General features: G+C 37.8%; 2 protein-coding genes across 3 annotated transcripts in view; one reads left to right on the top strand and one right to left on the bottom strand.

Annotated features, from left to right (window-relative positions):
• Positions 1 to 50,436: 50,436 nt before the first annotated feature.
• On the bottom strand, positions 50,437 to 54,501 carry LOC149158280 (SEC14 cytosolic factor family protein / phosphoglyceride transfer family protein). Of its 2 annotated transcripts, none has more exons than XM_089436170.1 (4): positions 53,332 to 54,501; positions 51,461 to 51,585; positions 51,182 to 51,323; positions 50,437 to 50,899 (listed from the first exon to the last, which is right to left on the bottom strand). In XM_089436170.1, the coding sequence occupies exons 1-4, from the start codon at positions 54,250 to 54,252 to the stop codon at positions 50,642 to 50,644; spliced, it is 1,446 nt and encodes a 481-aa protein (XP_089292296.1). In that variant the 5' UTR covers positions 54,253 to 54,501; the 3' UTR covers positions 50,437 to 50,641. The 2 variants fall into 2 exon arrangements, with proteins under 2 accessions (XP_089292296.1, XP_089292297.1); XM_089436171.1 differs by having other exon boundaries at positions 50,726 to 50,899; positions 51,177 to 51,323.
• Positions 54,502 to 70,534: 16,033 nt separating this feature from the next.
• The window catches only part of LOC149158279 (putative inactive methylesterase 20), a 2,855-nt gene continuing 1,300 nt past the window's right edge, over positions 70,535 to 72,089 (top strand). The window contains exons 1-3 of the mRNA XM_089433937.1: positions 70,535 to 70,603; positions 70,726 to 70,956; positions 71,676 to 71,819. Of these exons, the coding sequence (XP_089290063.1) occupies positions 70,535 to 70,603; positions 70,726 to 70,956; positions 71,676 to 71,819 (444 nt within the window). The remainder of the gene's footprint in view (positions 70,604 to 70,725; positions 70,957 to 71,675; positions 71,820 to 72,089) is intronic.

The raw sequence follows: 72,089 nt of genomic DNA, 5'->3' as shown, positions 1-72,089 counted from the left end.
GGCACGTGACCGACTTCATAATAATCTTCTTTGCCTGAAGCCTTGAAAGCAGCTTCTCTTCTGTCTGATGGACCTCCTTTTCTCATTTCATAAGCAGTTAGAATTCCGTGAAGCTGAGACATAGTAAGAATTCGTATATTTTCCTTTTCTTCTATTGCAGACACTTTAGATTCAAATTTGGGGGACAATGATCTTAGAACCTTTTCAACCACAATAGCCTCTTTTATTTCTTCACCCAAGTTTTTCATGCAATTAACAATCTCATCTACCCTAAGGAAATAGTTAGCCACACTTTCATCATTATACATTCTGAGAGTCTCATACTTAATCCTAAGAGTTTGAAGTTTAGCACGCTTTACCTATTCGTCTCCTTCATAGCTCGTGACAATTTTGTCCCATATTTCTTTTGCGGATTTATAGTGCATTACCTTCATGAATTCCGATTGGGATATACATCCTAATAGAGTACTGACTGCTTTCGCATTTGTTTCATATTTCTTTTTCTCGGCTGGATCTGTAGGAGTAGCTGAAGGAAAAGTGTAGCCTGTCTCTACGATGTCCCAAACTTCTGTACCAAGAGATTGAAGATAGGTAGTAACTCTTACCTTCCAATAATTGAAGTTTGTCCCATCAAAAACTGGTGGCCTGATTGATGCTTCTCTCTCATAGTTGCTCATGATGAATGATCTACCTTCAAGCGATCAAGCTTCTCTGAAGGACCTGCTCTAATACCAATTGTTGGAAATAATACTGAGAGGGGGGGTGAATCAGTATTATCAGATCAATAAAACTTTTTCAATACTCGGAAACATATACGCTACTTCTGTTAAGTGAACAAGCGTGTACACGCTACTGTGTCTAAAGCAACCAGCGTATAACCAGAAATCTTATGATTCAGTTAGTTTATCTTCAGTAAATGCATCATGACATTATTAACCATATTAAAAGTAAACAGGTGCAGTATAACAGAACAGATCATCACACAAAAGCCACACACATGAACACCATGATATAAGGTGGAAACCCAATGTGGGTGAAAACCACCTGCTGCAAGTCGTCTCTATCTTTCTTTAATAAGAAACTTCAGTTTACAATCTTTTGTACTGGTGCAGCCTTATACCAGTACGCAGGCTACAACCTGCAGAAGGCTACAACCTTCTCTCGTTTTCCAAACTCTCCTGGAAGGGAGCTCCAACCCCCTTTGCTCTTGTACTAGCTAAGATACTAATACGTAGGTGCTGGCCTACAATCTTCTTTCCTTCAGGTACCACTTTTTATCAATTTTCAGACTGAATACTCCTGAAGCACAACATTTTAATCTGAAGACCACGATTCATTCACTTTTCATAACAAATCATAGAAGCACAAAACAACCAATACTAGCATCATCAATCTTTGAATCACTAAACCACTGAAACCCTGTCAACACCCAATCACCAGAACACAGAGCAGACTACAGAACCCTGCAATAACAGACAGACCCAACTGCAACCCAAAAATTAAGCTTCAAAAGATATACGCTACTTCAATGAAACAAACCCGCATATACACGCGCTTTTACCGAAGCCAACCTGTGTACAGATCTAAAAATAATTTCTCATAACTTGCAGTTGTACCAGACATCAGTCATACTCAGAACATAACATTGCGTCAGTATGCAGGTCTAAAAATATGCATAATCAACCATATACCAATAGTTCATTTCAAACAATTTGATCCCGATCTATCCTTCCATCAACCGATGTGATCTCTCCTTAGCTCAGATCAAGAAATGTATCATCAACCCAGAACCTGCATACTAGATATCTTTCTTCATTAGATATTCAAGACTTTTTCAATACCATTGCCTAATGATCTTCTTCTCCTTATATAGTCTTAGGCCCTTCTCAATACCACGGTCCAAAACCATAGAAATACAATACCATCAACTTCAAAACTCGGGATCAACATGACTGTCGAGATACTTTGGTCCAAAAACATAGGTTCAAGTACCGAGGACTAACTACCACGGACCAAAGGGAAGCTTCTCGACATGTACGCTCTTTTCTGTTCATGAAACTGCGTGTATACGCGACTTTGTATATAGCGAGCCTGCGTATCCGCGACTTAGTATATAGCGTACCAGCGTGTATACGCATCTTGGGCTTAATGAACCTGCGTATATGAAATTTCTCTTCATTCTTGTAGTCTGGACTGAGATCTGTCATCAAAGAGAGTTGCCATCAAGGACAACACCTGTACCGTAGCGCCACACCTGTGCCAAAATGCCAACACCTTCATCCCTCCATCAATGCTCAAATTTCTCTTTTTGCATGCATATTAGGTGTCCCATCCAATCAGCTACATTCCATTAGGTCATGGATCAACTGATGGTAGTGGTTCATAGTCATTTTCCCTCATGGCATTTACCTACTGGCTTGTTTTCACATGTTCAGGTCATTTACTGTTATTTTATTTCATTCCATTTACCAAAATCATTTTTAGGGTTTTAGGTCTCACTAGGCCTAGGGTTTGTCACCATGGTCATGCAAAAACTCAATAAGCGGTCAGCAGGCACATGAGGAGGTCTTATAAGTTCACAAAATCAAAATTTCACTGATGATATGCTTCATAAAGGGTTTTTACCTCAAAACTTTGTTTTGAGGTGAAAACAGGGTTTTTTCGATTTCATGTACAAATCTTATGTAATTTCAATATTTTCTATATGTAATAAGTTTAAAGCTGCTGCCCTTGGTCACCTTGCCAACTCCATCCACTGCTGACAAAAACACAAGCATCAATGCATCAGTTTACCAAGTGACTAAGAAACGTCAATTCAAATGAAAAGCAGAGCTTATGACCAAAAGTGACTTTGACATTAGAAAAATGGGTTTTGAAATAAGTAAAAATTAAAGGTCATCCATGTATTAAGTAAAAGAGGAGCCATTCATAATTTCATTGTGCAAAAGACCATTGGAGAGCAAAAAATCGTGATTTGGAGCAAAGGAGATAAAAGACCCTGCTTTTCAAGGAAACTTGCCTAGCGTTGTGCAACATAGGTAGTGCGCTACGCATTAGTGCCTGTCTTGCAGTGTAAATTTACACGAGCACTGCACATCAAAAGGTCGGTGCGCATTGGGCCCAGTGCACTGCACATCAGTCCAGAACTTCCTAAATCATTCCAAATCATCCAATAACCCTCAAAATTGCTACATTTCCATGCTACAAGTAAGTAATCATCATCCTAAAGCTGAATGTGAGGTCATACTTGTGTTCTTCATGAATCTTGCATGTTGAAAGTGAAACCATAGCTTCTCTTCACTGTTTTCCATTTCATTGTGAAATTTTTATTCCACCATCATAAAAAACATTATTAGACCCTTTTCCCTCTTCCATTACCCTAAATCACTCCATTTATCCCATTCTCCATATCCCACTCCCCTAAAAAAAAAATTCACCAAACCCTAAAGCCCTCACTAAACCCTAGTTTCTCAAAACTAATCCCTTCATTCCCAAATTCCATTTCCCAAAAGGAAAACCTATTCATACTCATCATTGATGTCCTCCCTCATTACCATTTTTCACCGCATCATCATCATATCACTTTCCTAAGATAAGCACCAACACCATGGTAAGAAACAGTGAGTAAAGTTATGAAGAGGAGACACTAAGTGACAGTTCAAGGGAAAGGAATGTACAGCCTAGGAGACCTCACAAGGGTGGGAAAATTATCAGAGAGGAACCTATTATTATTTCTGAACTCCTTGCTTTCCCCCTTGCTACCACTTGCTTCAGATACCAATCTTGCTTTGAGTTTTGTGAGATGGTTGAGAGGGTTAAGTATCATCATGAATTGGCAAGGCAATTTGTCATTAACATGGAGGACAATATGGTAAACCTTGCTAGCATCAATTTCACTCTTTCACCAGCCATTATTGCAGAAGAAACTAGAATTCCAGATGTAGGGGAAAGGTGGAACAAAAGACAAAATATCAGCAAACAACATTATGAACCATACATTAAAGCCAAATATCATAGTAAATTGGGAAGGGTGTTCCCTTTCAAATTCTTGGAGGACCAGTATGTTCCACTTATGAAACTCATCATTAAATACTTCACATGTGAGGGAAGGTTCTCCAGACTCTATGCCTATCATATAAAATTGCTTATGCATTTCACCAGGGTTAGAATGATGATTATTCCATATTTCATTTGCAAAAACATAGAGAGGATGACTGTGATTGCAAAGAGAAAACCATACCCACAATAGCTCAACAGCATTTATCACTTTGTTGTCATCAATATTATTGTTGTGCATTAGCTCACTCAGTTGGGAGTGCCATGGGAAACCTTCATTGCCCATGAAATCTTCAAAGGGCCTCAAATTTTTGCAGATCTTCAAGAGGAAGGTGGACCTTCTAGGCAACAAACTGAGCATGAAAGAAAAATTGAAGAGGCTCACATTCCTATGTTTATAACTTATGAAAAAGGTACAAGAAGACTTTTTGCAACTGCCAAACAGCTATTATCTCCACCAGGGGTGGAAGGGGTCTTGTTATCTTCACCAGATCACAGGAAAATGCCGTATTCACCTAGGGTGAAAGGGGCTTTGCCTTCTTCTCCAGCAAAACAGGTACAGGATAAAGGAAATCAACCATTGCATGATGAAGGCCCTTTTGAAGGGCAAGGCAGGGATTTTGTTTTGATTCAGGAAGAGGACACTAAGTTGGGTTCCCAAAACTCAAGACTCGAGGAGGTCATTAAAGAGAAAGAAGCTAACATCCATGCCTTATCAGTTGACCTTGAGAGGGCTAAGTAGATCATTAAGGGAAAACCATAATAATCATAGAGCTGCAAACCATAAGGGAAAACCGGCAAGTGGCAAAAAGAAGGAAAGTCAAGATGACATCACTAGAACAAGAGATAGAGGCTGACCGAGAATCATGGTTGGAAAGAGTGAATATCCACCTTGAGAAACTGCTTGATAAGGCTAACAAGGAGAATAAAATTTTGTGCCACATGGCTTATCATTATTTGGCCCGGAACGAAATTTGTAAGACAAGGATAAGAAGCCTAAAAGCCAAGTTAAATAGAGCCTTAGAAGCCAAAAGGGAGAAAGATAAACTTAGAACTTTGGCTAAAGTTTCCTTGGCTCACCAAATCAACTAGTAGGCTTGCCACTTGCCAAATTTGAGGAAATTTTGAGAAATTTTTGTCATTTCATAACTTTTAATTGCAAAACACAGGAATTTTCCTCTGATGCGCAGCGCCAGCATTGAGATGGCTTAGAATTTTGACAAATGGATTATATTTTTTGATCCTCATGGAAAAATACTGAAACCCAGAAATTTTCATGAAATTTGGAGGAGATCTAGGTCACCTAAAGGGAAAAAAACACCTAAAAAATTCCCTCTCTGTCACTTTTTGGACCCACAAGAAGCAGCCTTGGGAGATGTGTTTTTTGAAGGGGAAAATGGACTCCAAATCCAAAAATTATTTTTTTACTAGAAATTAGATAGAGAGATCTTTCCAACAAGCCATCTTGGAGCTAATTTGGTGAAGGGGAAAGCCTTCAAACTCATTCTTAAAGTGGCGCTGCGCATCAAGCAAATTTTTGCCAATTTTGCTCAAAAACTCGAAATTTCGTTTTCTACCAGTTTGACTTTTTCTTCTCTCGTGGTCAAATTCATGATGTAATATGATGTAAATTGATGTACTATGATGTAAAAATTATGAAAAATGACTTAAGGAGGTAGATACATTAGTTATGGGTGGTTTTGAGCTGAATGAATCAGTTTCCATAGTTTTAGAGGCAAGTTGTTCCACTTCCTATTTTTCAGTTCTTAGTTTAGATCTTGTTGAAACAGCTCCTTGACTCATGGATTCGACCCCTGATGGCTAGAATAGTTGGTTTGATGTCTATATTATGTACTTTCTTAGTCATTTGTCAAGGTTGGACTTTTGTGGATGCATTGAGCGCTATTGGACATCACTTATGTAATTTGGCAAGGAAATAAACCAGGGTTTTGTTGCATTTTGTGAGATTCTTGTGGCAAGGTGAATTAGTATTGTTTTCTCCTCCGTTATTCAGTTTATCATATGTTTATATGTGCCATCATATCTCTCTTTTTCTGCATAACTAAATGAAATCAGGAGTAAAAGGTGGAATTCATTGATGTTTCAGTGCTCTGCCTTGGGGTTTATTTAGTTTTACATGTTTTCTATTGTTTGAAGAGGACTCATGACACTTGCATGCCCTCTCCAACTCCTCACCAGTCTTTAGACTCACCATTACACCTAATTCAAAGTGCTAAAACACTTGCCTACCTCGCCCCACAGAAACCTCTGCAAATCTGAGTTCATTTCCCAGACCCAAAACTGCCTTCCTCATCTGATCTAGCAAACAACCATTAAAATCAATCAAACTCCTCTAAGCATATACCTAGCCTAAAATTAGTATTTACATTAGTCATCTCTTGCATTATTTGTCATATTTTCCTGAGATTGACAAGGAGAGAGCCCTCTCCCGACCTGGTAGGGCTAGCTACCAGGTTAAGCGTGGTTTGATGTTACCCTAGACCTACCTTTCTCAGCCTAAGGTAGATTTAGGCTATAACAGTAGAGATCCTGAGGATCTTCCTTATTTTTCTTCTTTCCTTCTTCTTTCATCTCTTGAGTTATGTGAGCTTCTTCCTTTTTCCTTTTTTTGTTGTTGTCCTTCTTAAGCTTAGGACAATTCCTTTTTTAATGTCCATATTCTTGGCATCCAAAGAATTGGATATTGGACATGCATTTGTTGTTTGTTCTTTGTGGACCAAACTTGCCAAATTTACCCTTTCACTTGGCTATGGTAGCAAATTATTGCTCCTTTGATCCCACATCTTCCTTTGCCTTAAGTCCAATTTCCTTTGTTCTGCATAGAGACCACATTTCACTGAGAGTGGTTTCTTCCTTCTTGGCATATATGCTCGATGTGAAGTTTCCCCAATCCTCAAGTAGAGCATTGAGTACTATAGTTGTCATCTCTTTTTTAGACATGACTTCCCCAAGCTCTTGAAGTTGATCTCTCATTTCAGATATTTTCATGAAGTAGTGTTGGGGGGAAAAGTATCTAATGCAGAATGCCTCTATCCCACTCTGAAGGTGATAGTACTTCAGCAACAACTGAATGCAAAGCTATTCAAAGTTTCTTCTTTATGAGATGAGAGAGGGAAGAAAAGGATGATCTACTAACCGTTATCTTGCGCTAATAGTCGATCCAGTCTTCACTCCTTGCTGCTTGCTCCTAGCTCTTTGCCCTTTCACCGGCCCAGCTACACACAGATCCTGTAAAAGCACAAGAAAAGGAAACTACAAGAAGCATACATCCATAATCGATTATAGGATTAGCATAAATCAAATATACAAGCATCTATTCATCATAAAGACACATGCATATAGAAGAACCTCAAATACTTTATTGATAATAGAAGTAAAGTTCTGAGAGAGTTACAACCACAATGGGCCCAATCCAGCAACACCTCCCAGCTGAAAGAAATCTCCTCTTCACCTCCTTCAAGCAAAACACCCAATAGCTCTATACACAAACCAACAGCACTTCCTTACTTGCACAAAATTCCAGCCTCCCTAGACCTCATGAGAGAGCTCTATATATAGGAGATTTGGAGAAAGGATGAGTCATCTTGAGACTGGCCTGAAGCTAACTTGTGTCTTCTCCCACTTTAGTTAATCTTCAGTTCTTGAGTCCACTTGGAGAATCTTGCTTCCACTTGGAGATCAAGACCCTCTTACTCATCATAGGGTGAATTCCTTGAACCAAGTGTCAGTTTGGAAGCTTCCTGGGCAGTTGACACCTTGCAAAATGACTGTGCCACTTGGCCAATCTCTCCCAGCGTAGGTAGCCTTCATTGATTTTGACCTTCAGCGCAGGTACAAGGAGGAGCAGTTGACATTCAGCGCAGATGCTCAGTGGAGCAGTTGACATGATCCAAAAATAGCCTGTTTTTGAGTGTTTTCAGGTGGAGAACTGATTTTCAGTGCTGTGGTTTGCAGACCTTGTTCCTCTAAGGGTAAGAACAACATGTTTAGGGACTTTGGATCCCTCAGATTATTGACATTTCATGCTCCATGTTGTTAGGCACAAAAATGTCTATAACAGTTGCCCCCTAAAGTATGAGGTCGTTTATCGGGTGAAATGCTTTATTAGGAGGATCCGAAGTTCATTCAATCGCTGAGAGGTGCCCTGCAATAAAATACAATACAATACATTATTTTTCATTCTGCTTTCATGATCTAGCTGAGGCGGGCATTCCCATGCTCAGCTTTATAAATTCATTTTGGTACACATAACAGACGACCGTCTGATAATAGACTGATAATTATCTGCTGAAATTATCATCCTTTGAGTAGGATGATCATCTGTTGCAATGATGTACATATCAAATGTCTTTATATTTCCTGAATATATATCGCAGCCCGGATGGATGAAACTAGATCCGGGGTCTTCAATCTCGTTCGATCTTCACTCTAAGTACAAGTCGATCCATGTGAGAATTTCGCTGAAGTCGAACATGGAAAGACATCGCTTGATTACCGGTCAATAATGTAAACCGTTAACAAGCGCGAGAGGAATCACCAATAATGACAATGACCCTCAAGGTACTACAGTACAATTCACGTGGTGTGAATGAAGGACTTGGTGTCGAACACCACGCAAAATCTTCTGGTCGAAGGTCATTGATGTATACCTGTCGTCGGAAGTGAGAAACTTGCCATTGAGGCATGCAAGCTTCAAAGTACTGGGGGGGTGTTCCTAGATCAACTTCTTGGATAATGAGCTGAAGTCGACAAGAAGCGATCCGTCAAAGGAGGGCCTTAATGAATCCCACATCAGTGACACGGAACGGAGCTAATGACTTTAGTGGAGGTGAAAACAATTTGTGAAATATGATTCAGGGTGGCGATCATGGGTGGATGAAGGATAATGTATGGCAGTGGATGGGACACGGTTGACTCTTTCTAAACACATCTCTTGAACATATAACGACACTAATGTGATGGATCGGTAGCATTACCCCAAATACGGATGGTTTGGCGCAGACCATGGTGATGAGACCGGTGAATGAAACAACCCAACCCGATGTGATACGGAGGACAAAGTGTCATGTTCAAGAGCGACTTGCTACCATCAAAGCTTTGAGGTTCTCCCAATTTTTCCCCAGTCATTTCTTACCAGTACCTCTTTATTTTTGTCAAGATTGAGGAGGATAACATATGCTTGTTCTATAACCTGCCCTTCGGGCAAGCCCATCGCTATGTTTTAACGAGCCTAGCGATAGGGAAACTCGTTCTCGTCTAAAGACAAGTTTGTTGCTATTTAATCATTTTAATGAGTCTAGCGACAAAGACAACTCGGTCCTTTTCATTTTTAGAGAGTCTGAAAAGGTACAGAAAGTTAACTCCAAAATTCCTTTTTCGTCATCTAATCCCTTAAGTCCGAAAAAGTATAAAACAATACAAAAGGGATGAATTTTCGATAACTTTAACGAGCCGAATAAAACAAGCGCTCGTCCTTTTTGTGCAATAATCCCTCAGGTCCAAAAAATTAAAATCTAGAGGAGGGATAGCTCTTCCGGTCACTTTAACGAGCTGGAAGGCCAAAACTCGGCAAACTTTTCATATTTTACGAGTCAGGAGAAAAGAGCTCAAAGAAGACTCGTCTTTTGAGGAACGAGTGATAAACAAGGATAGCAGCGGATTCCAGGTACAGGTTGGAATTTTCCAATCATGGCAGTGTCACAAGGATGGCTAAGTGAAATCACTCTTCGCAGTTGTTCCTCAAAATGGGTAAACAATCATATGGAGGTGAACGATTGGCCAAATGGAATGGAGGTGGCAGGTGCAAACACGACCAAGGCTTTTATGGCTAATAAATTTACGATCACAATGGTTATTTACCGGAATAGGTTCATTTTTTAATGAGCTTGAACTCTGGAGGAAACTCTTGCTCAAAAGCTTATGTTTATTTTTTAACGAGCATGAACTATGACGCTAAAACTGCTCGGATCTCGCTTTTCTATTTTTTAACGAGCATAAATTCCGCGGTAAAACTGCTCGATATACCAGTCATAGGATAAGAAATGTCTTCCTGCAAGATTCCAATTTTTATAGAGCTTGCACCTCACATAAGCTATGCTCTAAATTTGGCAATTTTTTGACCTTTGCCCCACATCCTTTCTTTATGTAAGTTAGGAAACGATCAATGACCGCTCTTTGTTTACACTCCAAAAGGTTTGCATGCCCCCAGGTATAAGGTACAATTTCAAAGCTGCCCCTACTTATCCGATAAAACATTTGTTTTAAAGGGTGAGGCTTGCCTCTTTCTGGTTACCCAAAGGATGGTTTTATTTGCTGCCGCAAATGAAACTCTTTCTTCGGCGATGTCTATCATTAGGTTACTCAAAGATGGTTACTACTTGTTGCAGCAAAGGAATCCTTTTCTTTGGAGGCTGCCCCTACTTATCCTCTAAAACATTAGTTTTAATGGGTGAGGCTTGCCTTTTACCCAAAGATGGTTACCATTTGCTGCCGCAATAGAATCTCTTTCCTTGGTAGCCTACCTGTTTAGACAAAGTTGAATGACCTTTGTCAGACAAATAACCTTATCAAAAGAACCCTATTCTAGAACAACCCCTCTTCCATCCACGGACGGGGTACGGACTAGTCATATTCTTTCGCGGAAATTCTACTTTATACCCAAGGTTTCCTCTGCCCGAAGCAGACCAGGATGCATGCCCCCTGGGTTCCAGTTCTATCTTTCCGAATCACTCGCATTCATCGGGAAGGAGGACTGGGGGTGGAGACATTTCTTGGGTGAATAGACCATTGAGGATTGGTATTTGACTATTTGCGATGCGTGATCCCGGAAATGAAAGTTGGTCTACGAGCTTGACCACCTTTCTTTCGTGTGGAAAACACATTACTCTAAAGAGTGAGGAGACTATAGCTCCCATGCAATATATATAGTCACGTCCAAGGAGTAGGTTATAATCCAAGGGTCCTTGAATGACCATCACGTTCAAATTAACGGTCTTCCCTTTCAATGTAACAGGCACATTGGGGAGGATCCCTAATGGTCGACTGGTTCCTTTATCAAAGCCCGAGAGATTTCTTATCTCAGGCAAAAGCGCCGGGGAACCCAGTGCTTTCCAAGCAACAGAGGAAAGGATACTCACAGATGCCCCTTCATCAATGATAGTTCCAGCCATCACCATTCTATAAATTTGGACTATGATTTTGAATGGTATACTGGCTGGTAACCGGGGTCTGCCCAGTTGGTTCCAATCAAAGGACACAACCAGGTTGCTTGGTGGTGGGACCGAATACACGGCCGGATACGATCCTGACGATGTTCCTTCCTGCGATAAAGGAATGGGCGCATTGCCCTGATGCTCATCAGAATCTGTGTTGATGAAAAGAATCTGGATGGTGTCATCCTTATTCTCTTCCGTGAGGGTGTCATTTGAAGATGAATCTTCAGTGACGGTGTCATTTGAGGATGAAACCTCTGAAGGAGGAACCGGGTCAACTGCCGTATCGACCTTTAGACTTTCGTCTGGTCTGGATTCAGTAGGTTCATTTTCAATGACTGACGCTTCAGCTGACCACTTGAGCGGGCCAGCTGTATTCTCAACCAACGAAGGACTTGGCACGAGTTTTTTGTATCCAGGAGGAAGTACTACCGGAGAAACCGGACGATCTTCCAAAACTCTCTTCGCTTCGTCTAAGAAGGGACAACGGTGGATGGCGTGACCGCCTTCACACAGTTTGCAGGGGGATCTTGCTCCCCCTCTTTGTCTCGAACCTTCACTTTCGCTGGTTGACGGTAAGCAATCAACATGGCTACCAGAGGTTGATGCTCCCGAATTGTGCAGACGAGGGGACCAGTCCCTTAGTATCCGGGGAATACAGGGACAATCTCTATGGAAGTGGTCTCCTCTACATATGACACATGGCGATTTAGGCCCGGTCAGTGTTGTGTGTGGGTTTTTGTCAGATGTCTTTTGCTTGCCCCCAGTCGCCTTAGGCTCCTTCTTCTTCTTTTCTTTCTTCTTCTTTTCCTTCTTCTCCATGGGAGCTTGGCTTTTGCCAGCTTTACCTTTTGAAGATGAAGGATCGGAGGAAGGGTTAGAGGAAGTAGAAGGCTGGTGGGATGCTCTAGATTCATCTAACTGTTGATTCGACTGCTCAGGAACCATGGTGTTCTGAACTACACTAGTTGAGAATAGCCAAATAGGCAGGCCAATTGTCAGTCCTGGAAGCGACAATGTGGCCATGTGGGGCGCACCAACTTCTCCCCAAGAGGAGAAAGGACTAGGATTTCCATCATGTGGAGTTCCTTGGTTGGGGCGTTCCATGTTCTCAACTTAAAGATCAACGCGGGAATAGGAGGTGATTATGTTCCGTTTAAAATAAATTTTATAACGACGCTTAGACACAACTTGCTTTTTCACTTTTTAAGAGTCGAGAAAAAGCTAAAGATGACTCTAGTCTCCTTCGATGTATTAACGAGCCCGAAGTGACAAATGCTCGGTTGGACTTTTTCAGTTATAGAGTTTGAAAAAGGCCAAAAGAAACTGCTCTGGAGATCTAGGCAGAGGGTGTGCCAAACCTTTCGCAAAACCACAGAATACGTTTTACGGTACGAGTGGTCGATCTTCGTGAATGTTGTGTTCACTGCATTGCGATCAGTAGGGCGGCCGACATGGTTTCCTATGGATAAAGGCTTTGATCCTATAGGGGTCTCCCAATATATACGCGACGGTACGTGGGAGCACAAGTCCGTATTGATACTTATCGCTTCACCGTGGAGGAATCACCCAACCACTCAACGCTAAGATATCACGTTTAATGACGCCGGAACACGTCTCTAACTTAGACCTCTAGATGTTTGCGTTATGTTTCAATGCGTTGTTATGTAAATTCAATTTATTTTAAGGTTGATCTTGTTTAGCAGTTTGCCTTTATGGATCACCACGAGATGTATAGAAACACTCCTGAATGCAATCTAAGATGATAAGCAAGCTTTTCAATCTTTCAACTTTGAAAACCTTAACTACTGAGGGAGAAGGAAGATAACACCTTTTCACACAGATCATAGAGCACACACTAATGCACTTTTCTAAATCAACATGCAAACTGCCATAATGCACATGCACAATGCAAGTATTTCTTTTCTCTTTCTTAATGTTGATGAAATGCAAAAAGAAAGCTGTTGTATAACTTTGAATTCAATTTCAAGCGGAAGCAAACAAGTTTGTCCAAAATCGAAATACACCTTACGATTCACTTGTTTCGACACTTAGAAATATATAAATTCAAACCATATAACGAAAGCGACAAACTCAATCAGCTATGAACAGCAAATAAACTAACTCTTAAGATCAGAACGACACTTAATCACAGGTCTAGATCTAAGAGGTCAATGCAAGACTGGTTCACTTTCGTTATGGGAAACTGTAAATGACACAAGAAATACAAAAGAACAAATACAGTTTCTTTATACAACTGAGGTGGAATAATGACAAAGGAAGATGGTTTCAGATAGGCCCACTGACTGGCAACAAACAGCAAAAACAATAGTGAAAACAAGGCAAGACACAGCAGGAAACCTCAGTAACTCAAGCCAAGACTGGTCCAGCGCAGGTGTAACACTGCCTGTTTGACCTTCAGCGCAGGTAGCCCCTTCGGGAACTGCGCTGAAATGCAGACTGCCTTTGTACAGCCTGCAATGAAGAACGAGACTTTCGTCCATCTTGGTTTCCGGGTCACAGATTGCTCAAAAATTCACAGTTTTTGCTCAAATCGGAAGCTATCAGTCAAGGACACACTAAGGGATGTAAAGGAGGATGAAAATCTATCACTAAGAGCTTATTAGAGTCTTTGTGGATTAGCTCTTCAAATCATAAACTTGCCCAGAAACTGAGCTAGAGTAGCTGCCCTCTACTTTGTGTTTGATGGATTTAAACACAGTTCGATTCGGTACTCCCTTTGTTTATGAAATGAATAGCAAGAAACACAACAAACCAACAAGATACGCTCCCCAGTGGAGTCGCCAATTTGTTGGGGGGAAAAGTATCTAATGCAGAATGCCTCTATCCCACTCTGAAGGTGATAGTACTTCAGCAACAACTGAATGCAAAGCTATTCAAAGTTTCTTCTTTATGAGATGAGAGAGGGAAGAAAAGGATGATCTACTAACCGTTATCTTGCGCTAATAGTCGATCCAGTCTTCACTCCTTGCTGCTTGCTCCTAGCTCTTTGCCCTTTCACCGACCCAGCTACACACAGATCCTGTAAAAGCACAAGAAAAGGAAACTACAAGAAGCATACATCCATAATCGATTATAGGATTAGCATAAATCAAATATACAAGCATCTATTCATCATAAAGACACATGCATATAGAAGAACCTCAAATACTTTATTGATAATAGAAGTAAAGTTCTGAGAGAGTTACAACCACAATGGGCCCAATCCAGCAACACCTCCCAGCTGAAAGAAATCTCCTCTTCACCTCCTTCAAGCAAAACACCCAATAGCTCTATACACAAACCAACAACACTTCCTTACTTGCACAAAATTCCAGCCTCCCTAGACCTCATGAGAGAGCTCTATATATAGGAGATTTGGAGAAAGGATGAGTCATCTTGAGACTGGCCTGAAGCTGACTTGTGTCCTCTCCCACTTTAGTTAATCTTCAGTTCTTGAGTCCACTTGGAGAATCTTGCTTCCACTTGAAGATCAAGACCCTCTTACTCATCATAGGGCGAATTCCTTGAACCAAGTGTCAGTTTCGAAGCTTCCTGGGCAGTTGACACCTTGCAAAATGACTGTGCCACTTGGCCAATCTCGCCCAGCGCAGGTAGCCTTCATTGATTTTTACCTTCAGCGCAGGTACAAGGAGGAGCAGTTGACATTCAGCGCAGATGCTCAATGGAGCAGTTGACATGATCCAGAAATAGCCTGTTTTTGAGTGTTTTCAGGTGGAGAACTGATTTTCAGTGCTGTGGTTTGCAGACCTTGTTCCTCTAAGGGTAAGAACAACATGTTTAGGGACTTTGGATCCCTCAGATTATTGACATTTCATGCTCCATGTTGTTAGGCACAAAAATGTCTATAACAAGTAGGGATATATTCCTTCCTATGTTATCTTCATCTTGTAATGCATTCCTTAGAGATATTACTTCTCTGGTTGTAGATACTGAGAATAGCTCTACTAGCTTATCATAAATTTATTTTTATGTCTAAAACTTGGATACATAAGGAATGAGAGAGTCTTTGATTGATTTTATCAAAATCCTTTGAGCTCTTATCTCATCCTTATTGTACTTGGCTAAGGCTTAAGTCTGTTCCTTAGCAGGGATAGTGATATTTCTTTTGACATGTTCTAGGTGTTCATTCTCCTTGAGAAGTAGATCAGTATTCTTCTTCCATGCAAGAAAGTTATTGGTATCTGTTGGGATGGGTCCCCCTGGGTCATTTTTGGGGTTAAAATAACCCAAGTTTTGATATATTTTTGTAACTAATGTAAGTATCAGTGATTTGTGGATGTGAATCGCATAGATGATTAGGAGTCAAAAGGGTCATTAGCCCCTTGTTTATGTAAAGCTTGAGTCAGTTTTGAGATCCACCCATGGTCCACGGACCATGGGATTGTATGAAAAAGGCTATAAATAGGTGTGTCTTAGAGAGTCTAAGGCATGTTATGAGATATATTGGATGTAATGGGAAAATAGAAGAGAAGTGATAGCGTAGAGATGTGGGTCAATAGGAGGAGAAAGGCTTTGCAGTTGAGTGCACAAAGGCCTAGGTAAAGTCTATATCTGTGTCTATGGACCCCTACAGCTGAGTGCACAGGGTAGTTTTGAGTCTGTAATCCTAAATTGAAGATAAATAAATAAAGTTACTGAAGAAATCCTGCGTATATTTGTTTATCTCTATTTACTTTTGTTTATGATATATGTTATTGATGAATAATGTGTTTATGGAATATTGATCTAATGATAAGCACTTCTCTTGAATAAGTCTTAATAGTTGTACGCAATGCATGTTAAGTACTTTCGTGAAGACTGTGACGAATTTTGTTATGTTTACTGAATAACTTAAGTAGATCTGCGTGAACACTAATTTAGGATTGTTCTCTGATGCACGTAAGTGGATAAAGTGACTATTAAGGTTCCGCAAAGGTTGATTGTAGACCTTCGCGAAGGTCTGAAGTTTGTTTTAATAGAGTTGTAGTACCGAGCCCTAAGGGCATATCGATCTATGCAAAGGAAGATCTGAGGCACTAGAAGACATCACACTCATCCCTGGATGAAAAAACTTGGTTCTTGCGTCCCCGCATATTTCCTCGGGTGAGATTACAGCCTGCATTACGTGGTTGTTGCTGAAAGGGCCAGTAGTTTAGGGATTTGTTGGTTGGCACAACTAACTCTAAACCTGGTTCAGGACCCCTGAAGCCAACAGTACCTACCAATTTATTGTTTTCCTTGTAAAAAGACATTGATGTATATTCAGAAGGGGACATGTACTTACTTGATATATTTTGAGATGTAATGGATTTTCTTCCTCCTTGAAGGCTTGATGGTTTGTCTTCCCTGGATCTTGATGTTCTTCAAGTTGCCTTCTCCAAGTGGACTTGATTGTTGATGAAGTTTTCTTGAATACTGGTAGTTTCCTATAGGTCTTGCTTCAATCCGCTATTCTTTGTAGGTGCCTTTATGTAAGGCTCTTCTTAAATATTTGTAGACCTCCTTGATGAATGATGGATTGTATACCCTTATTGACCTTGAAGTGATAGAGTTTTCTAGGATTGATGCTTCACATTTGTAGATGCTTCTCATTGATGAGTGTTCTTGAGTTTCCCTTTCCTTGATGTGTCACCATAGCACTGTGTTGACAGTGCTGGACCCACCAACATTCATTGGATCACCCTAGTATGAAGTCCCAACTAGACCTCACACCATTTGGTGTGGGAATTCCAACCGGTGAGATGGCTTGATTGCCATTATCTGAGGGATTTTCCTCAAATCTTGCTTGTCAGCATAGGAGAGTGGTCTGCTTTGTCTTCAAGAGGTGAGGTTCGTGTGCTTGGTGATTTCTAGTGTTACTTGTGTCAATGTTTCTTTCACTGTAGAGGGAGAGGGTGGGAGTGAATCCCAAGTTGGTTGGGAGGAAGCCCCAACTATATTAGGAACACGCAACACAATAGGACGTGCACAGCTTCCAGAAGAAGCATCCACACGGATGCAAAATTCACAACACACAAGGGAAGATAACATGTACAACACTCAGCGGATAAGTTCGCGTGAGTGCAAGGGTTGTTATAGAAAGTTTTATGTGAAAGGTCTATCTGATGTCCGGGGAGGTAACCAACACAAGTGAGATAGCATTAACATCATATACAACAAATTTTCATTAACATATATGTATTACAACAAGTGAATGAGTTCAAGTGTTAAACACGGGTTAAAGAAACGAGCATTACAAGTTTTCAAGATTAGTCATACAACAGTTACAATACATGTGTGAAAATGTGTTGGCCTGTTAGCAGGCTTCTAAATTAAGTGAAAGTTCCAAGACACATCGTTACACCATACATCACTAACCCCATGCGCAGGGCGTTGGAGCCACTACTTTCTCCTCAAAGAAAAGATTACAGACTCTCGAGGCTATGTGGGTGGAGCTGAGGTGAAAAGTCCATTCCATGTACAAATGAGGGGGTATTTATAGCCAAGGGTGAAATTGACCCTTGTGGTTGTTCGACTACCCTCATGATTGTTTGACTTCCAATACCTTTTGACTTTACATGACTCTTCATACAACAAGTGGGTCTCATGGACTTCCACGTTACATTACATTGATTGACACTATGGCCCATAGTAGAGATGTAGATGACATGACTCGACATGATAGTGCTGGTACATTCATGCTGCTGCTAATGTACATGTCGAGTTGTAGTGTTTCTAGGTGATGAATGTCCTCATGGTGTGTCACTTCACCTCTGCATGGCAAAGTGCGTGGAGTCCTTGATGGTCATTGGTTCACTTGATGTTACATTTGCATGTTGCTCCTTAATTGTATGTTGGAAGGCTTGACAGGTTCATCCTTTCACGAAAAGTGCATGCTCACCTGTCTGTCCACGAACACATCCTGCATGTTTGCTCGTTCGTCCATCCACGCACATATCTTTGCATGATCATCCTTTCATGAGAACATCTATTTGCATGCATCATTTGTTCGTCTATTGGTGAACATGTGCTTCTGCATGTGCTCCCTTCATTCATCTCATCTGTCATCGCACCTTCAGTCGCTCATGATGAAACGACATCAAATAAAAAAACCTCCTAGTCTACCATGACACATGATCATTTCGGATGCACGTGATCAGGAGAGGTAACAAGGTTGCGAGGCGGGATGGAGGCTTTGGGAACTGCTCATGAAAACTGCGCAAGAGTCAGTGGGTGATGAAGATGGGAAATCCAGATTGACAGTGACTGTCCACGAGGTCTGGCTCAGCTGGAGGACAAAACTATGCAGTTTTCGAGAGGAACAGTGTGGGTTGTGGGAAGGCTAGGTAGGCCAAATTTGCACAATTTCCAGAACGAGCAGGCAGCAGGAGCTTGGTAGCCGAAACTGCACAATTCCTAGAGGGAACTAGCAGTCAGTTGTTGGGTCATTGGCAAAAAGACTGCACAACTCCTGAGGGGAACTAGTAGTCAGTTGCTAGAGCTTGGCAGTAAAAACTGTGCAATCCCTAGACAGAACTAGCTGTCAGCTGTTGGGAGCTTCTGGCAAGAAAAAATGTGCTGGTGTTGGGAGGTTGGCCTGCTGATCACCTCTATGCAGTTTCTTAGTTGAGTGGACTGCTAGGCAGTAGAGGACTTTCTCATAAAATCTACACAATTTTCTTGGTAAGCAACTAGTCGACTGCCAGGAGGACTGGCTAGAAAAACTGCGCAATTTTCAAAGGGAGACAGGGATGGGCACCAAGTGTATGTCCAGCCTATCTACACAATTTGATCATCCAACAGAGCAGGCAAGGTCTCCAGCCGCTGAGCAATTTTTTAGGGGAGTCAATCCTAGGGTGGCTGCTGGGTCAAACCCTTTGGTTGACCAGCATGAAGGCTGATTGATTTTCTTGTAGGTGACGCAGCTTGAAATGACTTACTTGGTTCTTCTGTGTTGTTCTGGGTCACAATCGATCGAGTCGATGACGAGGTGATGGTCTAGTTTTCAGAGGGGATTTCGATCATCAGAACTTCAGCAAAATAACTAAGTGTGTGAATGAGTGAAAGATGCATATGTGATCCTGTGAACACACACTTACATGACTCGATGAAGAGACGACACAAACAATCTAGACACACATGCTCAACATGAATTGCCGACAATTTGAGCGACAAGTGCAACAGTTATGATTAATCATTGGTTGATCACGATGACGCTTGCGTGACAATGTATGTGACTCCGTGTGTGTGTGTGACAAATGTTTCCTTAGCAAAAAAACATGTACACACGAAGCAAAGACCTTGACCATGACCAGAACATGGTGGCAAGCATGACATTGACATCAACATGAAAAATCTTGGGTGAAATGATCAAGCAAGGTGGGTACGAATACTCACACAATCTCACAGAGTGAACCTGAATGTGTGCAATCATCAAGTGAAACTCTCAAGGGAGGCTCAGAAATTGGGTGCAAGCCAAATTTTGGAGGGTGTTTGTAGCGCTACAACACTTGGCGACACCATGGTATAACTCCATCTTCTCTGTTTTGGTTCATTACTAGCATAGGGCCTTAGTCTTTTGAGGAGTATTGAATCATTATGCAAGTTACTTCAGCTTCCCCACTTACCACGTGGACATACATGGTTCACCTTTTGCCAACTCAGTCAAACACAATCAAAATTTCAGCTTGATCACAGTGTTTCGAATTCGGGAAGGGTGGTTTCTCTCGCGAGTTGAAGATTTTCAGAGTATAAGTTTTCATCTCTAGTGTTTCTCCACTTCCAGTAGGCCTGGACAGTACCCTGGTGGAGTCACGCAGGAACACACACATTGCACCACTGCTAGCGAGCCTGGTCAATAACTCGGTGGAGTTGCATGATTCACCTCTCTGCACAGGAAGTCTTTCTCTTCTTTCGCCTTTATATTTTTTCAAGAACTGTGCATAGGCACTTGTTTATTTTTTGGGGTGAAATAGGGATCCCAACTTATTGAGAGCAGAAGAGGTTGTTCCTTCAGAGAAGCATGTAAGTCCTTTGAGATAGGTTTGCTGGTTTAGATTTCCCCTTCTCTGTTTCTACTAGTTGGATGAGCTTGAACACACAAGCAAAAGGCTGAGTACAGGCATGGGGCTTCCCAGTGTGGACACAAGTTCATGGTTGGACCAAAACTTCCCTTGCAGACAGTCCATATTTTCCATCAATACTTCATCGGCCGAAGGTTATAACCAAGCACAGAGAAAATAGACACAAGACTAGCCAAGTGCTGCAGTGTCACAAGTCTCTTCAAATCTCAGCCACATACTCTATTCAAAAGCCAGAACGTAGTAGTTGGAAGCACTTATTTCTAGAAACAAAAATAGTAAGGTATCAAGCAAACAAAAACAAACGTAAACAAAAATAGTAAGCAGAACAAACCAAATAAAAAAAAAGATAGTAAGCAAGGCAAACAAGATGAAAAAAACAAGCAACAAGCAAACTATGTACATGGCAAAGGGCATGGCTTGACCTACTAGAAGTAATGCTTGAGATCTTGGCTGTTGACAGGAAGGTTATCAATCATCCTGTCAAGTGATTATAGACAATACGTGTGTGGGCCAAGATTCTCATGGACTATGTATGGACCAATCCACAGGGAATGGAACTTCGTATGTTTGCCTTTGTCTTCTTGGTACTTGTCCCATTTCATAACTAAGTCACCAAGGTTGAAGTTAGCTTTCCCTGCAGACTTCTTATCGAACCATCTCTTGATATTGTTCTGGTGGAGTGTGATTTTTTCTTTTCCTTTCATCCTTTCTTCCTGAAGCTTATGGAGAGCATCCATCCTACATTGAACTAGCTGGTAAGACTTGCCTTGGGATTCTTGGGAAAGCTAAAGTGCAAGAAAGTAGATATTGGGTAGAAGGATGGCTTCTTTACCATAGACCAAGAAGTACGGTGAGGTATTCAAAGAGGGATTGGGTGTTACACGATCAGCCCATAATGCATTCGTTAGGGTGGTATGCCAGTTGCGCTGCTCAAAGAAAACAATCTTCTTGATTATGCGGATGATTTTTTAATTCATGGATTCTGTGAGACCGTTTCCTTGCAAGTAATAATTAGATGAATGTTTTAGCACAGTACCATTCTATAATGAAAAATCATAGAGTTTAAAAGACGAAAATTATGTTTCATTATCAAAAACAAGTGATACTCGAACGCTAAAGCGTGAGATGATGTTCTGTTGGAGGAAGCTGATGACCTCCTGGTCATTCACTTGTTTTAGTGGAACTACTTCTGTCCACCTCGTGAAGTAATTAGTCATTGTTAGAATTTAGTGGTGTTTCTTTGAGGAATGTGGGAAGATTTCCGCAATGATGTCCAGGCCCCACTGTTGGAATGGTTCAGTCACTACAACAGGGTGCAGTGGGATTATTGATCTTCATGTTTTGTCGGCGCATCGCTGATAGACCGAGAACTTGTGGGCATAAGCATGTGCATCCTTGAATAATGTGGGCCAGTAGAAACTGGCTCGTATAACGTTGTGCACAGTGTTGATTCCCGTAAAGTGACCCCCAACGGGTCCATCATGCATATCTTAAAGTACCTTCTTTGATTCAAGTGCCTCCTGGCACCTGAGAAAAACTTTGTTACTTTGCTTTCCATAAAGCACTTCGTGCACCGACTGATATGCTAAGGCTTTGAGGCATAATGCCCTCTTCTTTCTTATGGAAAATTGAGAGGGTACGATGTCGTGCTCAAGGTACTGGTGCACATCTGCGTACCAAGAGGTTTCGTCTTCAGTGGGCGTTGCTTTCCTTATATCATACATCTCAATTTCTTGCTCCTAGCCAATGAGCTCTTCTTCACTCTCCAGTGTGTGTGCTTCTTCAACTAGAAATATGCAAATCCCATGTCCTTTGATTGTGTAAATTGGCTTGATTTCAACATCATACACTTGCAAGCTTGTCATCAAGTTCGCACGTTGTTCACCCATTTCTTGTTGTACAAGCAATGTGCAGACTGTTGGGTGAGGGACGAAGGCTATATAATGGTTCTTCAGTAAGTAGGGACTGAAGTGTTTCGCCACCTTGTACACTGCATATGCTTGCTTATCAATGGTGGGGTAGTTGAGCTCTGGTCCTTACATGCTTTTTTTCATGAAGGAGATGGGATGTTCATCATTCATTTCATCCTTCTGAGTGAGTATTGCAGTTAGTGAATTATCGAAGGCGAAGGTGTATAGTAGGAAATATTTCTTGAAATTTGGGTTGTAGAGTGCAGGCACTTCTGAAATGGCCTGCTTGATCTGGGAAAATGCATACTTTTCCCTCTTGCCCCAGCTATAGACTGTATCTTTCTTGATCATGTCCTACATGGGCTTGACTATCTGTGCATAATCCAAGATGAACTTCTAGAGGAAGTTTATCTTGCCCAAGAAGGATTGCATGGCTTTCTTGTTGGCTGGGTGAGGGATCTATGTAATAGTTTAGACCCGATCCGGATCCACCTTGATCCCAATTTTGGAAACAATGTGTCCGAGAAGGTTCCCCTCAAACACTGCGAATACGCTCTTTTTGGGATTCAAGGAAATCCCGTATCTCCGGCATCACTCAAAAATTTTCTTCAGATGGTGTATGTGGTCTTCTCGTCTTCTTGAGAACATAGTCACATCATCGAGGTATACCACTACGCTCTGTCTAATGAGTCCATGAAAATTGATGTCCATGGTGTGCTGAAAGGTTGTTCCTGCATTTACAAGCTCAAATGGCATTTGTCTATAAGTGAACATACCCCACTTGGTAGGGAAAGTAGTCTTAAGTTTGTCATGTTTGCTACCAAAACCTAATTATATCTTGAGAAAGAACCAAGAAGAGAAAACATTTTTTCCCCAGATACTATTTTCATAATGTGGTCCATAGATGGCACAGGGTAGTTGTCTTTGTCTGAGGTGCAGTTTACGTTCCAAAAATTGACACACAAGTGGATTTCCCCAGACTTCTTATGTACATGAACAAGATTTGAAACCCATGTGGAATGGCGAACTTTGTATATGATCTGTGCATCCAATAGCTTGGTGATCTCTTTTTGTATGAGGGGTTCAAGTGACGGGTGTACTTTTCTCAGCTTCTACTGATATGGCTTGACCCCTTCTTTGATTGGGATGATGTGTTGGATGATCCGCGTGTCATAGGTTTTCAGATCATCATACGTTCACGCTAACACATCTCGGTATTGTTTGAACAAGCAAACAAAGGCTTGCCGCTCTTACTATGTGTAACATGTACCAAGATTGACAAACCTCAGATCTTGTTATGTTCCCAGGTTGACCAGTTCGTGAATCATGGTGGAACTGTGGGTCTTACTGTTCCTCGGCCCTTGAAAACATTCTTGCAAGTCATAAAGCTTTTCCAATGTTGCCACACCTTTTGTGATAAGGTGGCATTTCCTGTTACGAACTTCTATTTGCAGAGAGCGCTCGTGCTCATCATCATCTATCACTGCATATTTGAGGACGTCAGCATTGGCCATGAAATGCAGTATCTCTTTCTGGTAAATTTTGAGATGCAGTGACAAACAGTGAATGGTTTTACGTACCTATTGTACCACTATCTCTGAATCACCTATCACTTTGAGCACTACCATGTTGACGGTGATGGATTTATGCAAGCCTAACATGAGTGCTTCATACTCAGCGTCGTTGTTCGTGTACTCAAACTCCAAGCAACCTGAAACCATATGATTCCTATTGTAAAGGTTGATCATGACACACCTGGCTCCTGAGTCATCTGATGTCTTTGATCTGTCAAAGTAAATGGTCCACAGCTTGTCTGTACACGGACCATTTGACATGCTAGTACTGTTGCTACTACTTTTTCTACTGTTACTGCTACTATTGGTACAATGCACTGTACATGTTTCATTACCATCAGTTGGGCAAGGAAGAGTCCCAATTTCATGTCTAGTGGGGTTGGAGCTGGTCGTGCGAGATAACACCCCAATGTTATTTCTAGGAGACAGTTTCCAAACATGAGTTCTGTGAAGGCCAACAGTTCATTCTCACCATTAAGGGGAGTGACATTGTGCTTCATATACCTCTTGACAAATACCTATATTTGGTTTCAATTTCCCTTGTACAAAAGCCACATGTGGGACCAGCCTGTAGTAAAATATTTGTCCAAATTGCTGGACTAGTCTTTGCTAAGTAGTAGGCTGTATTCTTCCAGTATATCCACAACAATTATGTTGATGCATGGGTAGACTCGACCGTCATGAGATAGTCGGATGATCACATCTCACAGTTCACCAATGGCTGGTACCAATGTTTGATCAAGTTGGATGATTCGTGCAGATGCCTTAATCCATTGTGCATTGATCTTTTTCGCAATGGAGAGCGGCATGACATTCGCTGCCGCGCCTGAGTCAACCAAGAAATTACGAACATTTCAGTTAAAAATTTCAAATGATAGCAGGAAAGGAGGGAAGCTTGAGTTTCCTTCTTCCATCTGGAGTGTGTTGAGCATAGTGGAAAGTGATCTGGGAGCTATGATTTCTCCCTTGCTGGTAGAGGCTACAATGTTCGTTGTTGTCTGTCCCAATGCATGCAAAAGGATGTCTCGCTGACTTTGGATCTTAGCTAATTCAAACAAACTGATTTTCACTCGAGTTTTCTTCATGTCATCTACAATGTTGTAGTCTAGAGGTGGTAGACTCACCGAGGTATCCGGGGTAGAATGGATATTCATGTTGTCCGGCAGAGTGTTCTGCAACTTGCTGCTCATGGATGTACTCTTGTCTACCGCTATCTTCCTAGTCTTGCTTTGTGTTTTCTGCTTTGGGCGGCTAGTGGATTAGCCTTCCTCATCAGCAGTCTCATCTTTTCTTGTACTTCCCAAGTGTATGGGGAGCCCCTTTTCTCCTAAGATTGTAACGGTCATTTTTATTTTGGGGCTGCTTCTCGGTGTTCATCTTCGGCATTGCTTGCGAGCACTGATATGCGTTCACCACATGCCCAGAACTTGATGCTTCATTAGGTGCAATACCTTCTTCTTTATCTTTGTTATCTAGCTTCTCATCCATACTAATCCTTGCATCAAATGTCTGACTGTATACCGAGTTTGTGACTCGCTTCCATTCTGAACAAATGTACTTGAGGTGATGTTCTTTCTGGAATGAACATAACTCAGGATCTGCGGACTGTTAGACATTAAACATAGAGCTCTGCATAGTTCTTATAGGGTACCAGTTGCTGCCTGATGAACTACTTACCTGTCTCTTCCTAGGTGGATGGCTGCTTGCAGATGTGTATGTTTTCTATTTTTTAAGCTCGGACACTTCCATTGTCAAGTTCTTGATGAGGCGAGTGAGGGTTTCAATATCATTTGCTTCCTTGTCTCTACCCTTGCTCACCTTTTCTTGGGAATTTCTGTTCGCGTCTCTGGAGCCCTTTGTTGGTTCATCATCCTTGATGACTCCAATTGTGCACAGGTATTTCTCAATAGCAATAGCCTCTTCGCAATTTTCCAAAAGTGTTGGTTTTGAGGCTCGCTTGATGAACTGCGCAATGTTGTTCGACAATGCGGACGTGCAGTAATCAACAATGATGGAGTCATGAGGATTGGTGTCCACTGCAAATTTGTTCAATATGTGTGTAAACCTTTGATTGAAGTCTTTTACTTTTTCTTTTCCCTCCATCTTCAGGCTTCCCAATTCTTTGAGTAGCATAGCTGGGGTTTTGTCATCAGCAAACTTTTCAAGGAACATGCTTTTGAATGCACCCTAGTTCTTTATGGAGTTTGGTGGAAAGATGTGATACCATGCAGCTGTGCGACCGTCTAAGGTACATAGAAACAATATACATGCTACGTCATCATACCGTACCTCGAGGGTCTGCAACTACAGGTATAAGTTGTCCAAATGATATTCTGCCTTCACCATGTTGTGAGGGTTGAACTTGATGTTCATTCTCTCCGCTCACTTCAGCATCTTGTGCAGAAAAACCGAGAGAGTCAATGGTCCCTGAGTCATCCATTCCAGATTTGAGTCAACCATCTCTTCCTCTTCTTCTTCCTCCTCCTCTCTTTCAAAATCTGATGGTTCTAGCTCTAAGTTTGTTGGTTCGTCTCCACCTCTACCTCCTTCGCTGCCTTCCCCTCCACCTCCTATACTAGAGTCTAGTCCCAAGATCACAAGAGTGTCTCATTCGCCTTTTTGGAAGACCGGACATTCCTTTCCATCTTCTATAGCTTCTACTAGACCTTCAAGTGTGGCAAGGACTGCTTCTTCCACTAATGATACAACAACCCCTATAGGAGTGGCTTTTGGCTTCCTTGATGCATATGGAAGACGTTGTATGTCGGGGATCAATCCGACTTCTTTCTCGAACTGGCGGGTGATGGGATGGATGGAGTGAAGTTGATGATATGGAATTTTGTGTTCACTCCTGGGAGGTGAGAAGTAACCAACTGCAAAGTCGCGCGTAGGTGAGAGGGAGTGCAAGTTACTGCCTTGACCAGATTGTTGATGAATGAGTGTGAGAGGAAGTTCAGCCATATACAATTGGCTGCCCTCCTTCTAGTGCCAAAAATGTTGACGGTACTGGACCCGCCAACATTCAGGGGATCACCTTGGTGTGAAATCCCAACTAGACCTCACACCATTTGGTGTGGAGTCCCATCCGGTACAATGGACCAGTTGCCATTATCCTAAGGATTGGCCTCAACTCTTTCTGTTGAAAATATTCCATTGAGGATATATCTTGCATGCAAAAGGAATTCATTCCTTGGAGATTTCATAGTTGCTTTTGAGTTTGATGTGTTGTGTGAGAGGTCAATTCACACAGGCAGTAGCATTGGAACCCAAGAGAAACTACGCAAGGAAATAGGAAGCTTGGAGGATTAAGGGAAGGAATATGTTGTGTCTATTCAATCTATGAGCAGCATTGTATGGTTGTACTGAGATCTGGATAGCTTGTGAGTTAAAGCTTTGTGTAACCCGCACATATTTCCACTTGTATGATAATACGAAGATCGGGGTTTTTAGCTGAGGCTTTCCCCAGAGTATTCTTTCGTGTTCATGTGTGATTGCTTTCTCATTCTCTATTATATGTGTTCTATTTGATCTTGCTCATAATCGATTAATCTTTCACAAGTTTGTTGTAGAAGTAGATCTAGTATTTTGCTTTAGTATATTGCATAATCTGTTGAACTACGGTGAGAAAGTCTACATGGTATCAGAGCAAAGGTGATCAAAGAGAAGAATAGTATACAAAGAAGGGAGAAGGGAGAAGTTTGAAGTTCCTGATTATAGAAATCTAATTCTTATCACATCTCAAATTTCACCAATGGTGTTCAACAATTTAAGACTCAAGTATGCCCTTGACGGTAGCTCGAATTATATAGCTTGGAAGGATCACATGGAAGTAGTATTAGAGTACAACGGTTTGAAGAACTTCATTGATCAAGATGTCCCCAAGCCAACAACAGCTAATGCTACAGAATTGGCAGAATGGAAGAAATGTGTGGCTAGAGCGAGGAAAGTCCTTCTGAAGGGAGTTCGAGACCACATAGTCTTGAGTCTCCATGGGAAGGAGACACTGTTTTCAATGTGGAAAACATTGAAAGATCTATATCAGAACAACAACGATCAGAGGAAGCTGGCACTAAAAGACAAGTTTCGAAAAATCAAGTTTGAAAAGGGCGACACGATCTCTACATATCTAAATAAGCTCACCACCTGCAGGGATGAGCTTGGAAGTGTGGGGATCACAACAGGCGATGATGACATGGTGAGTCTTTCTCTCCTCGGTCTTCTTAAGAGCTGGAATAGCTACCAAGACTCGGTAAATGGAAGAGAGAAACTATCAAATTGGGAACGACTTTGGTCAGATTTGATGCAGGAGAAGATAAGAAGAAGCACCAAAGATGGATCTTCATCAAAGCAAGATGATGAAGAAAATCTAGCCTTAGTGAGGAAGGCGAGGAAAGGGAAAGCGAAGGCGTCCGATTCCAAATCCAGTTCTTCCCATGGTGGGAAGAAGATTGAAAAATTGAAAGTGAGATGCTTTCATTATCATGAGGTGGGCCATTATGCTACGAATTGTCCACAGAAGAAATCCAAGAAGGGATCCTCGAAGGGATCAGATGGTGAGGCACTGGCCTCACAGTTCGAATTGGATTTCTCCCTCATCGCATGCATGGTTTCATCGATGGTGGGATGTGTTTGGTACCTGGACAGTGGAGCTTCATTCCACATGACCGGCAACAAGAATCTTTTCAGTACCTTGGAGGAGAAGGATCTCCAGATGCGGATCAAGATGGGAGATGATGGAAAGTATTGTGTTTCAGGTGAAGGTACGGTTGTGTTTCAAAGGGAGCATGGAGCTCCTCTCACCTTGACTAATGTAAAGTATGTACTGGGTCTGAAGAAGAATCTTGTGTCTATCGCTACGCTAGAAGACAAAGGCTATGATGTAGTCTTTAGTAAAGGAAAGGTATTCCTGAGGCATATCGGCACTGGATAGACCAACAGGATTGGGATTCAAGTTAAGAATCTCTACAAGCTCGAGGTAGACGACTATGCTACATTGAGTTCCAAAGCAGAGTTGGTGCAGAGCCAAGATATAGGCAATCTATGTAATAGAAGATTGGGCGACTTGCACCATTGAGCCTTGAAGATCATGCAACAGATTTCTACCAGACTTCCCAAGGGAAATCTAGAGCAGATGGATACATGCAAAGGTTGTACCTTGGGTAAGTACGCAAAATCTTCCTTTCAGGATCGAGACAATAGAGCTGGATCAATCCTGGAGCAAGTTCACACAGATGTGTGTGGACCATTCTCTACAGCCTCCACCGCTAAACAAAGGTACTATGTTATTTTTATTGATGATTTTTCTCGTAGATGTTGGATATACTTTATGCAGAAGAAGGATCAGACCTTCTCAAGGTTTTGTGAGTTTAAAGCCTTGGTAGAGAAAGAATCTGGAAAGAAAATAAGGGCCTTGCGTAGTGACAATGGTGGAGAATATGTCTCCCAACAGTTTAAGGACTTCTGCGCAGCAGAAGGAATTAAACAGGAGTTGACGGCACCCCATAACCCATAGCAGAATGGGTGGCCAAAAGGAAGAACAGATCAATTGTGGGAGAAGCTCGAGCGATGTTGCATGACCAAAGCCTACCACTTCATTTGTGGGTTGAGGCATGCAATATAGCCGTATACTTGCAGAACAGAAGCGCACACCATATACAGGGAATGAAGACACCAATGGAAGCCTTTTCCGAGAAGAGACCAGATGTGAGTCACTTCAAGATCTTTGGATAATCGGTTTATTGCCATGTGACCAAAGTTTCCCGGAAGAAGCTAGATCCAACAATTGAGTTGGGGATACTTGTGGGGTACATTGATACACCCCACAACTATCGGGTGTTCCTGCCTACCAGTCAAAGGACAATGGTATGCAAAGATCTGAAGTTCGACGATCAGAAATCCATGTGAGTATCACTTGAGAGGGAGCTCAAGTTTCATGCAGAGGAGGAACTTTCAGTTCCTAAGGAGGAGGAGCCTCAGACTAATGCGGAGTAGCCGCATGCAAAGGATCCGAGAGTGGAGACATCCACTCATGGTGAGTCTTCCAGAGAGGGGCGGAAATGCTCAAGGGAAGCTAATAAGTTGATGCTGGATGCAAGAGAGAATGTGGGATAGCCATCTTCTCAGCGTAGATAGAGGAGGTCACTCGAGCAGTACACTGGTTACATGGCCCTAGTTGAGGAGTGTGTAGAGTCCGAACCTTCTTCATTCAAGGAAGCAATGCAGCAACCAGTTTGGGTTGATGCTATGGTAGAGGAGTACGACTCCATCATTTGGAACTATGTTTTGGATGTTGTCCCAAGACCTCATGACAAGTTAGTGGTGAGTTCCCGATGGCTTTACAAGGTAAAGCAGGCAGCTGATGGCAATGTTGAGAAACATAAAGCAAGGTTTGTTGCCAATGGTTTCTCACAGGTCGAGGGGATCGACTACGATGAGAATTTTGCTCCGTAGCAAGGTACTCATCTATCAGATCGATGTTGGCACTATCAGCTCAGATGGGTTGTAAGATCCATCAAATGGATGTGAAGACTGTGTTCCTCAATGGGAAGATTGAGGAAGAGGTGTACATTGAGAAGCTGAAAGGTTTTGATAACTTCGATCAAGAGTCGCATGTGTGCCAACTTAAGAGGGCTTTGTATGAGCTGAAGCAAGCACCTCATGCTTGGTACACTAGGATCGACAGCTATTTCACCAGGTTGGGCTTCACCAAGAGTGAAGCAGATGCGAACCTTTACCACATCATGGTAGAAGGTAAGCCATTGATCATTGTTATTTATGTTGATGATATGATTTTGACAGGTGATGATCAGTTGATCAAGTCTTGCAAGGAGGAACTTGCAAGAGAGTTCGAGATGAAAGACATGGGTCTTATGCACTACTTTCTAGGCATGGAAGTGTGGCAGAAGGATGGGAATTGTTTGTGTCTCAAGGCAAGTATGCCAATGAGATACTCAGGCGGTTCCACATGGAGAAGTGCAAGCCCATGCAAACTCCTCTAGCTGGTAACTGGAGGAAGGAGGATGCTACTTTAGGTAAGGTAGTAGCTACTACTATTTATCAGTAGCTTGTGGGTTCACTGATGTATCTAGTAAACACATGACTAGACTTAGGCTTTGCGGTGAACCAGATGAGTCAAGCTATGGTTCAGCCTACCAAGTTGTTTTGGAAGGCAGTGAAGCATGCGCTGAGATACCTTAGAGGCGCATCTCATTATGGATTGTGGTACAGACGGATAGAGGGAGTGAAGCTTCATGGCTTCACATATGTAGATTGGGTAGGGAGTCCATCAGACCGGAAGAGCACTTTAGGAGGAATCTTCAACCTTGGTTCAGCTACAGTTTCTTGGTACAGTAGGAAATAGAGATCAGTTGCACTTAGCTCAGTAGAGGCTGAATACATGGTTGCCAGTCAAGCAACATGTGAGGCCATTTGGATGCGGAAGATTCTAGTTGGATTGTTTGGTCAGAGGATGGATCCAACTGTGATCTACTGCAATAATCAGAGTTGTATCAAACTCTCTGAGAATCAAGTTTTTCATGACAGGTCCAAGCACATTGATATCCAATATCATCATCTTTGAGACTGTGTGGTGAAGAGGATCATGTTGTTGTATGTTTCGGCCAAGGAACAAGATGCAAATATTTTGACAAAGGCATTGTCAAAATGCAAGTTCGAGTTCGACAGAGACAGGATTGGGGTGACTAAAAATCCCTTTCTTGTTGAGAGGGATTGTTGAAAATAGCAACAAGAAATGCTAAAAATAGCAGTGCTATAAATAGAATTTTGGGATACACTCCAATTTTAGTTAGTCCCTGAACTAAAATTGAGAATCGAAATTTGAATTTGATCTTAGCACCTGTTTGTAAAATAATTAATTAATTCATCTTGAGTTAATTAGCTGTAGAAAATCAAACATGAAGTCTATGTGAAGACATGCAATAGTTTCCCCTTTGATTGATGAAGTTATCCCTTGATTAAGGAGATCGGGATGAGTTGTACTTTGAGTTGTAATTAGTTAGCTCACTTATCTGAGTTAATTCTAGTTAGATTAGTTCCAATAGTTTGTGGAACTGATTGTGAGTTCAGTTAGTTAATGCATGCATGCATGTAACTGCTGCACTTCAGATAATTGAGTATTCTGTCATAAATAACTCATGCATATCAGTTCAGTCAGAGACCTAGTTGAGATCAGATGACGGGAAAGTGTACTATCAGTTGCAGGAGTATTCCATTGAGGATATCTCTTGCATGCAAAAAGAATTCATTCCTTGGAGATTGCGTAGTTACTTTTGAGTTTGATGTGTTGTATGAGAGGTCAATTCACACAGGTGGTAGCATTGGACCCCAGGAGAAACTGCACAAGGAAATAGGAGGCTTGGAGGACTAAGGGAAGGCATATGTTGTGTATATTCAGTCTATGAGTAGCATTGTAGGATTGTACTGAGCGCTAGATAGCTTGTGAGCTAAAGCTTTGTGTAATACGGACATATTTCCACTTGTATGATAATACAGAGAACGGGGTTTTTAGCTAAGGCTTTCCCCGGAGTATTCTTCTGTGTTCATGTGTGATTGCTTTCTCATTCTCTATTATATGTGTTCTATTTGATCTTGCTCATAATCAATTAAGCTTCCGCAAGTTTGTTGTAGAAGTAGATCTAGTATTTTGCTTTAGTATATTGCATAATCAATTGATCTACAGAGAGAAATTCTACACTTTCTTTTCGGCACAGGAGAGTGGTCTTCTTTGTCTTCGATAAGTGAGGTTCGGGTGCCTGGTGATTTCTAGTGTTACTTATGTCAATGGTTCTTTCACTGTAGAGGGAGAGAGTGGGAGTGAGTCCCAAGTAGGTTGGGAGGAAGCCCCAACTCCGTTAGTAACACAACAAGACGTGCACAGCTTTCGGAAGAAGAGTCCACATGGATGCGGCAATCACAACACACAAGGGAAGATAACACGTATAACACTCAACAGATGAGCCCGCGCAAGTGCAACAGCTGTTATAGCAAGTTTTATGTGAAAGGTATGTCTAATGTCTGGGGAGGTAACCAACATGGGCAAGACAATTTTAATAGCATATACAACACATTTTCATTAACATATATGTATTACAACAAGTGAATGAGTTCAAGTGTTAAACACAGGTTAAAGAAACATGCATTACAAGTCTTCAAGATTAGTCTTACAACAGTTACAATACATGTGTGAAAATGTGTTGGCCTGTTAGCAGGATTTTGAATTAAGAGAAAGTTCCAAGACACATCGTTACACCATACATCACTAACCCCATGGGCGAGGTGTTGGAGCCACTACTTACTCCTCAAAGAAAAGATTACATACTCTCGAGGCTATGTGGGAGGAGTTGAGGTCAAAAGTCCATTCCATGTACAAATGAGGGGGTATCTATAGCCAAGGGTGAAACTAACCCTTGAGGTTGTTTGAGTACCCTCATGACTGTTTGACTTCTATGAATTTTCGACTTTACATGACTCTTCATACAACAAGTTGGTTTCTTGTACTTCCATGTTACATTACATTGATTGAGAATATGGCCCACATTAGAGATGTGGATGACATGACTCGACATGATAGTGCTATTATATTCATGTTGCTACTGGTGTGCATGTCGAGTTGCAGTGTTGCTGGATGATGGATGTCCTCATGGTGTGTCACTACATCACCTCCGCATGGTAAAGTGCATGGAGTCGTCGATGTTCGTTGGTTCGCTTCATGTTGCATTTGCACATTGCTCCTTGCTTGTATGTTGGAAGGCTTGACAGGTTTGTCCATTCGTGAAAAATGCATGTTCGCCCATCCGTCCACGAGCACATCTTGCATGGTTGCTCATCCGTCTATCCACGAACACATCTTTGCATGATCATCCATTCATGAGCACATCTCTTCGCATGCATCATTTTTTCGTTTGTCGGTGAACATGTCCTTCTACATGTGCTCCCTTCGTTCATCCCATCCATTGTCGCACCATGTTTGTTTTTGAGCCTGTACCTGTAGTCACTCATGACGAGATGACATCAAATCGAAAAACCTCCTAGTCTACCATGATGCATGGTCATTTCGAATAAAGGTGACCGGGAGAGTGGGCACTGCTGATGAAAACTACACAAGAGTCAGTGAATGATGAAGATGGGCATTCCGAATTGATAGTGACTGTCTATGGGGTCTAGCTCAACTGGAGGACAAAATTACACAATTTTTGAGAGGAACAGTCGGGGTTGTAAGAAGGCTACGCAAGCCAAATCTGCGCAATTTCCGAAAGGAGCATGCAGCAGGAGCTTAGTGTCCAAAACTGCACAATTCCTAGAGGAAACTAGCAGGTGGTTGTCTAGACACTGGCAACAAAAAATGCCCAATTCCTGGACGGAACTACTAGTCAGCTGCTGGGTCACTGGCAACCAAAACTGCGCAATTCCTGAGGGGAAATGGCAGTCAACTATTGGAGTTTGGCAACAAAAACTGTGTAATCTATGGAGGGAACTGGCAGTCAACTGCTAGGAGCTACTAGCAGGAAAAATTGTGTTGGTGCTAGGAGGCTGGCCTGCTGATCACCTCAGCATGGTTTCTAAGCAGAGTGGATTGTTTGGCAGTAGAGGACTTGCTCATAAAAACTATGAAATTTTCTTGGTGAGAAGTCAGTTGACTGTTAGGAGGACTGGCTAGAAAAACTACGCAATTCTCAGAGGGAGACAGGGATGGGCACTACCTGTCTGTCCAGCTCATCTGTGCAATTTTTGCAATTAATGAAGCACACAAGGTTTGCAACCTCTGTGCAATTTTTGAGGGGATTCAGTCCCAAGGTGGCTGTCGAGTCAAACTCTCTAGTTGACCAGCATGAAGGCTGATTGATTTGCTTGAGGGCAATGCAGCTTGAAATGAATTGCTTGGTGCTTTTGTGATGTTCTTGGTGACATTTGATTGGGTCAATGGCGGGGTGTTGATCTGGCTGTCAGAGGGGATTCTGGTTGTCAAAAATTCAGGAAAATAACTAAGTGTGTGAACGAGTGAAATATGCATATGTGATCCTCCAAACACACACTTACATGACTCGACGACGAGATGACTCAAACCATCCAGACACACATGCTCAACGTGATTAATCGATGGTGTGAGCGATAAGTGCGGAAATTGTGATTGATTGTTGGTCGTCCACGGCGACGCTTGCACGACAGTGTATGTGACTCTGTGTGTGAGTGTGACAGATGTATTCATAGTGAACACAACATGTATACACGAAGCGAAGACCTTGAGCATGGCCAGAACATGGTTGCAAGCATGACATTGACATCAACATGCAAAATCTTGGGCGAAATTATCAAGCAAGGTGCGAAGACTCACATGAGCTCACGGAGTGAACCTGAGTGTGTGAAGTCATCAAGTGAAACTCTCAAGGGAGGCTCCGAAATTGGGTGCAAGCCAATTTTGGAGGGTGGTGGTAGCCGCTACAACACTCTGATACCATGTTGAAGAATCAAGGGAAAATATGGTGTAGTGTGATTCTTCTTGAGTTGATGACAGTTTGTGATACACTTTGACAATTTATCTTCTTCTTATTATTAGTATGTGTGATTCATCAAACTACTATCAAAACAAAATAATAAGAACACAAAGTTTGGCTCTCTGCGAGGGGCAAAGCCTCTCCACTCTTGAGAGGAAAACCCTTCGTAAGTTTTCTCTTATTAAAGCTTCTTATTTGAATAACTGCCAAACCCTAGACCCTTGACTAGGATATCCTCCAATCATAATTCAAATCCTTCCTCTTTCTTCACTATAACTTCCATCACATGGACCTTTTTCTTCTGGCACTTTTCTCCTTAGTACTTCATCCTTTTTTTGTTGCTTGTCTAAGTCAGACTTCTCTTCTTCTTAGGAGAAACCCTAGAAAATTAGGGCTTATTTACTTCACTTTAGAGAGAACCTTTTTTGCTTTCCTTAGGAGACCTTGTGGACCTAGTTACGCATCAAAATGTGCTTCTAAATGTGCAGCCTTCAACTACTATCAAATCCGCAAAAGTTTTACTGTTGAAATCTATGCTCGTGTGGACAAAAACCATAAAACAAACCCCTTATCTTCGTTGTCTTTTCCTTCCTTCTTCGTTGGGTGGGGAGACCTTATAGGCCATGTTTATTAGCTAAAAATAGAGATACTTGTTACTGGCATTTCTTGTTGTAATGAATGTAGGCAGACCCTTCCTTTCTCGCATGTGTGACTGTGTTGACTCTAGAAACTTAGTCCCTTCCACCTCGACTTATTTTTCCCTTGCTTTGATGCCCTAGAAGGCTTCTTTTCCTCGACTTCCTTCATTATACTTATCCTCTTTTTCTTTCGGATTTCAGAGAACCATTGATATCAAATGAGGAGTGGACAGCCTCTATAAATAGAGGTATGTCCCTCCTCTTCAGGCTGACTTGACAATTTCATCATAATTCATCTTGTATTCATTATTTGGCTGCTTGGAGACTTCGTTGATGCTAGGAGAGGATTTGACTTGGCTTGGAGGTGTTCCCCTAACCTTGTATATTGACATACATGATGTAACGTGCCCTTAAAGGGTCTCATCATAACTACCATTTGACTTTGACTTTTTAGAAGTACTTTAAAATGTTCTTGACCTATTTTTAATGAGCAAGAAACTCATTGATAAATAATATAAAAATAATTTCTCTTTTCTTGAATAAATACAAATATCAAAATTACATTTATGAAGACTGAGCCTAGTTACCTTTCCTTCAACACTATATATACCAAGGATGTTTGTCATTTGAATCATCGAATAATTGTTCATTTATGTGATGTAAAAGGAGGTTTCCCCCCAAAAGAGGCTTATTTTCAATTCATTGATCTATCTTTTCTTCTGTTTTTGTGATCTTGTTACATAAAAATAATTTTCAAATCAAGCTCTGGTACACACTCAAATATTTGTGTCTTAACCCTGTTCTCTCAATTGGATATACACTTGAAAAATGTGTGAAATTAGAATCAAAATCAAAATAAATACCAAGGACTTACATTCCTAGTTCGCATTTCTAGCTGCATTAACTATCAGGTGATCATGTCCATGCTTCATCATCACTACATCAATCTCCACACATGGTAAATCTCAAGGCAGGAATTCCATTTCATTAAGATAATTTTGAGGACTAAAATGGGATTCAAAACAAAAAATTTACTAACAAAATTAGCTATAAAAAGAACCAATAAGATTCAAGATGATGTCATCCTAAGGGGAAAATATTTTGGAGGGAAAGAAGAAAACTACTAAATTTTATTGTATTTTCAGCTTATCTCTTTATGGGTTTACTCAAATTTCAAGTGTAGACACTCGTTGGATATGGAATTCATTTCCACATCCAATAACTACCCACTCTTCATACTTCTGATTAGACCCATATCAAAAAATAAATAAATGAAAATACATGAAAAAGGTGTGTTGAACAAGTTACACAATGTCCATTTCACATTGGGGGCACATGCTTTTGTGGGCATCGAGTTTTGGGCTCTTCCATTATCTAGTACCATATCAGACACCAGCGATATTACAATTTCCTGATCCTTTTCTTGTATCGCATGCTTTTCTGATGATCGGTATCCTACTATGCAGTGGTCTAGCATGTAGTGTGCAAGCCTCTTACTGCGATAGGAAATATTATCTTCATTGGGTCTATCACACTACTTCCTCACAGTTTTTGCTACACAACATGCACCTATAACCATAGATAACATTATCAAAGAGAGTTTTTTTTTGTCGTATATACATCTCATCCTTGGGTCATGGAGTGGCTGTCTCTATACAATTCCAACCTACTCCCATTTACAATCTCGTTGAGGGGGCTCACCATTTGACCTTTCTAACTGAACCACCCTTGCTTGTGTGACATAATGAACAATGTAAGGACCCAACTAGTGCATTTGAAATTTTCCAAGGCGCTTCAAAAACTTGTTGTCATACATCAACAACAAATCACCAATTTGGAATTGCTTCATTTTTGATGTGGTGATTGTATCACACCTTTTCCCTGGTTTTTGGTACCTTCTACTGAAATCCCATTAGAAATAAATCCTCTTCCAAATGTAGTAGATCCACCAGTATTTGCTTGACTGGATTGGAATCTACTAGAGTTCTTACCATAGTAATATGAAGACTTGGTACTATAATTTCCATCGCATGACTGCTTCTTTCCCATAGAGTAGTTGGAAAGGTGCTTTCCTAGTGAGTTTCTTCGACATTTTCTGGTATGCCCACAAAACACAAAAATTATCAAGTCCCAATAATCTCTATTTATATTGAAAACTTTTTTCAGAATGGTCTCCAATATTTTGTTAAAATCCTCCATAATTCCATTCACTTGTGGGTGATAACACGTACTCTTCTGAGGATATATCTGGAACTCCTCTATTAAAGTCTCAATTGTCTGGTTTAGAAAATGGGTTCCTTGATCACTCGTCAATATATTCAGGCATCCAAAGCATGTAATGGTTTTCCAAATAAAAAACTTTGCAACAATGTATGTGTTACAATCTTAACCGATGTTGCTTCAACTCACATGGTTAAGTAATCTATCACGATAAGTATGTATCATGCTCCACTCCTCTTTATTGGAAAATGAATTGGCCCTATGAAATCAACAACCCACTTTTTGTATGGTTGCATGTTAATTGGGGGTTGAGTGACATACCATCTCATTGTAAAGGTCTACCTACTTTTTGATATATGTTGCAATTGTGACATAATCCCTTCGCGTCCCCATGAATAGTTGGCCACCATAAGCCTGCATGAAAAACATTCTATGGGTTTCCTTTCATGTGTAATTTCCTCTAGCCAGATCTTTTTGTGTCTCTATTAGTATGGTGAGACTACAATTCTTTAACACACTTCGTCAGATTATTCCATATTCTCCTAGTTTGTACAATCACCTTGCGATGAGCTGGTAATCTTCAACTTTGACAACTAGTTGTTCTTTATGTGCCATTATATACTCTTGTGGTGAGAAACTAGACTATTTTAACAAAGTGATCATCCACAATGTCCACACAAAATAACTACATGTTTGGTAAGATGTCATTGACATTCATTGCCTCCTTGCATGGAATTATGCATGCAAATGATCTAGCTCGGAATTCAACTTACAAGGCTTGACAATAACTTCAAAATCATACTCTTGATATAACAGCAACCACATACATATCCTCCACCCCAACATTGGATTATTGATGAGGTATGTTAGTGCAAAATAGTCTGTGTATAACTTAAAGTGAGAACGCAATAGATAGTGTTGAAACTTTTGAAACATGTACACCGTGGCCAAACATTTGCGCTACGTAGCAGTATAGTTGTGCTCTATCGTAAAATACTTTCAGCTAGAAAATAAAATAGGATGGTTTACATTTGTTTACCTTGGTTGTTCTAGTACCATGCCTAATTTTATTTTTGAGGCATAGACATGGACGTGGAACTCCTTGCTCCAGTCTAGGAACACTATGATTGGCATCGATACTAATTTTTATTTCAGTGTGCCTAGCACTCACTGGCACTCCTTGATCCATTCAAACTTGATGTCCTTCTTTAACAACCTCCCTAATGATGCAGTAATCTGGGCATAATTGTGCGTGAACTTTTTGTAATACCTTGTATGTGCCAGTGTAGTGTGTAGCTATCGTATTGATGTTGCATTTAGTGGCTTTTCTTACGCCAATTCTTAAAAACAGTGCTACCTGTGTCACTCATTTTTTTCGAAGTTAAAACTATGAATTTTTGTAACTTTCACCCATAAAGTCACAAACAAAAACCTTAAAATCAACTGCCAAAATAAAAATGGTACTCATGGCGTCACCCCTTTTTTGGGGGTAAAATTACAATTTTGTTGAAATAATGGTTTCAAAAACTAGTATTGTTTTGAACAAAAACATTAAAATTGACCCTTAAAACTAGACGTGATGCTACTAGTAACACCCTCATTCTTTCAACGTTAACATTACAACTTGTTTGTACCATGGCTTTGACAATTAGTGTCGTCATGAATTGAACCCACGAAATCAATCTCTAAATCAAGATATGGTAGCATATTTAGTTTTTTAATAACCTTAAAATTTCAATATTTGTAATATCATCAAGTAAACAACCAAAATTATTACAAATATGATCTTAAATAATTAATTAAAAAATACCCCATATATATATATATATATATATATATATATATATATATATAATAAATAGAAACCCTCAAATATATTTAATTTCTTTAAACTTTTGAATATTAAAATAATTATTTAAAAAAAAAATAAAAAAAATCATTAAGTAAATAATCAAAATTATTACAAATAAAAGCATAATAATAATAATAATATATGTATAAAAAAATATGTTAAATAGAACCTATGGACGACAACTCAATTGGTGATTACCATATTATGAAGTATTGTGTAAACCATGGGTCAAGATAACAAAGAAAAAATGTTAAATAAAAAAAAAATATATATATATATATATATATATAACTTTTAATTAAAAAACACACACACAATAAATTTAAAAGTTATATATATATATATATATAGAGAGAGAGAGAGAGAGAGCATATTTATATATAACATTATTAAATAATAATAAAAATTAGATGAGGGATTTTTTCTTTGATTTGCATCACACAGAGGAAAATGCAATGGAGCTAAACTCTAGCAGCCATCAGGAAGATGAAGAGGGTTTAAATAAATTATGCATCCCAACCCAAATTGGTTGGCATTCGATAGCAGGGAATCTTGACCAACGACTAGCAATGGTGGACATTCTTAGACGAAGTTATTCATGCTTTTCTTTCCCGGAGAGCAGATATCTGTGATATCATCCTCGGTTTGGGTCGAGAGATCAGTCTCGATCCTTGCATTGATCTTGTAGTCCTGTAATGAGACATATTTATTGAAGGGACAATGAGAGTAGCCTTAGGAACAACTTATATTTCATGGACTTTCTGCTTGTGTTGTAGAGGTTGATCTCAAAGAACCCTTTTCCCAAGAAGCCAAGGGTGTTAGAGGTTGTCACCGCGATGGTGTTATAAGCTCAATACCATGCTTTGTCGTGGTCTTGGGCCCCTGGTCCCTTGTTCCACAAATTTATTTGCAGATCCTTTTCAAACATATCTCTGGACATTCACTAATCAGGGCCTAATCCATTGATTTGGTATGGGACCTAAAGATTTTCCCGAAACTCCAGGTGGGTATCCCCTCTGTCATGCAATTACTACTTTTCGAAGGTAACAAGTTGGGTGATTCTTGCCCGCTTTCAATATATAATATTGGTAATGATGCCACTATTTTTATGGCCCTCCATTTACATGGGGGGGGATGTGGGATAGCCTTCCTCCTATCAAGAATTTTCTTATAAATATGTTTTCCATGCTCAACCCTTTCCAAAGCTAGCACAGGCTCAGGCAACTCCTATGTTTGTTTCTGGTTGAAAAATATGAGGAAATTCCCTCCTTAGAAATCTCACACCTTGCTCTTAAGAACCTCCATAAGCTTTATGCAGAATTAGTCCTCATATGTTGCTTTAATGGTTTATGGCCCCACTCGATTGATCTTTACCAATGGATCCATTCTTCATGGACCAAGAGTTGCAAGGTTATTTTATGCTCCAAAGGCTTCTTCATTGTGGCATTTGCTAAATCAGAAGACTACCATAATTTTTTATCTAAAGGGCCCTGTTTTGGGGGCAATGCTAGATTGTTCCTAACCCCTTGGTTCCCAAATTTTGACCCTTCTACAACAGTCATTTGAAGCTTCTAATATGACTCTGGATTCCTAATATACTTGCTCATTTTTTGAAACACAATTTTTTAGGGCATTGACTCCTTGGGTCGTTTCCTTGCAATTGATACTTCTTGTGGGTAGTTTGGAATTTACACCTATGGAAAAATATGTGTTGAAATTGACATCAATAAAGGACTACCCAAAAAAAATAATTTAAAAATAGGGGATTTTCATTGGGCCTAGGCTCTACACTATGAGAATATTTCTTTTCCCTGTCGCTTCTATGATCAAACATGCCATTTACAAAATTCTTCCCCTTTGTTCAAATCTCACCAGAAGTGGAACATTAGAAATTCTAGGGCAAAAAGTTGGAATCCCTGTGATCTTCCTCCTATCGAGGATGAGGCTTCCTCTAATTCGAGAAAGGATGATGAAGGATTTGATGATGAAATGCATTCGGTGGACAAGGTTCAAACTTCAACTCCTCAAAAGTCTCTTCAGCATCATGTTGTAAACCATGCTCCCTTGGCATGCAGAGAGATAGTGAATAATAATGCTTCTTCAGGAGCATTGAAGCGAGCTCATGAGTTGGCTTCTTTAAACTCTGACTAGGATTTTTCTTTTGCGTGCAATGATAATCTCCAAATTGCTTTGATAAACCCACCTTCAAAGGTTGGGTCAAGGTTTTGAAAAAGAAAGGAAAGAAAGGACACTCTAAGAACTTGCCCCAATTCGGGTGATTCTCTTTTGTAATTGTTTCTTCTGTCCGTTATGTCGTCTTTGCTATTATTAGACAGATACATCTTAGTGATGTTCCTATCAATATATGGCACATTGTGCAGAAAAAAGAGTCGTGATTGTATATGATGTATTTCATTTTTTATTGATCAACAAAATTCACTCTACACAAAGAAAAAGACATTATTAAATATTATAAATAAATAAATAAATAATGGAGGGATGGGTGATTTTTACTCTTCCCTAAATTAAATAATAAATATTTTAATTAATATTTATGATAATTTAAAAATTATATCTATATATATTTGTTAACATAAATAAATAAAATGGAAATTTCCCAAACCCAATTTCATTTCATAATTTTCATGTGGAATGGGAGACAAAAAAAAAAATTTAGGAACTGTCATTTCCCTTTTGACCCACCAACAACTCTATGGGTAACAATAAGGAATATAAGGTGGGAAGTTGAATTTCTACATTTTATTTTTTATGTTGTTTTTTAACTTTTTATGTTTGTTTTTTAATTTTAATTTGTTTTTAAAGTTATTTACTTTTAATTTAAAAATAAATTTTGTTTTAATTAGTTTTCAAAACCAGTCTAGATTCATCTTAACTCCAGATCTACCAAGCAATCAGAGGGATCAAATCTCTTTTCACTCTAAAAAGAGCTTCACTCTAAAAGAGCTTTGCATATCAAAGAGATTTGATCCCTCTCGGGCTTTGGTAGATCCAGAGTTAAAATGGATCTAGGCTGGTTTAATATCTCCCTTTAAATAAGCTACATTCCACATGAATACCATGGGTTCTCAATACCATGGGTCATTTTATTTTTATTTTTATTTTATTTTTATAGGGTTATTTTTATTTCATTTTTATTTTTGTTTATTTCTATTTAATTTTCACCAAGTTTTATTTTAATTTTATTTTTTATGTAATTTGACTTAGTCAAAATGTTAAACATTACATCACGACATCGCTACCATACTAGCTGGAGAGTGCTTATCGGTGCAATATGTTTATATATCATTTATTTAAAAAATAATAATTTCAATTATTATTTTTAAATAAGTTTTGTTATTATACCAAATTATATAGTATTAAAATCTTATTATTGTGGTCTATGTGATTGGAAACCATATTAACTGCAAAATTTAATGTCTTTTATATCAAATGTTCATATATTAAACAAATATATTAAAAAATCATTGTGTAAACTCCATTATGCCATAGTACAAGTAAATTTGAAGTGGAGTAGAAAACCCATGAAAATTATCTTCATTAAGAATGAGGTTGTGTAGGCAAAAACACCTTTGTTAAGAGAGACACTTGTCCATTATTGGAAAGCACATCCCTCATCTTTATTAACTCCTTTTTGCTTTTCTTTCCTCTCTTTTTGTCTTTATTCGCATGTTTGGGAGTATCTTTGAAGCTTTTTGTTTAGATGCCAAGACTTGCTAGGGATGAGCTTGTTCCCTTCAAAGTCACATTCATTTTATTATGTAGCCACATATATGTCTGTCTAAACAATTTTTTGGTTGATCTCATATCTTTCTTGGGTCCTTACCTATCCATTGGTCAATGAGGTTTGAGAATGCAATTTCATTCATATCCATGTCCTCTGACCCGTCAAAATTCCCATATCCCTACACCTCGAACATATCAATTTCCTTTATTGGTGAGTTTTTTGTGGATTCCTCTAGCATTTTTCTCTTATCAGCTTCCACCTCTAGTTTTTCATTGCCCTTCTCTTGATCTATTTCTTGAGGATGTACTTAATCTAGCATTTCCTAATCTTCTCTAGTCAATGTCTCATAATGGTTTTTGGACTAAAGGGGCTCTCGTGTTTCCACATTTTGTGCTTGAGGTTTTCTCCAATGAGGTTGGAATTTTTGAAAACCCTTGTGATCCAATTTCTGTTGGTTTTCTTTTGCTTCCTTTGTGAGATTTAAGGGACAATCCACGAAGACATGGTCATATTCATGGCATCTACAACATCCAAACAATACATGTTCATAATCTAGAGGTTGTTTCCAAATTCATCATGGTAGCATATTTTGATTGATTTCGAAGTGGCTGGGAGATATTCATTTACACATATATAATCATGTATGAGGTGTAGCATCCTCCCTTGGTCACTTTAAAAAAAAATCAAAAAATATCTGATCGTGTACCAAATACCTACTAAAATTTCCTCCCATAGTTATATTGGTAGACAAAATAGGCTAACCAAAATTGGAGCCACTAAGAATGTTTCTTTTTCTAGGTTGTGCTTTTCTTGCTAAAATTTTAGGAATAACCCTGCATCATTAAAAAATACATGTCGTTCTTGAATACCTTTGTTTTGTCTTCTAGCTTTGGAAAAATAATTATAAAGAAACCCTTTGCTCCTAGCTCAAGATCAATGCGTCCTTCAATTTTCATTTTTGTTGGATCCATCTAACCAATGTTCTCCCTGTTAGCCAAATACTAATGAACTTGCATATTAAGGCATGCTCCTTCATATGTTGGATGTAGCTCTCAATTTCATTTGAATTTACTTTGTATTTTAGATCCTTTTTAGTCTTAGGGAGGCATATCTCTTGCATACGCTTTTTCCAATTCACCCCTAGTGGAGGATCATCTTTGTTTTTGTCTACATGACTTGGGCCTGAAGCCAATCGATGGAGTGCTTCCATCTTACAGCTTGAACCAAAACATCCACCCCTTGTTTTGGAATGTGCAACTAGAATGAAAGAATGGGTGTGAATTGCATTTCATTAAATATGATACACCAATAAATACAATATTTTGACCACTGGATTCAACTTCCAAGGTTTCTTAGAGTTCCTGTAATTGTACACATTCTACACCATAGATCTAACAAATTAGGTGTCCAACATTACCCCTTTTATCTGAAGGGGTGTAGATGAGTCTAAGAAGAGAGCCAAAGTGCAAAATTGCATGATAACTAAGATTGGATGTGCTCTCTAAAATGGTGGTTTAAGGAAGACTAGAAACCCAATGAGGTGGGAGAACTCAAGGTCTCTATCGGCAGTGGTTTAAGGCTGACCACCAACTATGGAACTAAAGCTTGAAGAAGTTCCCAAAATGATTCTAAATCCGGCTAGAAGCTAAAGTCTTCTGCTAGTGGAAGTGGTCCCTCATAATTGTTTGAAGATAACAACAAATTTTGTAGCAGAAACCAAAGTCTTTTACTTGTAGTGGTTTAAGGAAGACCACTAACAACAAACATGCTCATGTATCATGACTCTTCTCTGGCAACAACTTTGAATATGGCTATGGATGAATTTGACTCTAGGCTCTAGTAGTTGGCTCTAGTTCAGGTTGTGGCTTAGGCTTCCTTAATGAATCTTCGAAGCTAGTAACTAGCCATCAATCCCCCCTATCAGATACAAGGTGAGAAGATGAAGAAATCTCCACTACAATACATGTTAATATTTGAGAACAAATTTTGTGGTATGATTAATATATCTTCTTGTTTATTGAAGACCATTGCCAAGAAGTGATCCATCCAAAGTGAATCTTCGTTCTTGTAGGAGTCTTGTTTCTGAAACATCAATCTAAATGATGAGTGTGCTTACCATAATGCTCACAAGGGTCAAGATCAAAACACTAATCTTTCACATGACTCTATTGTCGTTGTGAAACAGGAAAAAGTGAAGATGAATCATCTTAAAGAAACCCAATACTATGAAACTAGATGGGATTGGAATATTCCGAAATATGAAAGGACACATCCTTGTCATATCTAAGACCAATTATGTTCCTGTTATTAACAACTTCTTCCCAAGGTCTGATGATGGGCTTAGGAAGTGGAGGCGACAAACCTGGATTGAATCAACATTATGGGGAACTTGACATGAACAATGATCATTGTGTTCCACAAAGATAGGGCTTTGTGAGGTTTCTAGACCAAAATCTGATAAAGGAGAGCCTAGGAAGGCCACAAAACTAGTGGCTCAAGCTATTCAACAAGGAAGATATACCACTTCTCTTCTACCATTGTTGGAATGTGCGACTAGAATGAAAGAGTGGGCATGAGTTGCATTTCATTAATAATGATACATAAATAAATATAATATTTTGATTGTTGGATTCAACTTCCAAGGTTTCTTGGACTTCTAGTAACTATCCACAATCCACACTATAACCCTAACAAATTAGGTGTCCAACACCCTGTGATGAAATTCTTGAAGGAGGACTTTGTTCCCCCTCCTGAGGAACTTGCCATGGTTGCTTTTATGCTGCATCAAATGGGTTGAGTGCCAGACCAATGCAGCAACAATGCAAAGGAAATTACTTATGTGCAATGGAAAATACGAGCCTGCATAAAAACCTATCTCATTTAGTGAAAAAACCCTAGACCCCCCATATTAAGTTGTAAAAATTGCATTTCCTATAATTTCAATTATCTTTGATTATATTATTTTAATTTAATTCCCTTTATATATATATATATATACTTTGTTTTACATGTTTTTTTCCCTTTTTAGGATTTTTTTCCTATATATTTGTTTGTTTATTTTACTAATTTATTTATATTGTATTGGTTTTTTTAGATTACAATTCTAAAAATGACATAATTTTATGTCCAAAACAAATATCAATACATGTTATTCATAACATTACATTTCAATTAATCCCTAGGGTGTAAATTAGTTGGTGATAAAGTGTGCTAGTAAGTAGATTAGTTAGTAATAGAGTGCATTATTAAGACACTCCTTGCGACATCGGTAGTTCAAACCCGGAATTAGCCATGTGCACCATGTGAGAGGATACATTGGTATGACTTGAAGTTATAGTGGTAGTGGTTGAAATCAACCCCATGTCACGCAGGTATGAACCGATCAGTTGCCAATAGCGCTGGTACTTATTTAAAAAAAAAAAAAACAAAAAAACAAAAAAGAGAGAACTACATTTCAATTAGGAAGATGATTATGAGGTTTCAATTCACAATGTTACCAATGGAATAAGCTAGAGTCTAAAACAAATTGTATTGTTAACCCAAATAAAGATATCATTATTGCTAGCACTAGCATTTATTGTGAAAGTATTTTGTTTTGAACATACTAGTTAGGACCATTATTTCAACAAGTTGTAATTTTCACTCCTTCCACCAAGAAAAATAGGTGATGTTGTGAGCATCAGTTTTTGATTCAGGGGTTAATTTTAAGATTTGTATTTACAATTTTACAAAAAAGTACAGTCGTGGTGGAAAACTGGTGTAGCTCTAATATAAAAAAAGAAAGGTGCTCGAGTAGAACCATTTTTCTACTGGGGGGTTGATTTTGGTGTTTTTAACACAAATATGTTTCTTGAGGGCTAGAGTTCTTAGTTTTGAAGTCACAACTCTTGTTAATTTGTAAACTATGTTCGTCGTGCGAGTAGTGTTGAGCTTGTTTCTGAAGAGCATTTTCTTAGATTTGTTCACACTCTAGTACAAGGTTCCCAAGACATCATACATCTCTTTATCAATCTTCTTCACAATGATATCACGGCTTAAGTGATCATTCACCAAATCCAGCAATATTCTTTTGTTATTATTACCTCCTTATAGTGTTCACTCAAATCCGTGGGAATTGTAGGAAACACAACCACCTTTTCTACAATGTATCACAAATCTACCATTTGAATGTGGTTTTTCAATCTCAACTTTCAACACAACTGGAGACTCCTTCCAACAAGTGATTCTCTCACACACTGGAAGTTGTCATTGTGGCAAATTCTTCAAACAAATTACACTTTGCAATCACTAGATCAACAAGGGATTTTTACCTTGCAACTTTTTTCACATCCAAATGTTAATCATTCACACAATTCTACTTTAATCATTGAAGCTTGTACACACTTCCTACTTGACAACTCTATGCTCCAAATGGTGTGTCAAATGGTGGTGCTTCAGATGTTATTCATAAGTAGATCAACTTGACAAAGGCCCCCTTTAGGTGCAGTCACTTGCTTGTTCCCAAACAACTTGCCTCTCCATTCATGAAATTTAAATTTTTAAAAAATTGAGCTCTCATACCATGTTATATTTTCTTAAAACATTGTAAGAAGGCTTTGAATTCAAAGAATTCTTAACCTACTAAATAGTTGAACCTTAAAAACACTCAAAATCATTGTTATAATAATTTTACAATTTTCTAACATATACCATCAAAAATATATAATTAAAACTCATTTGTTTGTTCCAAGCCACATCAATCATATTATATAGAAAAACAAAATTACAACATACTCTCTAAATCATTTTTAAAAGGAAAACACAAACTCAATGGATGGATTGTTACAACATATTATTGATTTTTCATTAATTTGAACAATCTTCTATAAGAAAAATACAAGCGCCTAATTCATTGTTTGTTGTTGAGCTGAATTAACAAACTTATACATGTGCTCTCACCTTTATAGACTAAGAAGTGTTCATACATCAAATCTAGATACATGCACAATAGCATCTCAATTGGAGATAATCCAAGGCAAGCAACACATGCATCATTCTAGAGATCTATGCTTTTATCTACATACATGTAGTTAACTAAATCTAGACTTAAACTAACAATTAAAATAGTACTAAATGAAAAAATAACATGAAAATAACACACGCAACTTTAAGTAACCTCTTTTACCTAACTTAGAAATGACATGCAATCTCATAGAGATAGAATCCAAAGATGCCTTACACTAACTACAACTAATGCATGCATGCATGCACGCACGCACACACACTTTTAATGATGGAATCTCTAGCCCTTTTTAATGTTGCATGCTCCTCTACAAACCACCATACAACATGAAAATCAATGATATATGTATTTTCTGTGTATGATGTTATTATAACAACAAAGCCCTTAAATTAACCACATATACACAATGTCATAGAAGACTATTTAAAATACACACTCTAACACCCTATAATAGCGAAATCAAAGTTGATGTGACCTTCTCTTTAGCCACCCAAACATTTAAATCAATTCTAGAAGATAGAGCTACACATCTTGTGCAAAGTTGATGTGACCTTCTCTTTAGCCACCCAAGCATTTAAATCAATACTAGAGGATAGACCTACACACATCTAACCCATCCCGACCTACTCCACCTCAAAAAAGCTTGTGTATACTTTCAATAGGAAGTTGAAGTTGCTAATTATCAATGTGGAGGTAAAGGTGATAAAGTTAGAGCCAATACCAAATGTTTTGGAATAATAGGTTTGTGACTTATCTTTCTTTTTCCTCTCCATGCCTACCTTTGAAACTGTCACGAGAATATCACAGAAAATGCACCTTCAACAACCTCTATGGAATATGTAGCTAATTTGTGAGATTAGCATTAATCTTTGTTTAAAATATAATGAGGTGAAAGTATAAAATAGTGAACTTCAAATTCCCCATGACCTTAAAAAATTTATTATCAATGTAAATTTTAAAAGTTTATCTAAATATTGTCATTTAAGATTGGTCACAATTCTTTAATATGCTAAAATTAAAAATTTTAATTAAACAGCTATATACATCAAAACATAATTGACCAAATTACCACCTATTATCCAAACCCTTCACCTTAAGTATCATTTTTCTCCCATTCATTTAATTTCACTTGGTTGCATTATCTTAAATTAGAAAATGTTCATTTTCTCCCATTCATTTAATTTCACTTGGTTGCATTATCTTAAATTAGAAAATGTTCATATAATCCAAAGCCTCACACCCTCCAATATAGTTTTTCTCCCATTCATTTGGGTTCTCTTGGTTGCATTGGTCCTAAATTTAGGATATACTTATTATATAGTGACAAAAAAACAAGGCATCCAATCCATTTTATTTGAGATAAGCTTCATCCAATCCATTCCATTTGAGATAAGCTTCTATTTGAGAGTAGCCAAAGCCAACATCCTGATTTCATTTACATATAGGTAACCTTTTGAATGGAGATCATTCTTTGAAGTAAATTTTTTTTGTGTATGGGTAAAGAATAAATAAAAGTTTTAACTAGCCTTAGCGTGGTCAATATTTATAAATTTTATGCTGGCTTGCTAACCATGTATACCATATAGCTATCAATCACAAACATGAAAAGCTGTGGAATTCATAGTGGTGATCTGCTCTGGAAACACAACCAACCTTTATTATTACACATATTAACTTTTATATAGTACTACATATCTGAATAAAATTTCCAGCTTCCATAGAGACAAACTTGCTTCTCCAACATGATGGCACATTCTTAACTACTAGCATTTCTGATTGTTTAATGTAAGAAAGCTTTCTAGGTACATACTTCTAATCTACTGCGAAGCTCGAACTCCTATACTATGTTCTTTTTTACCATGTATCTATAGGCTGCAGCCTTCTTCTTGTTTGAAGAGGAGTTGTCTATTATCAGAACTACCTTCCCTGCCTCTGATGCCTTGAAGGAATTGCAAATTGGTTCATCAGATGAAGACAATTTTCTGTTCTTGTCAATTAGAGTGGAATAGCTTCCCTCTGCACTCGGGACAAACTCTGACCGATAGGTAACATCCCACCCACCAACTATGAGGTCCCACAGAATTGTTGCTCCCGCCTGAACAGCATACTCAGACAGCACAATGAATATCAGCTTTTAGCCTTTTGCTTGAATGTGAGAATTCCTAGTAAACATCATATCTATAAAACTTGAAAGAATTCAAAGAAAGAAAAATCCCAATCGCATAGATCTTGAGGATGAACTCGACCTCAAATCCAACACAATGTCCAAAACTAAACCTCATCAAATTTGGAAAAAAAACTGAGGCAAAAGGGCTAAATTTGAATGCAGGAACTGTCACAAAGTCTGCAAACTTGAGCAATTTTTGACGTACATTACCTCCACTCCCTCGATCTCAAGATTGATTTTCTCCCCAGCTCTAATGGAGAACTCTACTGCAGGCTTGTGAGGTCCAAAATCTACATCTTTGGTCCTGCTTAGTCCCCCATACTGTATAGGCACATTCTCTGGAGATATAAATCTGCAAGTAAAATCATATGTTAAATAAGTTTCGAGGAAAATTCCATTGAGTATATCCTTCATTCTATCCTATATAATCAGAGTCTTCAATTGAGGTTGCGCATATTTTCACTGCATCAGAGAAGGAATTTCACATACTTGTACAAGGTCTCTGTAACTTTTCCTTCACGTGCAATGACAAATTTGCTCTTGGTACGCTGTGTCAGGAAAGGGCTCAACATGGAGTACAGTGCACTGAAATACCATGGGACATTGATGAATACCTGGAAAATAGAGAAAATTCTAATTAAGAGGTGATTTGTCTATTTGATAAACTGAGTATAATATCCTCTCCCTTTTAGGTCCCAACAAAATCCCACGCTTGCAACTGAATATAGCAAAAAGCATTAATTACATATGGAATACTTGACAATTAGCAGGATTCGAGAATCCTTCAACATTGTACTTAAAATCAGATCATTTTGAATCCTGGAAGAGGCAACGGCAGTCAGAAGTCACAACCCAAAGGCAGTATGTTTGAGGATCTGTAATCTAGAATTGATGGGATTGGAATTCAAGTCCTAGAAAGATAAAATAGTCCATTACTATACTTCATAGAGTGATTTCATCATTTTCTTCAAAGTTTTGAGATAAGATGGAAAGAAAGGGTTTCCTCCGTGAGTTGCTTGTGAAAAGCCTAATTCCCTCGCTGTATTTACGTGACAATGGGGGCTATCTTGACTCTTGACACAAGGGGTTATATCTCAACTGGTTGTCACTATGTTGCTGAGTATTTGTTTAGTTCCATGCCAACAGCTGCCTTGCTTGAACAACGCTGCGTAAGGTTCACTATTTTATGCAAATGGGCTTATTAGGAAATCTGGATGCCATCTATAAATGTGGTGAAGTATCCCTTTGGTTTTCCACAAGGTTTTTCTTCGAACCAAAAACAGTGGCCGCTATGTTGACCATCAAAACCCTGAGGGCAGATTGTGATCATACAAAGAAATGACTATATATGTACCTCCCATCTCTAAGCCATGTAATTCTGGGTGAAAAGGACATTGAGGCTGACCTTAAAAGGTCACAAAAGCAGCCCAGTGAGATAGAAAAAGCTATGATTCAAGAAACAAAACTGGAAATGCCAATGAAACAAGGAAAACTTGAGAGAAGTGTTCTTCACTTACTGAAATACCACACAAACACGTGTTAACTCCTCGTAACTTTCAACATTGCATAGACTTTCTTAATAATTAGGAAAAATAAAATAAAAATTGGAGGACATAGGCACCAGAAACAGTAGCTAATTGTTATTTCACTGGTAAGATTAACGTAATGTTAACCTGTTGACCAGGTCCCCATTCTAGCTGTCTCTGCTCTGGCACTCAAATGGATGAGCCTCAAAATATAGAGGCCCAGTAGAAGCCTGGGGTGATTTTGATTGAGTAAACACCCTTCAGACACCTTAGCCGAAGGAAGTCCATTTCTTGCAGTGCAGCCCATCTGGACATGTTTCTTAAAGCACTTCCAAAAGGGAAAAAGACAAAGGAAAGAATAAGAAATCGCTGAATATGTCCATGTACTCATTATGCATAAAATTTGTGGGAATACTATTGCGTTTTCACAGTACGAGAAACTAATAATTGAATGTCCATACTCAAATATTTTGTGGGAAATTAATGTATTGTTTAATACAAAATATATAAACCAGATCTGCCTAAAGATCCCTATTTAAACAATCATATAAAAGGAATATCTCTGTAAAATATATATTATAACTTTTAGCCTTTTCAATATGGGCCGAAGATGTATGTGATTTGACACCATTTGAAACTAGCAACGATTAGTCAAGTAATAGATATCTAAAGGTTCATCAGAAATTTCAATGTTTGGTGTGCCAAATCGCTCAAACACCAGATCTACGACGACATCTAACATCATCCTTCTGATCATCAATAGTCATGTAAGATAGATTGATCTAGGCAAGCTCGGTAAAAGTAAAAACATATGTATTTTAAACAGTTACCGACCTTTCTTGCTACCATCTCCGGGTAGTTATCTTGAAAAAGTGCAAGAATTTGGTTTGATGCAGCTCTCAATTCTCTCTTGGGCATATTCTTAAGATCTGTGATCTGAACCATGGCATTGACACCACCAGGCTTGAAGTCAAGGAGCTTGATGCCCTTCTCCAGAATTTGGACCCTCCATCTCAGAAACTTCTTCAGCTTCTCATCATCTCCAAAGATTTTCTGGTAGAGCTCCTTATTTCGGAAAATCCCATAAGCATTGTAGCACACAGGATGGCCCACCTTATCATAACAGTGCATGAAGGCCACTGAATTCAGATTCTCATCAAATTTCAGATCCTCTTCAAATATACTGTCAGCTCCAAATGCCTTCCTCCATGCCACACTATTCTGCAACATGACGAATGCGTCATTCACCCTGAAATCTCTGGCACGAAGAAATTTTAGAAGTATAACATCAGTCCTCTCATCATTCTTTGTGTGAAGCAGTGGAATCCCCCAAATAGTAACATTATCATTGCAGCTCTGTAAAACCTCTGCAGCAGGTTTTTCATTCCCACTGGCATTCTGATCAGGGTTTGGCTTGGTGGGTCTGTCGTCCTTCACTCCATTATTGCCTATTGCTGCTGCATTATGATCACCATTAGCACCAAGTCCTTCCAAAAGGAACTCATTCGATTTAATGGCAGCCTCAATCCTCAATTTTAAGTCTTGCAGGGCCTTCTTCTCTGATTCCTTCAGATCTGATATGAAGTAACTGTCCTCCTTGAATGATGACAGTGTGGACTCAAACCAGCTGCTCCTTTTAACAGATGAATCCCCCTTCTTCTCCACAGATCTCTTCTTCCCATCTGCCCCATGACCATTTTCCCCCTCTTCTTCTCCATTGAAGAACTTCACAGCCTCCTCATTCTGGGCATCCATTTGCAGTTCCCCAAGTATGATCAGAATGCAAAATCCAATGGACTCAATCCAAGCCTCCCAAACACACTACCTTCACTACCTTCTAAGTCTGCTCAGTGGCAGACACACCTTGACTTGTTGCAGTAGCAGACACCAGGTTTCCCATACTTATCACACCCCTAGCAAAAATATTAATAAATATCTGTCTGGGTATCTGTGTGTACATCAAATTTGCTCAACCCAACCTCATAATTGATGAAGAGAAAGAAACAAAAAAACCATAGAGCGTGATGGTAACTAAAGGTCATCCATCTGTACAGTGTAAAATGGTAAAAATCAAATTTAATTCAATGCAGGGAATGAAATTTCAAAATCCAACTTTTTCGAACTCCAAGTTAAAAAGCTGGTTCTGGCAAAATTAATATCATTGTTTTTGTCATGCGCGCCGCTCGCTTGACCTTTTTCACAGGGCTGTCCTGTGTTTGGGTCAGGGTCCCATCACTACCAACATGCGTGTTACTGTCATATTATAATAATATCTGTGAGAATATATATGTGTATATATATTTGGTTGTGTACAAAGGGGTATTACGTGAAATCACACTGACAGATGAAACATGGTGGTGTGTCAGTGTCCACCTCGTGAATGCCCTGGCTAAGTTGGAACCCTCTTTCCAGCATTCCAATCTGGTTTTCAAAATGTATATTGATTCCTTACCATCTACGTTATTGGGTATTATTATATTCATGTATAAGGGCCAATCAGACAAATATTCTTATGTGAAACGTGATTATCATTATCAGGCGACATAGCTTGGTGGGTTTGGTTGAATTAAATGTGAATGTGGAGAAAATTGTGACAGGGGGTTCCTTTGAAGTAATTGATTAGCCGACATGGCCTGCACATGGAAGGAGAACGGAAGTTCTCTGTAATCATAGGACTGAGGATAATAACTAATTTTGATACATGTTTAGTTCCTTCAGCATACGTTTTGTCGGTAGTGGCACTAACTGTAAATGTCTGGCATGTCAGTTTTTTTTTAATTAATAATTTTAGTTAAGATGTGATTTAGTAAAATTAAAATTAGGGAGTAACCTAAATAGAAGATAGATTTAATTTTCAATTAATTTTAAACATTAAATTTAGCCCAGTTTAGGGATTCAAAATAATTGAAGTTTAATGTAGGTTGGAATTTTGCTCACAGCTTTTGTTTATAGCTAAACTGATTAGAATATATACATTGAATATGTTCAGATAGTTCGACAAAATTTCCTTGGATCCCTTTCTGTTTTCAGGAGTTTTGAAGTTTTGGGTGCAAGCCAAAACCCATGGATATAACTGGAACGATCATGACACTATTCCATTGGTAAACCTGAAACACCATGAAACTATTCCGTTGGTAAAACTGAAACATCATAAGACTATGATTAGATTATGTACATCGAATATGTTCAGATAGTTTGACAAAATTTCATTGGATCCCTTTCTGTTTGCAGGAATTTTGAAGTTTTGGATGAAAGCCAAAACCCTAGGGATATAACTGGAACGATCATGACACTATTCCATTGGTAAACCTGAAACACCATGAAACTATTCCGTTGGTAAAACTGAAACGCCATGAGACTATGGTTCACTCAAATTTTGGACAAAAAAATAAAAATTCTCAAAAACGAATCTGGATTTTCTTGGGTCATGTTAAGTTTTATACAAAATATCATATTTATTTTTGATAACTCATGACTTCACAAACCAATATGAAATAATACTTAGATTTATGGGATAAGTTCACTAAATTAATATTAGTAGTTAAAATTTGTTAAAAATTTTGAAGGAAAAAAAACGAAGTTGATAAGATTTTTAAAAATAAATTAAATTTTAATTTAAAAAAAATAAGATTAAAAATATATATAGATTGGATTAAAAATTAATAACTATAAAAAATAAATAAATTTGGTTTTAGGTAAATTTAATCCATAGAAATTATATAAAAAAAAAATTTGGTCCAATGTGTTTCGAATCAATAAGTGTGATTCATCATTAGGAAAAATAATAAAATAATAAAGAGAAAATATGGGTTTCTAGTATATTTTAAAATTATTTTTTTTTGGCTAAAAATTCATTATAAAATAATTTAACATCTTAAATCAAGAAGCATCTAACTAGAAACAATGAAAACCTACTCCCTTCCTAACTACTCACAAATAATTCTTAATGGCATAATGTTCCTTGAATAATAGTAATGAGTCAATTTGTATTAATTAATAATACCCAATAATAATTATTCTACTATTAATTAAATTATAATAAAAATTATAATAAATTTTGATGGTAAATGAAAACTTCTCATCTTTAATTGAATAATTACATGATAATGGAATTTGGGTTTTGCGTCAACTTTCTCCAAAATTGATTAAGCCTTTTATTATTGGGAAAGCCGACATAACTTTGTGTGTTACAAGGAATTAATGGTTTTATTATTGAGAAAGGCACCACAACTTTGAGTTGTATAAGGAATTAATGGCTTTGAAGTGTGAAAATCACGTATAATAGGTATTAACATTCATTAATTTATATAAATTGAAGTGTTGACTTAATGAACTAGTTTAACGAATTGTTGACTTAATGAATTAGTTTAAGTGATTTAGTATTGGGAATTACACATTAAAAATGGGCAAGTGGTTAAATTATAAAAAAATTGAAGAGTTATATTTAATATTTTTAAAATAAAATATGTTAAATAAAAATAATTTCAATTTCAATTTTTTTTATATTATAATTTTTTTCAAAACAACATATATATAAATTATTTTATTATAAAAAAAATATAAACCTTTGTTTTAATTTTTAGATTTATAATTTAGAAAAAAAATTAAAATAAATATTTCATCAAAACTATTTTAGAGTATTATTTATTTCATTATAAAAGTAATATGTATTGGTTTTAATTTTAAATATTTATTTTATTTTATAAATTAATAAAATATTTTGGAATATTATTTATTTCATTATAAAGATAATATGTATTGATTTTAATTTTAAATATTTATTTTATTTTATAAATTCATAATTTTAGGAAAAATAAATACTAGTAAAAAATAAATTAAAATTGATAATTTTTTTATTATAATATTTTAATATTTTTTAGTTTCTTGAAATTTAAAGTAAATATGAGTAAGAATTCACCTTTTGTGGTATGAGAATTATATGGGCTATTTTATAAATTCTGAATAACTTTTCGGGATTATGTATGTAATTATAATTAGGACATATATTAGGTATTTCTCGTATTTTTAGTTATGGAGGCATAATTGTCTCCCTTCATATTTGTTTGTATAAATATATGCTTCTAATTAATAAAATGCATCGCATAATACTATCTATAATACTATCTTTTCGTTATGAAGTTCTACAGACACTTGTAACAGTGGTATCAGAGCACAAGTTTTTGAAAAGCATCGAAGTGATTGTGCTCGGTTCGAACTTCATTAATACACAAGTTGTATAGTTAATAATCCTAGCAGAGTGCGTGAGACCCTAAGTTGATTTAAAGTGGGATCTAGCAGAGAACATGGGGCGTGCGTAGGTTTGGTGGTTTTGGAAACCACCCCGATACCACACACTGGTGGTATTCAAAATCCACTAAGTTCCCACATATTGAATCACAGCCGTCGTTTTTGTGTTAAACAATTTTGTCAAACCGTCATCCGCGGCCACAACCCTTGTTAAAACTCGGCAAGAGAAGTGATGTCGATATTGTTGGATGTTGGCATCGTGTATTTGAATCATTGGACCACTCACCGCATTTACGTGTTGTTGACTTTTGTCAATTGATCTTGGCCGTTGGATGTAACCACTACGTGACTTATGCCTTTGACTAGTTGTTGGTCGTGCTTGATCGAAGGATATTCACCATTGGATTGGTTGTATTCTGGTCTGTTTGTTTTATAGTTGGTTATTATTGGTATGGAGTACCTAATAAAATTTGTGCCTGGTCGAAACAGAAGAGGATTTAAAAAAAACAGAGTTTTGTATAATCACGATTTTGACTGCTAATATTATCTGCAAAAAATAATTATTTGGTATCTTTAGTTGGCACTGTCCTTTCTAGAAAGGAAAATTACCAAGAATGATACAGAAAAATAAGAAATACACTTATTTTAATGATTTGTCGGATGAAGTTTGTGAAGGAAAAGGAGGTAATGCACCAGAACCACCTAATGAGGAAAAACAGTTAGCAAACTAGGAAGGTAAGGATAAAAAGGTCTATGCTTTAATTTCCACTTCAATCTCAGAGACGTAACTAGATGCATTATTCAAAGTAAAACGATAGATGATGCAATAACAAAATTGAAAGAGTTTTATGATTCACATTATGAATTGGAGATAATCCAGTTGTTATTGAGGTTGTTTAATCTGGAAATGAAAGATAATGATCCATTGAAATTTTCTTCTGAAATTAAAGCCATTAATCATGAAATTGAATCTACTGGAGTTAAAGTTGATCTACAACTCATTTGTTTTTATAAAATCACTCTACCTTGGTTATTCACACTACTTGGAATCTCTCCAAGCTAGCGGGCAATTAAAAGATTTAGATTTTGACAAATTAGTAGTAAAAATTATAGAAAGAGAGAAGATTTTTGGCAAGAAAGAAACTTTACACAATTCTAATACTGAAATGTTATGTCTTGCTCAAAAAGACCAAAAACCTCAAGAAGAATCAGTCAAAAATAATAAGGCTAGCAGAGGATGAGGTAGGAGGAATTATAGACGCACAGGGGGATAAACAGTGAGATAGACAGAAAAATGATAAGCAAAGAAATATTTATGATAAAACAACTATAAAATGCTTTAGCTATGGTAAACTTGGACATACTATTGCAAATTGTAGAATTCTCTTGGAAAAAATTAATGAAAGAAGATAACAAATGCTTGAAAAGAAAGATCAACTAATTCCAGAAAAAGGACAATCTTCTGAGAATGCACATTATGTTGTTTCCCATTGTAATTTTAATATGGAAGATATATTTAGTACCTCATTTTCTTCATGGCATGACAGTTGGATTTTAGACACATGTGCCACTTGTCATATGACCTTTAGAAGAGATTTGTTTGAAACATTTAGTGATAATATTGATGGAGTAGTGCATTTTGCTGATAAATCTCAAATCAAACCATCAGGGATTGGTTCTATTCAATTAAAAATTCCCTGACTTGCAGATTATACTTTAAATGATGTTCTTTACATTAAATAGTTTCAAAGGAATTTGTTATCTCTTATACAAATAAGACAAGAGGGACATTCAATACACATATTTGATGGTAAAGTGGAAATTCAAAGAGCAATTGACAATGAGATTGTAATGACTGGTGTGGAAGAAGATAAATTATTAAAGTTGAAATTATGTCATTTGTTGCATTAAATACTAATCATTCAGTCCAGCAAAATGATACTTTTTCATCAAGTTTATTGTGGCATGGTCATTTTGGTCATATTAATTATGATAGTAATAGAATTATGAGATAGTAGGGGATTAAGGGACTTCCAATAGTTCCAAGAAAATTGACTTCGTGTAATCCTTGTATCATAGGGAAGCATCACAAAAAATCTTTTCAAAGTTCTGCATCTAGAGATTCAAGGAAATTAAGTCTCATACACTCAGATTTGTGTGGACCTGTGCCTATTGCAACTGCTAATGGAAATAAATATTACTGATTTTTATTGATGATTATTCAAGGATGTGTTGAGCTTATCTTCTTAAATAAAAATCATAAGTTTTTGATGTATTTAAACATTTTCATATGTTGATTACAAATGAAGCTCAACTTAATATAGGTACTATAAGAATTGATAATGGGGAAGAATATACTTCACATATTTTTGAAAGATATTTGCAATAGAATGGCATCAAACACCAAACCATGATACCTTATAATCCACAACAAAATGGTGTTGCAGAATGAATGAACAAAACAATGCTTAATATGGTTAGATTGATGATATTTTTTAAGAATGTAAAATTGATGTTTTGGGTTGAAGTTGTGCTCTATGCAGCTTATATTAGAAATCAATGTCCTTCCTCTATCATCAACAGTAAAACTCCATATGAGGTGGGGTATAATTGTCTTCCTAATGTTCAACATTTCAGAATTTTTGGTTCTCAATGTTATGCTCTGATTCCTAAACAACAAGGAAATAAGTTGAGTGCAAGAAGAATAAAATGTATATTTTTAGGATATTATATGACTTCTAAGGCATACAGATTGTATTATGAAGAGAATAAGAACTTTATTTTGTCAAGAGATGTATTTTTTCTTGAATCTGATAAAGATGCACCCACTGTTGATAGGAAACTTAATCAGTTAGAGAAGTTTGTGTCTAAGAAGGGAGGATTCCCATTTTAGATCAGTCTGTGGATTTTCCTTCAAAATTTGCCTCTCAATGATGATAATATTTCTGCTATTGAAGATAAAGTGATGATAAAAGTGTTTCTGCAGGGACAGCAAGGACAAAGACATCAAGGATAGAGAGCGGGACATAAAGTAATGAAGAGTATGTTTCACAAGATGAGAAACTTCCTTCACAAACTCTACGAAGATCAACTCGTATTAGAACATTCCCGAGGAAATATGATGAGTTTGAGACAGGGAGTTCTTCGGGTAACTATTCTCATGGTTGTGAAAATAATTCTTTTGTTGATTGTGAACCTACTTGTTTTGAAGAAGTTACTAGTTATGATCAATGGAAAGATGCAATGCAAAAGGAGTATGATGTCCTCATAAAAAATGGCACTTGGAGGATAGTGGATCCTCCTGTTGGCATCAAACTTATTGGTTGAAAATGGGTTTATAAAACTAAGTATAAATACGATGGTTCACTTGATAAGCAAAAGGCAAGACTTGTAGCAAAGGGGTATGCACAAGAAAAGGGTGTTGACTATACAGAAACATTTTCTCCTACAACTAAATGGGGCATTATTAGAACTTTGTTTGTTATGGCAGCACATAAAGGATGTAAAATTCATCATATGGATGTTAAAACTGCTTTCTTAAATGGAGATTTGAAGGAATATATTTACATGTTTCAACTAGAAGGATTTTCTGTCAAAGGGAAAGAACGAAATGTATGCAAATTAATGAATTCTTTGTATGGGCACTTGAAACAAGCACCGCATGCATGGTATGAGAAACTAATTGAACATCCTTTTAAGTTAAATTATACGCATTTTGACCTAGATGATGCAACTATTTTTGTTAAGCAAGTTGGAAGATTAGTTGTATATATAGTGTCTATGTTGATGATTTGATGATTACAGGGAAAAATGATGAATATATATCATCTGTTAATAAGGAATTGCAAAAGGTTTTTGATATGACAGATTTAGGTTTACTTCATTACCATCTTGGAATTGAAGTTGATTAAAAACCTCAACAATTTTTTATCTCTTAAAAGAAATATGTTGGAAAGTTATTGAACATATACGGTATGATGGATTGTAATCATGTTGCTACTCCAATGGAACAGAATTTGAAACTCACTTCAGAAGAAGGAAAACCATTTAAAGATCCAACAAAGTACAAGCAACTTGTTGGAAGTTCATCCTGATATAACTTTCGTTGTTGGGATACTTTCCATATTTATGCATAAACCTTGTGAAGGTCATTGGGTTGCTGCAAAAAGAATTCTTAAATATTTAGAAGGAAGAACTACATATGACATCAAATATTCCAAAGTTTCAGACTTCTATCTTACTAGTTATTCAAGTTCATATTTTGGTGGTGATAAGGAGCATGGAGTCTCAACCTATGGTTATTTGATGAATCTTGGGTCAATAGCCAACAGTTGGAGATCACGCAAGCAATCTGTTCCTACTGATTCTACCACCAAAGGCGAATATGCTACAACAGATCAAGCTAGAAAAGAAATCATTTGGCTTCACAAAATACTTGAAGATTTGCAAGAGAAACAAAAGGCTTCAACTCCTTTATTTGTCGACAACCCTTATGTAATTTAATTGGCCAAGCATCCAAAGCTTTATGATCAAACCAAACATATCAACCCCAAGTATCATTTGATTCAACATCATGTAGAGGCCAAAACAATTCATCTGACACATTGCCCAACTTCAAAACAAATCGCAGACATCTTTACCAAAGCATTGGGATGTGAAAAGTTTGAAAAATCTAGATCTTTACTTGGCATGTCAGATATCCCTTCGGATTAAGGGGTGAAATGTTGAATAATCCTTCGGGATTTTGTATGTAATCATAGTTAGGACATAGATTAGGTATTTCTTGTATGTCAAGTTATGGAGACATAACCGTCTCCCTTCAAGTTTGTTTGTATAAATATATGCTTCTGCTTAATAAAATGCATCGCAAAATACTATATTTTCGGCATGAAGTTCTCCAAGAACTTGTAACAATAAATTTATAATGTTAAAAAGAAAAAAAAGAGTAATAAAGAAGTTAAAATTGATAAATTTTGTAGTATACTATTTTAGCTTCTTTTAGTCTACTAGGGAAGTTCATTTGGAAAACTCGTAAAACGTAAAGAAAACGTGAGTACACTATCCTACATTCTTATGGGTGGTCGGGTGTTGGGTTTACCTAAGGGTCACAGTGGTAGCAGTTAAATATATGATGTGTCACACAAGCAGGAATCCATCCCTTGTCACACTAGGAAGAGATGGCTCTGCCTTGGTAATTGACAATCTCTCTCTCTACAATATCAAAACCAACATTTCCCGGATGCGGGTGCATAGGGGATATGGTAATGGCACGCGCCATCACGTGGGCAGGTGGCATGCCTACGGTGTCCGATGGTACCACGAGCAGCAGGGTATTAACCCGCTTGAATGCAGACGGCCGACGGCATTAATGCTTGTCTACTCGGCTCGAGGGAGAAAGATGGTTTTCGATGCAGAGAAAAGGTTAAAACAGAGCAAGCTGGAACGGCAGAAGAATATGTGCGCACATTGCAGTGAGACCCTGCTCCGCTCAGACGGAAATGGGAGTGAGAATCTGAGGGGTATTCCGCCGGTTTATGAGCCTGGTAAGCACACCACCTGCAACGGTGTGGAGCTGAGGGCGCTGGTGTTGGTTCTTGCAGTTGTAGGAGCTCAGAGTGCTTGTGTTGGTTTCCAGAGAGGAAGGAGTGTTGTAATGCCGAGGGAAAGGCCGCGAATGGGTAGCCGAAGAGGGGGAATTAGAGGCAGGGCCCTCCCGCAGCAGAACGATTATAATTCACCCTCTTCCTCCATTGAGGTAACGTCGCTGCCTCAGAGATTTCAGGGCAGTAATGAGGAGGAGGGAGGGCATAATGGCAGAAGCCCAAATTCTGAAGAAGGGCAGATGGAGCTCCCAATGCTCAGGTATCGGCTCCCCTGCCCTCAAGTTAATTCCACTTTGGTTGTTTCTATAATGATAGAGCCTGGCGTCACTCAGAACATGGAGGCCGAGCCTCGGCCGGATGGGCAGCGCTCCAGCAGAGAAGAATCTCCAATTGCGTGCCTTCCGGTTGGAGCTGGAACGGGTTGGTTGGCACCTGGACGTGAACATGGGCCGGATCTTGAGCGCCCAGCAACCAATTTCGACCCGGACGCTGGCCCTTCTACGCATGCTGGTTATTCACTTGCTGGTCCGAGCAGGCCAGCCCAAGAGGGAAGCCCAGACGCGGTCATCCAGCTTTCTGACTCCGAGGACACGCTCCGTTTCGGGTGCCGAATTGAAGAGGCGCCCCAGACTACTGAAGATGATTGAACTCGCCCCGGTAATCTCTGCTATTTTTGTTGGGATTTCGTTGTATAACTCGGCTAAGTGGCGGCATTATCTCTGTCAATGTGTCGGCTGTAATGTTCAGGTGTCAATTGTAATTGTTCAGGTGTCGATTGTCTTTGTCCAGCTGTATGTTTGTCTTTGTCCGGGTCAGTCCAAGGCCCTGGTGTCTGTTCAGTTAATACATGTTATGTAATTGTGTCGGCAATGGTCAAGCAACAACTCCAATTTTGAACTTTTCAATTTTGGAACTGATAGCAGGGCAAGGCAAGGGCTGACAGGCAAAATTTCTTAGCCTTGCCCATTGTACTCTATTTTGTATCTTTGTTTTGTACGATAATAGAATTAGTCATATTCAGAAAAAAAAAAAAAAAAAAAAAAAATATCAAAACCAACATTATCATATTTATAAATAATCATAATACTCTCTCTCACATCAAAACCAACATTATCATATTTATAAATAATTATAATATTCTCTCATCAAAACTAGTATTATCATATTTATAAGTATTTATAAATATTTTTATATTGTTACTTAAAATTCATTAAATATTTTAACAATACATTTTATAATTAACTATTTTATATCTCATGAATTATATATATATATATTCAATAATATTATGATTATTTTAAATTTTTTAAAGAAAAAGTGTTTATAGAAAATACATAAACATAATTGGCAAACTAGCATCATATAATTTTATTTTTTTTAATCCGAACTATTTGAAACTTATTGGAATCAAAATATATCTTTCTTTCACATCAAAACCAACATTATCATATTTATAATAATTATAATACCTTCTCTCACTTCAAAACCAACATTATCATATTTATAAATAATTATAGTATTCTCTCATTAAAACTAATATTTTCATATTTATCAAAACCAATATAAGTATTTATAAATATTTTTATATTGTTACTTAAAATTCATAAAATATTTAAAAAAACATTTTATAATTAACTATTTTATGTGTCATGAATTATATATATAAATTCAATGATATTATAATTATTTTAAATCTATTTTAAAGATAACTTTTTTCTTTTTAGCAGAGAGGACATATACATACTAGCATCATATGAAAGTTGATTTATTTTTTAATCTGAGCCATTTGGAACTTATTGGAATCAAAATATATGTTATTCCAAGGAAAATATGGTTAACACAAGAACAAGACACCGAGTGCAAAAAGAAACAAACATAAACCTACATTAAAAACTTATAAAATACCCAAAGAAAAACATAAACCTACATTAAAAAAAATATAAAATAACCAAAGAAAAAACCTGAGAAGAAGTAAAGCGTATTATATTTATAAAAACATAGAAAGAGAAAAAGAATGGAAGTTTTGGCTCTATTAAAAGTATGAGAAAGATTGGAGAAATGTTATATTTTAAAGTTGAAAGAAGTGAGTAAGATATTATATTAAATTTGTATGGTAAATGAAAACTTTTCTTATTTACTTGAATAATGAGATGATAAGGATGGAGTTTGGGATATGCATAAACTTTCACCAAAATTGATTAAGCTTTTATTGAGAAAAGAAAAGCAACTTTGAGTTTTATAAAGAATTAATGGCCTTGAAGTGTGAAAATCATATAATAGATACTTCAAATCATATAATAGATATTAATATTTATTATGTATATTATATAAATTGAATAGTTAATTTGATGAATTATTTTAGCGATTTGGTATTGTGTATTGTGAATTATAAGTAAAACAATATCCAAATTAAATGGGAAAAAATATTTAAATTATAAAATTTGTTATAATTATATTTAATATTATTATGTAAAATATATTAATTAATTTTTATTTTTTTTAAATTCTTGTGTTTTTATAATTTAGTAGGGGTAGATTTTATGTAAATAGGTAAATGTAAACGTAAACATTTAATATGTAATGTTTAATGTTTAATATTTTTAATCAAATGTTGTTTTTATTTAAAAATTAATCTAATTATTATTATCATGTATAAACACAATATAAATTAAAAATATAAAGAGGTTTATGAACACTCAAAAAAGACATATGGTAAACAAATAAAAGTATAAACTAGTATTTGCACCAGATGTTGCAAAAGAAACACCATAAGGCATAAATTGAAGAACAATCGCGACATGGGAATGGGCAAATATAAATAAGATGCAGAGATGTAGCAGAAATGAAATTCTAAAGCTGTATAAACTAAAATTGATTTAAGGTGATTAAGACTATATTTTTTTTATTAATTATTGAATTAATATTGCTTCCTTTAAGCCATTTGATAGAAGCTTCATTTGTGCTTCTACAAATCACCTAAATTTAATGACTAACTCAATGCTTATTAATTTTCCCTAAAAAGTCTTTGGAACCTAAACGAGTAATACATGTGATTTTGAAATTTGTACAGATGGCAAAGAAAATTGGCCAATTGGACTTCAATTTTTTCAGCTAGAATACATGTGTGATAATCCACACTTTGCACTTAACGATTAATGGCTTACATGATAAATGGTACCATGTACTATGAATCTAATATTTTTATGCACTTACAATTAAGGGAACAAACAAGATCCAAAAAATGTATACCACAGGGACCAATAAACAATCTATTTGATAATCCTTGTTAGGCTCAGCAAAAACAACATTATTGCTCCTTAAAATTGGCCAATTGGACTTCCTGCTTCTATTAATTTTTTCAGCTAGAATACAAGCTTGATAATCCACACTTCGCACTTAACGATTAATGGCTCACATGATTTGTGGTACCCTGTACTATGAATCTAATATTTTTATGGACTTACAATTAAGGGAACAAACAAGATCCAAAGAATGTATACCACAGGGACCAATAAATAGTCTATTTGATAATCCTTATTAGGCTCAGCAAAAACAACATTATTGCTCCTTAAATCCTTCACAGTCAATACAAATGTTGTACAACACAAGGTTCATGTGATTGTCAATCAAGCAATAGTTTTGATCGAGAATGCCAGATCTCCTTGCTAAAGCACGAAGATTTTCTCGAACAAGAGCATTAGTTCTTTCCTGAGATTTATGTTGAGCATACTTTGCTAGTGTTGATGGCCTTCTCGGAGCTTACAACAACAAATGAGACAGAGATCATAACAACAATTTGGGAAACTTCTATGGTAATCAACAATAGATGTTTTACAATTATTATTGCAATCTTAAGTCCATTAAGCACACCTTGACTCTAGAAAATGAATGATCCATTAAAGCATTTCTTCCACAGCCTCTGGTGCATCTTGAAGCAATGGCTCTCTCTTGCAATGCCAACGAGGCAATCAATACAAATATTGTACAACACAAGGTTCATGCGGTTGTCAATCAAGCAATAGTTCTAATCAAGAATGCCAGATCTCCTTGCTAAAGCATGAAGATTGACTCGAACAAGAGCATTATCTCTCTCCTAAGATTTATGTTGAGCAGGCTCTGCTTCATCAACACTAGGTTGATGGCCTTCTCGGAGCTTATGACAACAAATGAGAGAGAGATCATAACAACAATTTGGGCAGCTTCTATGGTAATCAACAATAGATGTTGTACAATTTTTACTGCAAAACTTAGCAAACATGTTGGATTAATATGTTAGATAACCAGCATAATTCAGGTTCTCTGAAGAAGTTCTTATTAAAAAAAATATAAATTCACATCATGATCAAAATAGGTGCATATTATGTAAGTATGATGTAGTTTTGTAGAAAAAATCTTCCACAGTAGCCTCAAGAAAGGATGCAGATTGGTGCTGGATTGTTTGTCTTGGATAAACTTAAACTGTGCATACAAAATTCACTCATTTCAAGGGATAGTTGAAAGCGTAGACATTTCCAACTCACAGAAGCTGACTTAGATTTGTAAGTTCAAATCTTTGTAGTTTTTTGCAACAACTCTCCGGACTTACCCTCAGAATTATGCCAAGACTTTAACCTTAAAAATGTGCCAAGCATTCTCACAAATCTACCTTCCAAATGTCCTTAAGAGGATTCAAAATAAACCCATCGTTTATGCCCTAGTGGGTGTTTGGTTAGGACATCATTGTTCAGCCTTAAATTCTTTTATTAGCTTCAGGAATTAGGCTCCAAATGCTTGCTTCATCCAACTACCTTAGCCTGATCGAATGGTTGAACACTCTGCAATCGTCTAACATATAATCCAACCACATAGACTGATGACAGGTGGCCTAGAGGGGAGTTTTTCTAAGCTCTTGCATGTGACTATTTCTCTCTCTAAAGAATGAAGCAAACCCACAATTCGAGAAATTCCCTTTGCACTTTCTGGGCATTACAATGCATAATTTTCTCATCCTTTCCACATTTTTTCTTGGGGGATATGGAGTTGTAGCTAAGCATGGGCAAGGCAGACTTTCCTTTCTCACTCGAGAAGAAATCTCCCATTCTGTTTAACAAATTTTATTGCTAGGCATATGGAACAAATGTTGAAGTCTCTTCAAATACCAAACAAAGCTAATTTCTTCTTATTCCTCTCCAAATTTGCCAATTGTAGATAATTTCAAATTAAAACCACCAATTTTAGAGAACCTCGATATGATTATATAGTTATGTCACCTAATTAAAATCAACCAACACTTACCAAGGTGTTATTTTGTATTTGTTACATGGTCACTGAGCTTGAATGCATTGTAATCTTTCCCATAATTACCACTACTCTCCATCTCTTTACATCGAGACATAATTTTATGTTGTCCTGTTAGAAAATGGATTTAGCTTTGTGAAACCTCCAAGATGCAAAAACCCAAGGCCACAAAGATTGGCTATGCCTGGTGAAACCTCCAAGATGCAGAAACTCAAGGCCACAAAGATTAGCTATAACTAGATGGAAGCATATACTGATCAATTTTGGTGGAAGTGAAATTGAAAAACAAAATGGTGTGGGTTGACGTTGAATTTGTATGGATGGCATATTTTGAGAATATTTTGTAATCTGATGGTATATAAAGATGTCAAACAATTGACCCTTCTCCTCTTCGTAAGATTTTGGAATATTTTCTAAATTTGCAATCAACAAAAAGATATTTGTGAGTTGATATTGTGTAGAAAGTTAATGAAATCTTTCAATTTTTAATATGGAATTTTCTCCTGGGATTAATGCCAAAAAAATTGTTTATAAAATATTTTAAAAATATGATGGATATGAGAGAAGTCTATTTAGCTTATTTCCCTTAAAGTTTTAAAATATTTTGAAATATATAATAAACATAAATATGGCCAAATAAAACTTCACCATATACATATGAATTTACCATTGGCATACAAATGAATTTACAATTGACATAAAAATGACTCGATGAGATTCTGTGCAAGCTATTTGAGATTCTTCTGCAATTGCTTCGATTAAACTGTCATCGATGAATGATTTTCCCTCTCTGTAATGTAGATTCCCATGTCACGATGGCAGAGCCTTCAGTCCATTAAGCACACCTTAACTCTAGTAAACAAATGATCCATTAAAGTATTTATTCCATGGCCTCTGGTGCATCTTGAAGCAATGGCTCTCTCTTGCGATGCCAACGAGACAATGGCCACCACATTACAAAACACTGACAGTCATTTTTAAAGTAGCGAAAGATTTACTCAAAATTTGTCTTCCATTCTCTGATTTGTCTACAGAGTCTGGGCTTGCAGAGAGGTAGTTACTTGAAGGCTGTGGCCTTTGGGAGTGATCGATCAAGTGTTTCATGCAACAAACAATTGTTCACTGCCTTCTACTTATTTTGGAACAATCTATTGGTAAAATCCAACAATAAGCCCTTCACAAGTTTTAACTTAAGAAAAACCCTGAATTTGGTGTTGGGTTTACCTGCACTTCTGATAAGTACTGCAAAAGAACACAGTATGGATGTAAAATACAGAGAAGCACAAGCAACCCATAATCAAAGGGACCATAGTAGGACTTATGATGATGCAATTTTCCTGGAAAATAAATAAGAGAAACATATATCGAATACTTAGTTTCAAACATAGAAAATAACCCACAATTAGATGGAGTTAGGCATTAGTTTTAACCTAGTAGTTCGTTGGACTCTGCTAGGCTTCACATTTTTGGGTGGTCCTATGAAACAAGAACAAAAGCATTGATTTAAACAAACCAAAACTTACCCTAAAAGTAGTCAGTCCTATTGTTTAGATTGTTATTTTTTTCTTTATTTTTTATCATCCCCCACTGGAATAAGGGCATTGGAAAGGTTGGTCAATGGACTGTCGCAATTTATTCACGTGCATGACAATAGATTCCACATAATACATAAAATCCAATTCGCATATTGCTTCTCACATCCTCCAATGATTTTCTACGATATCGACTTTGACTTTTCATGTGTTCCTACTCGGTTTGAGATATTCTGTGTACAGTTCTCTTGGCCCCTTCTCTCCTTTACCAATTATATTTAAGAACCTATGCTCCCTTGTAGAAGATACCCATCTAATTCTCATAGATTTTGAGAGAGGAGTTAGCCACTGGAGTTTGTTTTTTGCTTTACAGTTAGGATGGTGCTGCAATGGAGTAGGACTGTTGGTGCCTTTGGTGTCATTATGCTCCTTGCTTTTCATGTACAGGTAATCCAATCTCTAAACTTCAACAACCTCTTTTTCTTTTTTCATTTTCTGGTTTCCGATCTGCAGAACTGGAGTTTCATGATGAGTTGATCTGAGTATTTGTTTTTGGTGAAATTGGTCAGCAAGGCGAAGGAATCCAAGAGCACATTGTGTTGATTTATGGACTTGGGCATGGAGCATGGTGTTGGTATAAAATTATTACTCTGCTTAAGCAGAAGGGGCACAAAGTGACTACTTTGGATCTCACCTCCAATGGGATAAACAGGGCAGCCCCTACAAATGAAATCAATTCAATTACACACTATGCAAAGCCACTGCTAGATTATATCAGCAACCTCAGGAATGATGAGAAGGTAAATGGATTCTCTGGAACTTAACAATAATTGGTAGGATCGAGAACAATAATTGTATAACTACTAGATCAAAGCTGATGACAGATGACATGACTAAGGATGTCCCATGCAAGTTATGAATGTTACATGTTTTCAGGATGCTTCTCATTATTATTCTTAATGAGCCTTTATATAAAAGTTATGGCAGAGATGGCAAAGATCAGGGATTAGCCATGGGTAGAATTTGGGAACATTCTCAAATCTGGCGGATATGGGTGAGGCTAAACAAGTAACTTCACTCCTATCTATCAAATTTTCAAATATTCTTGAAATTCCCAATTAAATTAAGTTCAGCTCCAACACAAATCCCCTTTTATTGTTAAACTCCTAGGTTATATTTTGGAGGTCTAGGTTTCACCATATTATAATCAAAATTCAAGTAGCATTTCTATTCTCTGGTTACACTGAGGTGTTACTGGATTGGAATAAGAAACCCTTCAAGGTCAGGCCTGGGGATTGACATGGGCTAAAAGGGTTTATACTTACCACTTAGAAGACTTGGGATAGATGACCTTAGATAAGACCTTTTAGACCTAGTTCATGAGATTGTAAGAATAGTTGAAACCTTCTATTATACATTAATTAACTTTTGGAGAGCACTGAGCTTCATCATGCTCTCATTCTTGATTTTCTTATGACCTTTGAAGGGCATTGACTTCTTTGCATAAAATGTATGGCAGGTGACTCTTGTAGGTCACAACTTGGGTGGATGCCCATTGTCTTATGTGATGGAGATGTATCCAACCAAGATCTCCAAGGCAATTTTTGTGTCTGCATTTACTCCTTGCAACAATCAGAGCTTCCTTAGCTCTGCTAACCCAAAGGTGTGTTGCCGATTTTCTTTCTTTTCAACCTGCCACTTTATTACCAAAAGATTCAAGTAGGGTTGTGTGCTTTTTGAAGATGTGTATATTGTCGAGCGATGCAAACCTTGGGAACTTGAGTTAAAATATAGAAAACAATACATGTCTTTATTGCGAAGCCGAAGTAGAGTTGAAACATGGAAACATGCTATTCGCAAGAAAAGTTTATGATTTTAGTGATTGTACTATGATAGTGAAAATATCTATACAACGCAATACACGTGATTGATG

Source organism: Pinus tabuliformis, chromosome 5_2 (assembly GCF_031772625.1).
Source record: "Pinus tabuliformis cultivar Carrire ecotype Pingquan chromosome 5_2, CPIR1, whole genome shotgun sequence".
Classification (NCBI taxonomy): Eukaryota; Viridiplantae; Streptophyta; class Pinopsida; order Pinales; family Pinaceae; genus Pinus; species Pinus tabuliformis.
The sequence above is the reverse complement of the archived record's forward strand: the minus strand, read 5'-3'. Positions and strand labels throughout refer to the sequence as shown.

Coding starts and splice junctions, on each gene's coding strand:
- LOC149158280 (XM_089436170.1), bottom strand. CDS start 54,252: ATGGATGCCCAGAATGAGGAGGCTGTGAAGTTCTTCAATGGAGAAGAA. Junction 51,324..51,460: donor GTTACAGAGACCTTGTACAA/GTATGTGAAATT, acceptor TTTTACTTGCAG/ATTTATATCTCCAGAGAATG. Junction 50,900..51,181: donor TTGAGATCGAGGGAGTGGAG/GTAATGTACGTC, acceptor TATGCTGTTCAG/GCGGGAGCAACAATTCTGTG.